The sequence below is a fragment of the Saccoglossus kowalevskii genome, chromosome 13 (assembly GCF_978046115.1).
Source record: "Saccoglossus kowalevskii chromosome 13, keSacKowa6.1, whole genome shotgun sequence".
Lineage (NCBI taxonomy): Eukaryota > Metazoa > Hemichordata > Enteropneusta > Harrimaniidae > Saccoglossus > Saccoglossus kowalevskii.
This window is the reverse complement of record NC_140653.1, coordinates 174755-243141: the sequence shown is the minus strand read 5'-3', so window position 1 is coordinate 243141 and position 68387 is coordinate 174755.

The following is a 68387-nucleotide window of genomic DNA, read 5'->3' as shown; positions in this document are numbered from 1 at the left end:
AGAAAGGCAAAGTTGTGGCAAAGTACGGCAAAGTAGTGGCAAAGTACGGCAAAGTAGTGCCAAAGTAGTGGCAAAGTACTGTAAATAGTGGCAAAGTACGGAAAAGTAGTGGCCATGTAAGGTAAAGTAGTGGCAAAGTACAGCAAAGTAGTGGCAAAGTACTGCAAAGTAGTGGCAAAGTACGGCAAATTAGAGACAAAGTATGGCAAAGTGGTGGGAAAGTACGGCAAAGTAGTGGCAAAGTACGGCAAAGTAGTGGCAATGTATGGTAAAGTACTGGCAAAGTAAGGCAAAGTAGTCGCAATGAAAGGCAAAGTAGTGGCAAAGTACTGCAAAGTAGTTGCAAAGTAGGGCAAAGTACTGCAAAGTGGTGGCAAAGTGGTGGCAAAGTAGTGGCAAAGTAGTGGCAAAGTAGTGGCAAAGTAGTGGCAAATAGTGGCAAAGTATGGAAAAGTTCGGTAAAGTAGTGGCAAAGTATGGCAAAGTAGTGGCCATGTAAGGCAAAGTACTGCAAAGTAGTGGCAAAGTACAGCTAAGTAGTGGCAAAGTATGGCAATGTAGTGGCAAAGTACTGCAAAGTAGTGGCAAAGTAGTGCAAAGTACGGTAAAGTAGTGGCAAAGTACGGTGAAGTAGTGGCAAAGTAGTGGCAAAGTAAGGCAAAGTAGTGGCAAAGTACTGCAAAGTAGTGGCATAGAAAGGCAAAGTTGTGGCAAAGTACGGCAAAGTAGTGGCAAAGTACGGCAAAGTAGTGCCAAAGTAGTGGCAAAGTACTGTAAATAGTGGCAAAGTACGGAAAAGTAGTGGCCATGTAAGGTAAAGTAGTGGCAAAGTACAGCAAAGTAGTGGCAAAGTATGGCAATGTATGGCAAAGTACGGCAAAGTAGTCGGAAAGTACGGCAAAGTAGTGGCAAATTATGGGAAAGTAGTGGCAAAGTACGGTAAAGTAGTGGCAAAGTACGGTAAAGTAGTGGCAAAGTACGGCAAAGTAGTGGCAAAGTACGGCAAAGTAGTAGCAAAGTACTGCAAAGTAGTGGCAAAGTACGGCAAATTAGAGACAAAGTATGGCAAAGTGGTGGGAAAATACGGCAAAGTAGTGGCCAAGTACGGCAAAGTAGTGGTAAAGTATGGGAAAGTAGTGGCAAAGTACGGAAAGTAGTGGCAAAGTTCGACTAAGTAGTAGCAAAGTACGGGAAAGTAGTGGCACAGTACGGCAAAGTAGTGGCAAAGTACGGCAAAGTAGTGGCAAAGTACGGCAAAGTATTGCCAAAGTACTGCAAAGTCGTGGCAGAGTACGGCAAAGTAGTGGCAAAGTAGTGGAAAAAGAGTGGCAAAGTACTGAAAAGTAGTGGCAAAGAACTGCAAAATAGTGGCAAAGTACGGTAAATTAGTGTCAAAGTATGGTAAAGTACTGGCAAAGTAAGGCAAAGTAGTTGCAATGAAAGGCAAAGTAGTGGCAAAGTACTGCAAAGTAGTTACAAAGTAGGGCAAAGTACTGCAAAGTAGTGACAAAGTACGGGAAAGTAGAGGCAACGTACGGCATAGTAAAGGCAAAGTACTGCAAAGTAGTGGTAAATTACTGCAAAGTAATGGCAAAGTATGGGAAAGTAGTGGCAAAGTACGGCAAAGTAGTGGCAAAGTAAAGCAAAGTAGTGGCAAAATACGGCAAAGCAGTGGCAAATTACTGCAAGGTAGTGGCAAAGTACTGCAAAGTAGTGGCAAAATACGGCAATGTAGTGGCAAAGTCCAGCAAAGTAGTGCAAAATAGTGGCAAAGTACTGAAAAGTAGTGGCTAATTACGGCAAAGTATTGGCAAAGTGGTGGGAAAGTACGGCAAAGTAGTGGCAAAATACGGCAAAGTAGTGGCAAAGTGTGGGAAAGTGGTGGGAAAGTACTGCAAAGTCGTGGCAAAGTATGGCAAAGTAGTGGCAAAGTAGCGGAAAAAGAGTGGCAAAGTACTGCAAAGTAGTGGCAAAGTACTGCAAAATAGTGGCAAATTACGGTAAAGTAGTGGCAAAGTATGGTAAAGTACTGGCAAAGTAAGGCAAAGTAGTCGCAATGAAAGGCAAAGTAGTGGCAAAGTACTGCAAAGTAGTTGCAAAGTAGGGCAAAGTACTGCAAAGTGGTGGCAAAGTGGTGGCAAAGTAGTGTCAAAATAGTGGCAAAGTAGTGGCAAAGTAGTGGCAAATAGTGGCAAAGTATGGAAAAGTTCGGTAAAGTAGTGGCAAAGTATGGCAAAGTAGTGGCCATGTAAGGCAAAGTACTGCAAAGTAGTGGCAAAGTACAGCAAAGTAGTTGCGAAGTATGGCAATGTAGTGGCAAAGTACTGCAAAGTAGTGGCAAAGTACGGTAAAGTAGTGACAAAGTACGGTGAAGTAGTGGCAAAGTAGTGGCAAAGTAATGCAAAGTAGTGGCAAAGTACTGCAAAGTAGAGGCAAAGTAGTGGCATAGAAAGGCAAAGTAGTGGCAAAGTACGGCAAAGTAGTGCCAAAGTAGTGGCAAAATACTGCATATAGTGGCAAAGTACGGAAAAGTAGTGGCAAAGTTCAACAAAGTAGTGGCCATGTTAGGCAAAGTAGTGACAAAGTATGGCAAAGTAGTGGCAAATTATGGGAAAGTAGTGGCAAAGTACGGTAAAGTAGTGGCAAAGTACGGCAAAGTAGTGGCAAAGTACGGCAAAGTAGTGGCAAAGTACGGCAAAGTAGTAGCAAAGTAGTGGCAAAGTACGGCAAAGTAGTGGCAAAGTACGGCAAAGTAGTAGCAAAGTACTGCAAAGTAGTGGCAAAGTACGGCAAATTAGAGACAAAGTACTGCAAAATAGTGGCAAAGTACGGTAAAGTAGTGGCAAAGTACTGCAAATTAGTGGCAAAGTACTGCAAAATAGTGGCAAAGTACTGCAAAATAGTGGCAAAGTACGGTAAAGTAGTGGCAAAGTATGGTAAAGTACTGGCAAAGTAAGGCAAAGTAGTCGCAATGTATGGCAAAGTACGCAAAGTAGTCGGAAAGTACGGCAAAGTAGTGACAAAGTATGGCAAAGTAGTGGCAAATTATGGGAAAGTAGTGGCAAAGTACAGTAAAGTAGTGGCAAAGTACTGCAAAGTAGTTGCAAAGTAGGGCAAATTCTGCAAAGTGGTGGCAAAATAGTGGCAAAGTAGTGGCAAAATAGTGGCAAAGTAGTGGCAAAGTAGTGGCAAATAGTGGCAAAGTATGGAAAAGTTCGGTAAAGTAGTGGCAAAGTATGGCAAAGTAGTGGCCATGTAAGGCAAAGTACTGCAAAGTAGTGGCAAAGTACAGCAAAGTAGTTGCAAAGTATGGCAATGTAGTGGCAAAGTACTGCAAAGTAGTGGCAAAGTACGGTAAAGTAGTGGCAAAGTACGGTGAAGTAGTGGCAAATTAGTGGCAAAGTAAGGCAAAGTAGTGGCAAAGTACTGCAAAGTAGTGGCAAAGTAGTGGCATAGAAAGGCAAAGTAGTGGCAAAGTACGGCAAAGTAGTGCCAAAGTAGTGGCAAAGTACTGCAAATAGTGGCAAAGTACGGAAAAGTAGTGGCAAAGTTCGACAAATTAGTGGCAAAGTACGGCAAAGTAGTGGCCATGTTAGGCAAAGTAGTGGCAAAGTACTGCAAAGTAGTGGCAAAGTACTGCAAAATAGTGGCAAAGTATGGCAATGTATGGCAAAGTACGGCAAAGTAGTCGGAAAGTACGGCAAAGTAGTGACAAAGTATGGCAAAGTAGTGGCAAATTCTGGGAAAGTAGTGGCAAAGTACGGTAAAGTAGTGGCAAAGTACGGCAAAGAAAGGCAAAGTACTGCAAAGTAGTGGCAAAGTACGGTAAAGTAGTGGCAAAGTACGTTGAAGTAGTGGCAAAGTAGTGGCAAAGAAAGGCAAAGTAGTGGCAAAGTAGTGGCAAAGTATGGCAATGTAGTGCCAAGTAGTGGCAAAGTACTGCAAATAGTGGCAAAGTACGGAAAAGTAGTGGCAAAGTTCGACAAAGTAGAGGCAATGTACGGCAAAGTAGTGGCCATGTAAGGCAAAGTAGTGGCAAAGTACTGCAAAGTAGTGGCAAAGTACAGCAAAGTAGTGGCAATGTATGGCAATGTATGGCAAAGTACGGCAAAGTAGTCGGAAAGTACAGCAAAGTAGTGACAAAGTACGGCAAAGTAGTGGCAAATTATGGGAAAGTAGTGGCAAAGTACGGTAAATTAGTGGCAAAGTATGGCAAAGTAGTGGCAAAGTAGTGGCAAAGTACAGCAAAGTAGTGGCAAAGTATGGCAATGTAGTGGCAAAGTACTGCAAAGTAGTGGCAAAGTACGGTAAAGTAGTGGCAAAGTACGTTGAAGTAGTGGCAAAGTAGTGGTAAAGTAGTGGCAAAGTACGGCAAACTACTGCAAAGTAGTGGCAAAGTACAGCAAAGTAGTGGCAAAGTATGGCAATGTAGTGGCAAAGTACTGCAAAGTAGTGGCAAAGTACGGTAAAGTAGTGGCAAAGTACGTTGAAGTAGTGGCAAAGTAGTGGCAAAGTAGTGGCAAAGAAAGGCAAAGTAGTGGCAAAGTATGGCAATGTAGTGCCAAGTAGTGGCAAAGTACTGCAAATAGTGGCAAAGTATGGAAAAGTAGTGGCAAAGTTCGACAAAGTAGTGGCAATGTACGGCAAAGTAGTGGCCATGTAAGGCAAAGTAGTGGCAAAGTACTGCAAAGTAGTGGCAAAGTACAGCAAAGTAGTGGCAATGTATGGCAATGTATGGCAAAGTACGGCAAAGTAGTCGGAAAGTACAGCAAAGTAGTGACAAAGTACGGCAAAGTAGTGGCAAATTATGGGAAAGTAGTGGCAAAGTACGGTAAAGTAGTGGCAAAGTATGGCAAAGTAGTGGCAAAGTACGGCAAAGTAGTGGCAAAGTACGGCAAAGTAGTAGCAAAGTACTGCAAAGTAGTGGCAAAGTACGGCAAATTAGAGACAAAGTATGGCAAAGTGGTGGGAAAGTACTGCAAAGTAGTGTCAAAGTTCGGCAAAGTAGTGGTAAAGTATGGGAAAGTAGTAGCAAAGTACGGGAAAGTAGTGGCACAGTACGGCAAAGTAGTGGCAAAGTACGGCAAAGTAGTGGCAAAGTACGGCAAAGTCGTGCCAAAGTACTGTAAAGTCGTGGCAAAATACGGCAAAGTAGTGGCAAAGTAGTGGAAAAAGAGTGGCAAAGTACTGCAAAGTAGTGGCAAAGAACTGCAAAATAGTGGCAAAATATGGTAAAGTAGTGGCAAAGTATGGTAAAGTACTGGCAAAGTAAGGCAAAGTAGTCGCAATGAAAAGCAAAGTAGTGGCAAAGTACGGCAAAGTAGTTGCAAAGTAGGGCAAAGTACTGCAAAGTGGTGGCAAAGTGGTGGCAAAGTAGTGGCAAAGTAGTGGCAAAGTAGTGGCAAAGTAGTAGCAAATAGTGGCAAAGAATGGAAAAGTTCGGTAAAGTAGTGGCAAAGTATGGCAAAGTAGTGGCCATGTAAGGCAAAGAACTGCAAAGTAGTGGCAAAGTACAGCTAAGTAGTGGCAAAGTATGGCAATGTAGTGGCAAAGTACTGCAAAGTAGTGGCAAAGTACGGTAAAGTAGTGCCAAAGTACTGCAAAGTCGTGGCAAAGTACGGCAAAGTAGTGGCAAAGTATGGCAATGTATGGCAAAGTACGGCAAAGTAGTCGGAAAGTACGGCAAAGTAGTGACAAAGTACGGCAAAGTAGTGGAAAATTATAGGAAAGTAGTGGCAAAGTTCGACAAAGTAGTGGCAAAGTTCGGCAAAGTAGTGGCCATGTTAGGCAAAGTAGTGGCAAAGTACTGCAAAGTAGTGGCAAAGTACTGCAAAGTAGTGGCAAAGTATGGCAATGTATGGCAAAGTACGGCAAAGTAGTCGGAAAGTACGGCAAAGTAGTGACAAAGTATGGCAAAGTAGTGGCAAATTCTGGGAAAGTAGTGGCAAAGTACGGTAAAGTAGTGGCAAAGTACGGCAAAGTAGTGGCAAAGTACGGCAAAGTAGTGACAAAGTACGGCAAAGTAGTAGCAAAGTACTGCAAAGTAGTGCCAAAGTAGTGGCAAAGTACTGCAAATAGTGGCAAAGTACGGAAAATTAGTGGCAAACTACGACAAAGTAGTGGCAAAGTATGGCAAAGTAGTGGCCATGTAAGTCAAAGTAGTGGCAAAGTACTGCAAAGTAGTGGCAAAGTACAGCAAAGTAGTGGCAAAGTATGGCAATGTAGTGGCAAAGTACTGAAAAGTAGTGGCAAAGTACGGTAAAGTAGTGGCAAAGTACGTTGAAGTAGTGGCAAAGTAGTGGCAAAGTAGTGGCAAAGAAAGGCAAAGTAGTGGCAAAGTAGTGGGAAAGTAGTGGCAAAGTATGGCAATGTAGTGCCAAGTAGTGCAAAGTACTGCAAATAGTGGCAAAGTACGGAAAAGTAGTGGCAAAGTTCGACAAAGTAGTGGCAATGTACGGCAAAGTAGTGGCCATGTAAGGCAAAGTAGTGGCAAAGTACTGCAAAGTAGTGGCAAAGTACAGCAAAGTAGTGGCAATGTATGGCAAAGTACGGCAAAGTAGTCGGAAAGTACAGCAAAGTAGTGACAAAGTACGGCAAAGTAGTGGCAAATTATGGGAAAGTAGTGGCAAAGTACGGTAAAGTAGTGGCAAAGTTTGGCAAAGTAGTGGCAAAGTACGGCAAAGTAGTGGCAAAGTACGGCAAAGTAGTAGCAAAGTACTGCAAAGTAGTGGCAAAGTACGGCAAATTAGAGACAAAGTATGGCAAAGTGGTGGGAAAGTACTGCAAAGTAGTGTCAAAGTACGGCAAAGTAGTGGTAAAGTATGGGAAAGTAGTGGCAAAGTTCGACAAAGTAGTAGCAAAGTACGGGAAAGTAGTGGCACAGTACGGCAAAGTAGTGGCAAAGTACGGCAAAGTAGTGGCAAAGTACGGCAAAGTCGTGCCAAAGTACTGTAAAGTCGTGGCAAAGTACGGCAAAGTAGCGGCAAAGTAGTGGAAAAAGAGTGGCAAAGTACTGCAAAGTAGTGGCAAAGAACTGCAAAATAGTGGCAAAATATGGTAAAGTAGTGGCAAAGTATGGTAAAGTACTGGCAAAGTAAGGCAAAGTAGTCGCAATGAAAAGCAAAGTAGTGGCAAAGTACTGCAAAGTAGTTGCAAAGTAGGGCAAAGTACTGCAAAGTGGTGGCAAAGTGGTGGCAAAGTAGTGGCAAAGTAGTGGCAAAGTAGTGGCAAAGTAGTAGCAAATAGTGGCAAAGTATGGAAAAGTTCGGTAAAGTAGTGGCAAAGTATGGCAAAGTAGTGGCCATGTAAGGCAAAGTACTGCAAAGTAGTGGCAAAGTACAGCTAAGTAGTGGCAAAGTATGGCAATGTAGTGGCAAAGTAGTGCAAAGTAGTTGCAAAGTACGGTAAAGTACGGTAAAGTAGTGGCAAAGTACGGTGAAGTAGTGGCAAAGTAGTGGCTAAATACGGCAAAGTAGTGGCAAATTACAGTAAAGTAGTGGCAAAGTACGGCAAAGTAGTGACAAAGTATGGCAATGTATGGCAAAGTACCGCAAAGTAGTCGGAAAGTACGGCAAAGTAGTGGCAAATTATGGGAAAGTAGTGGCAAAGTACGGTAAAGTAGTGGCAAAGTAAGGCAAAGTAGTGGCAAAGTACGGCAAAGTAGTGGCAAAGTACGGCAAAGTAGTAGCAAAGTACTGCAAAGTAGTGGCAAAGTACGGCAAATTAGAGACAAAGTATGGCAAAGTGGTGGGAAAGTACGGCAAAGTAGTGGCAAAGTACGGGAAAGTAGTGGCAAAGTTCGACAAAGTAGTAGCAAAGTACGGGAAAGTAGTGGCACAGTATGGCAAAGTAGTGGCAAAGTACGGCAAAGTAGTGGCAAAGTACGGCAAAGTAGTGCCAAAGTACTGCAAAGTCGTGGCAAAGTACGGCAAAGTAGTAGCAAAGTACTGCAAAGTAGTGCCAAAGTAGTGGCAAAGTACTGCAAATAGTGGCAAAGTACGGAAAATTAGTGGCAAAGTTCGACAAAGTAGTGGCAAAGTATGGCAAAGTAGTGGCCATGTAAGGCAAAGTAGTGGCAAAGTACTGCAAAGTAGTGGCAAAGTACAGCAAAGTAGTGGCAAAGTATGGCAATGTATGGCAAAGTACGCAAAGTAGTCGGAAAGTACGGCAAAGTAGTGACAAAGTATGTCAAAGTAGTGGCAAATTATGGGAAAGTAGTGGCAAAGTACGGTAAAGTAGTGGCAAAGTACGGCAAAGTACTGCAAAGTAGTGGCAAAGTACAGCAAAGTAGTGGCAAAGTATGGCAATGTAGTGGCAAAGTACTGCAAAGTAGTGGCAAAGTACGGTAAAGTAGTGGCAAAGTACGTTGAAGTAGTGGCAAAGTAGTGGCAAAGTAGTGGCAAAGAAAGGCAAAGTAGTGGCAAAGTAGTGGCAAAGTAGTGGCAAAGTATGGCAATGTAGTGCCAAGTAGTGGCAAAGTACTGAAAATAGTGGCAAAGTACGGAAAAGTAGTGGCAAAGTTCGACAAAGCAGTGGCAATGTACGGCAAAGTAGTGGCCATGTAAGGCAAAGTAGTGGCAAAGTACTGCAAAGTAGTGGCAAAGTACAGCAAAGTAGTGGCAAAGTATGGCAATGTATGGCAAAGTACGGCAAAGTAGTCGGAAAGTACGGCAAAGTAGTGACAAAGTACGGCAAAGTAGTGGCAAATTATGGGAAAGTAGTGGCAAAGTACGGTAAAGTAGTGGCAAAGTATGGCAAAGTAGTGGCAAAGTACGGCAAAGTATTGGCAAAGTACGGCAAAGTAGTAGCAAAGTACTGCAAAGTAGTGGCAAAGTACGGCAAATTAGAGTCAAAGTATGGCAAAGTGGTGGGAAAGTACTGGCAAAGTACGGCAAAGTAGTGGCACAGTACGGCAAAGTAGTGGCAAAGTACGGCAAAGTAGTGGCAAAGTACGGCAAAGTCGTGCCAAAGTACTGCAAAGTCGTGGCAAAGTACGGCAAAGTAGTGGCAAAGTAGTGGAAAAAGAGTGGCAAAGTACTGCAAAGTAGTGGCAAAGAACTGCAAAATAGTGGCAAAATATGGTAAAGTAGTGCAAAGTATGGTAAAGTACTGGCAAAGTAAGGCAAAGTAGTCGCAATGAAAGGCAAAGTAGTGGCAAAGTACTGCAAAGTAGTTGAAAAGTAGGGCAAAGTACTGCAAAGTGGTGGCAAAGTGGTGGCAAAGTAGTGGCAAAGTAGTGGCAAAGTAGTGGCAAAGTAGTAGCAAATAGTGGCAAAGAATGGAAAAGTTCGGTAAAGTAGTGGCAAAGTATGGCAAAGTAGTGGCCATGAAAGGCAAAGTACTGCAAAGTAGTGGCAAAGTACAGCTAAGTAGTGGCAAAGTATGGCAATGTAGTGGCAAAGTACTGCAAAGTAGTGGCAAAGTACGGTAAAGTAGTGGTAAAGTACGGTGAAGTAGTGGCAAAGTAGTGGCAAAGTAAGGCAAAGTAGTGGCAAAGTACTGCAAAGTAGTGGCATAGAAAGGCAAAGTTGTGGCAAAGTACGGCAAAGTAGTGGCAAAGTACGGCAAAGTAGTGCCAAAGTAGAGGCAAAGTACTGCAAATAGTGGCAAAGTACGGAAAAGTAGTGGCAAAGTACAGCAAAGTAGTGGCAAAGTATGGCAATGTATGGCAAAGTACGGCAAAGTAGTCGGAAAGTACGGCAAAGTAGTGGCAAATTATGGGAAAGTAGTGGCAAAGTACGGTAAAGTAGTGGCAAAATACGGCAAAGTAGTGGCAAAGTATGGCAAAGTAGTGGCAAAGTACGGCAAAGTAGTAGCAAAGTACTGCAAAGTAGTGGCAAAGTACGGCAAATTAGAGACAAAGTATGTCAAAGTTGTGGGAAAGTACGGCAAAGTAGTGGCAAAGTACGGCAAAGTAGTGGTAAAGTATGGGAAAGTAGTGGCAAAGTACGGGAAAGTAGTGGCAAAGTTCGACAAAATAGTAGCAAAGTACGGGAAAGTAGTGGCACTGTACGGCAAAGTAGAGGCAAAGTACGGCAAAGTAGTGGCAAAGAACGGCAAAGTAGTGCCAAAGTACTGCAAAGTCGTGGCAAACACGGCAAAGTAGTGGCAAAGTAGTGGCAAAGTAGTGGAAAAAGAGTGGCAAAGTACTGCAAAGTAGTGGCAAAGAACTGCAAAATAGTGGCAAAGTACGGTAAAGTAGTGGCAAAGTATGGTAAAGTACTGGCAAAGTACTGCAAAGTAGTCGCAATGAAAGGCAAAGTAGTGGCAAAGTACTGCAAAATAGTGGCAAAGTACGGTAAAGTAATGGCAAAGTATGGTAAAGTACTGGCAAAGTAAGGCAAAGTAGTCGCAATGAAAGGCAAAGTAGTGGCAAAGTACTGCAAAGTAGTTGTAAAGTAGGGCAAAGTACTGCAAAGTGGTGGCAAAGTAGTGGCAAAATAGTGGCAAAGTAGTGGCAAATAGTGGCAAAGTATGGAAAAGTAGTGGCAAAGTTCGGTAAAGTAGTGGCAAAGTATGGCAAAGTAGTGGCCATGTAAAGCAAAGTACTGCAAAGTAGTGGCAAAGTACAGCAAAGTAGTGGCAAAATATGGCAATGTAGTGGCAAAGTACTGCAAAGTAGTGGCAAAGTACGGTAAAGTAGTGGCAAAGTACGGTGAAGTAGTGGCAAAGTAGTGGCAAAGTAAGGCAAAGTAGTAGCAAAGTACTGCAAAGTAGTGGCAAAGTAGTGGCAAAGGAAGGCAAAGTAGTGGCAAAGTACTGCAAATAGTGGCAAAGTACGGAAAAGTAGTGGCAAAGTTCGACAAAGTAGTGGCAAAGTACGGCAAAGTAGTGGCCATGTAAGGCAAAGTAGTGGCAAAGTACTGCAAAGTAGTGGCAAAGTACAGCAAAGTAGTGGCAAAGTAGGCAATGTTTGGCAAAGTACGGCAAAGTAGTCGGAAAGTACGGCAAAGTAGTGACAAAGTATGGCAAAGTAGTGGCAAATTATGGGAAAGTAGTGGCAAAGTACGGTAAAGTAGTGGCAAAGTACGGCAAAGTACTGCAAAGTAGTGGCAAAGTACAGCAAAGTAGTGGCAAAGTATGGCATTGTAGTGGCAAAGTACTGCAAAGTAGTGGCAAAGTACAGTAAAGTAGTGGCAAAGTACGGTGAAGTAGTGGCAAAGTAGTGGCAAAGTAAGGCAAAGTAGTTTCAAAGTACTGCAAAGTAGTGGCAAAGTAGTGGCAAAGAAAGGCAAAGTAGTGGCAAAGTACGGCAAAGTAGTGGCAAAGTACGGCAAAGTAGTGCCAAAGTAGTGGCAAAGTACTGCAAATAGTGGCAAAGTACGGAAAAGTAGTGGCAAAGTTCGACAAAGTAGTGGCAAAGTACTGCAAAGTAGTGGCAAAGTACAGCAAAGTAGTGGCAAAGTATGGCAATGTATGGCAAAGTACGGCAAAGTAGTCGGAAAGTACGGCAAAGTAGTGACAAAGTACGGCAAAGTAGTGGCAAATTATGGGAAAGTAGTGGCAAAGTACGGTAAAGTAGTGGCAAAGTATGGCAAAGTAGTGGCAAAGTTCGACAAAGTAGTAGCAAAGTACGGGAAAGTAGTGGCACTGTACGGCAAAGTAGAGACAAAGTACGGCAAAGTAGTGGCAAAGAACGGCAAAGTAGTGCCAAAGTACTGCAAAGTTGTGGCAAAGTACGGCAAAGTAGTGGCAAAGTAGTGGCAAAGTAGTGGAACAAGAGTGGCAAAGTACTGCAAAGTAGTGGCAAAGAACTGCAAAATAGTGGCAAAGTACGGTAAAGTAGTGGCAAAGTATGGTAAAGTACTGGCAAAGTACTGCAAAGTAGTCGCAATGAAAGGCAAAGTAGTGGCAAAGTACTGCAAAGTAGTTACAAAGTAGGGCAAAGTACTGCAAAGTGGTGGCAAAGTGGTGGCAAAGTAGTGGTAAAGTAGTGGCATAGTAGTGGCAAAGTAGAGGCAAAGTAGTGGCAAAGTAGTGGCTAAATACGGCAAAGTAGTGGCAAATTACAGCAAAGTAGTGGCAAAGTACGGCAAAGTAGTGACAAAGTACGGGAAAGTAGAGGCACCGTACGGCATAGTAAAGGCAAAGTACTGCAAAGTAGTGGTAAATTACTGCAAAGTAATGGCAAAGTATGGGAAAGTAGTGGCAAAGTATGGCAAAGTAGTGGCAAAGTAAAGCAAAGTAGTGGCAAAGTACGGCAAAGCAGTGGCAAATTACTGCAAGGTAGTGGCAAAGTACTGCAAAGTAGTGGCAAAATACGGCAAAGTAGTGGCAAAGTCCAGCAAAGTAGTGCAAAATAGTGGCAAAGTACTGAAAAGTAGTGGCTAATTACGGCAAAGTATTGGCAAAGTAGTGGCAAAGTGCTGTAAAGTAGTGCCAAAGTAGTGGCAAAGTAAGGCAAAGTAGTGGCGAAGTACGGCAAAGTAGTAGCAAAGTACGGCAAAGTGGTGGGAAAGCACGGCAAAGTAGTGGCAAAATACGGCAAAGTAGTGGCAAAGTGTGGGAAAGTGGTGGCAAAGTACGGGAAAGTAGTGGCAAAGTAAGACAAAGTAGTAGCAAAGTACGGGAAAGTAGTGGCAAAGTAGTGGCAAAGTACGGCAAATTAGTGGCAAAGTACGGCAAAGTAGTGGCAAAGTAGAGGCAAAGTACGGCAAAGTAGTGGAAAAGGAGTGGCAAAATACTGCAAAGTAGTGGCAAAGTTCTCCTAAGAAGTGGCAAAGTACAGCAATGTAGTGGCAAAGTACGGCAACGTAGTGGCAAATAACGGCAACGTAGTGTCAAAATATTGCAAAGTAGTGGCAAATTACGGCAAAGTAGTGGTAAAGTATGGCAAGTAGTGACAAAGTACGGGAAAGTAGAGGCAACGTACGGCCTAGTAAAGGCAATGTACAGCAAAGTAGTGGCAAAGTACGGCAAAGTAGTAACAAAGTACGGCAAAGTGGTGGCAAAGTACGACAAAGTAGTAGCAAAGTACGGGAAAGTAGTGGCACAGTGCGGCAAAGTACGGCAAAGTAGTGGAAAAGGAGTGGCAAAATACTGCAAAGTAGTGACAAAGTTCTACTAAGATTTGGCAAAGTGCAGCAATTTAGTGGCAAAGTAAGGCAACGTAATGTCAAAGTAGTGGCAAAGTACTACAAAGTAGTGGCAAAGTACGGCAACGTAGTTTCAAATAATGGCAACGTAGTGTAAAAATATGGTGAAGTAGTGGCAAATTACGGCAAAGTAGTGGCAAGTACTTGTACAAAGTAGTGACAAAGTATGGCAAAATAGTGACAAAGTACGGCAAAGTGGTGGGAAAGAACGGCAAAGTACGGGAAAGTAGTGGCAAAGTATGGGAAATTAGTGGCAAAGTACGGCAAAGTAGTAGCAAAGTACGGCAAAGTAGTGGCGCAGTTCGGAAAAGTTGTGGCAAAGTATGGTAAAGTACTGGCAAAGTAAGGCAAAGTAGTCGCAATGAAAGGCAAAGTAGTGGCAAAGTACTGCAAAGTAGTTGCAAAGTAGGGCAACGTACTGCAAAGTATGGCAAAGTAGTGGCCATGTAAGGCAAAGTACTGCAAAGTAGTGGCAAAGTACAGCTAAGTAGTGGCAAAGTATGGCAATGTAGTGGTAAAGTACTGCAAAGTAGTGGCAAAGTACGGTAAAGTAGTGGCAAAGTACGGTGAAGTAGTGGTAAAGTAGTGGCAAAGTAAGGCAAAGTAGTGGCAAAGTACTGCAAAGTAGTGGCATAGAAAGGCAAAGTAGTGGCAAAGTACGGCAAAGTAGTGGCAAAGTACGGCAAAGTAGTGCCAAAGTAGTGGCAAAGTACTGCAAATAGTGGCAAAGTACGGAAAAGTAGTAGCCATGTAAGGCAAAGTAGTGGCAAAGTACTGCAAAGTAGTGGCAAAGTTCAGCAAAGTAGTGGCAAAGTATGGCAATGTATGGCAAAGTACCGCAAAGTAGTCGGAAAGTACGGCAAAGTAGTGGCAAATTATGGGAAAGTAGTGGCAAAGTACGGTAAAGTAGAGGCAAAGTACGGCAAAGTAGTGGCAAAGTACGGCAAAGTAGTGGCAAAGTACGGCAAAGTAGTAGCAAAGTACTGCAAAGTAGTGGCAAAGTACGGCAAATTAGAGACAAAGTATGGCAAAGTGGTGGGAAAGTACGGCAAAGTAGTGGCAAAGAACGGCAAAGTAGTGGTAAAGTATGGGAAAGTAGTCGCAAAGTACGGGAAAGTAGTGGCAAAGTTCGACAAAGTAGTAGCAAAGTACGGGAAAGTAGTGGCAAAGTACGGCAAAGTAGTAGCAAAGTACGGCAAAGTAGTGTCAAAGTACTGCAAAGTCGTGGCAAAGTACGGCAAAGTAGTGGCAAAGTAGTGGAAAAAGAGTGGCAAAGTACTGCAAAGTAGTGGCAAAGAACTGCAAAATAGTAGCAAAGTACGGTAAAGTAGTGGCAAAGTATGGTAAAGTACTGGCAAAGTAAGGCAAAGTAGTCGCAATGAAAGGCAAAGTAGTGGCAAAGTACTGCAAAGTAGTTACAAAGTAGGGCAAAGTACTGCAAAGTGGTGGCAAAGTGGTGGCAAAGTAGTGGCAAAGTAGTGGCAAAGTAGTGGCAAAGTAGTGGCTAAATACGGCAAAGTAGTGGCAAATTACAGTAAAGTAGTGGCAAAGTACGGCAAAGTAGTGACAAAGTATGGCAATGTATGGCAAAGTACCGCAAAGTAGTCGGAAAGTACGGCAAAGTAGTGGCAAATTATGGGAAAGTAGTGGCAAAGTACGGTAAAGTAGTGGCAAAGTAAGGCAAAGTAGTGGCAAAGTACGGCAAAGTAGTGGCAAAGTACGGCAAAGTAGTAGCAAAGTACTGCAAAGTAGTGGCAAAGTACGGCAAATTAGAGACAAAGTATGGCAAAGTGGTGGGAAAGTACGGCAAAGTAGTGGCAAAAAACGGCAAAGTAGTGGTAAAGTATGGGAAAGTAGTGGCAAAGTACGGGAAAGTAGTGGCAAAGTTCGACAAAGTAGTAGCAAAGTACGGGAAAGTAGTGGCACAGTATGGCAAAGTAGTGGCAAAGTACGGCAAAGTAGTGGCAAAGTACGGCAAAGTAGTGCCAAAGTACTGCAAAGTCGTGGCAAAGTACGGCAAAGTAGTGGCAAAGTAGTGGAAAAAGAGTGGCAAAGTACTGCAAAGTAGTGGCAAAGAACTGCAAAATAGTGGCAAAGTAGGGTAAAGTAGTGGCAAAGTATGGTAAAGTACTGGCAAAGTAAGGCAAAGTAGTCGCAATGAAAGGCAAAGTAGTGGCAAAGTACTGCAAAGTAGTTACAAAGTAGGGCAAAGTACTGCAAAGTGGTGGCAAAGTGGTGGCAAAGTAGTGGCAAAGTAGTGGCAAAGTAGTGGCAAAGTAGTGGCTAAATACGGCAAAGTAGTGGCAAAGTACGGGAAAGTAGAGGCAACGTACGGCATAGTAAAGGCAAAGTTCTGCAAAGTAGTGGTAAATTACTGCAAAGTAATGGCAAAGTATGGGAAAGTAGTGGCAAAGTACGGCAAAGTAGTGGCATAGTAAAGCAAAGTAGTGGCAAAGTACGGCAAAGCAGTGGCAAATTACTGCAAGGTCTTGGCAAAGTACTGCAAAGTAGTGGCAAAATACGGCAAAGTAGTGGCAAAGTCCAGCAAAGTAGTGCAAAATAGTGGCAAAGTACTGAAAAGTAGTGGCTAATTACGACAAAGTATTGGCAAAGTAGTGGCAATGTAGTGGCAAAGTGCTGTAAAGTAGTGCCAAAGTAGTGGCAAAGTAAGGCAAAGTAGTGGTGAAGTACGGCAAAGTAGTAGCAAAGTACGGCAAAGTGGTGGGAAAGTACGGCAAAGTAGTGGCAAAATACGGCAAAGTAGTGGCAAAGTACTGCAAAGTAGTTACAAAGTAGGGCAAAGTACTGCAAAGTGGTGGCAAAGTGGTGGCAAAGTAGTGGCAAAGTAGTGGCAAAGTAGTGGCTAAATACGGCAAAGTAGTGGCAAATTACGGCAAAGTAGTGGCAAAGTACGGCAAAGTAGTGACAAAGTACGGGAAAGTAGAGGCAACGTACGGCATAGTAAAGGCAAAGTACTGCAAAGTAGTGGTAAATTACTGCAAAGCAATGGCAAAGTACGGCAAAGTAGTGGCAAAGTAAAGCAAAGTAGTGGCAAAGTAAGGCAAAGCAGTGGCAAATTACTGCAAGGTAGTGGCAAAGGACTGCAAAGTAATGGCAAAATACGGCAAAGTAGTGGCAAAGTCCAGCAATGTAGTGCAAAATAGTGGCAAAGTACTGAAAAGTAGTGGCTAATTCGGCAAAGTATTGGCAAAGTAGTGGCAAAGTAGTGGCGAAGTACGGCAAAGTAGTAGCAAAGTACGGCAAAGTGGTGGGAAAGTACGGCAAAGTAGTGGCAAAATACGGCAAAGTAGTGGCAAAGTGTGGGAAAGTGGTGGCAAAGTACGGGAAAGTAGTGGCAAAGTAAGACAAAGTAGTAGCAAAGTACGGGAAAGTAGTGGCAAAGTAGTGGCAAAGTACGGCAAAGTAGTGGCAAAGTACGGCAAAGTAGTGGCAAAGTAGAGGCAAAGTATGGCAAAGTAGTGGAAAAGGAGTGGCAAAATACTGCAAAGTAGTGGCAAAGTTCTCCTAAGAAGTGGCAAAGTACAGCAATGTAGTGGCAAAGTACGGCAACGTACTGGCAAATAACGGAAACGTAGTGTCAAAATATTGCAAAGTAGTGGCAAATTACGGCAAAGTAGTGGCAAAGTTCTCCTAAGAAGTGGCAAAGTACAGCAATGTAGTGGCAAAGTACGGCAACGTAGTGGCAAAGTACGGCAAAGTAGTGGCAAAGTACGGGAAAGTAGTGGCAAAGTTCGACAAAGTAGTAGCACAGTACGGGAAAGTAGTGGCACAGTACGGCAAAGTAGTGGCAAAGTACGGCAAAGTAGTGGCAACGTACGGCAAAGTAGTGCCAAAGTACTGCAAAGTCGTGGCAAAGTGCGGCAAAGTAGTGGCAAAGTAGTGCAAAAAGAGTGGCAAAGTACTGCAAAGTAGTGGCAAAGAACTGCAAAATAGTGGCAAAGTACGGTAAAGTAGTGGCAAAGTATCGTAAAGTACTGGCAAAGTAAGGCAAAGTAGTCGCAATGAAAGGCAAAGTAGTGGCAAAGTACGGCAAAGCAGTGGCAAATTACTGCAAGGTAGTGGCAAAGTACTGCAAAGTGGTGGCAAAGTAGTGGCAAAATACGTCAAAGTAGTGGCAAAGTCCAGCAAAGTAGTGCAAAATAGTGGCAAAGTACTGAAAAGTAGTGGCTAATTACGGTAAAATATTGGCAATGTAGTGGCAAAGTAGTGGCAAAGTGCTGTAAAGTAGTGCGAAAGTAGAGGCAAAGTAAGGCAAAGTAGTGGCAAAGTACGGCAAAGTAGTAGCAAAGTACGGCAAAGTGGTGGGAAAGTACGGCAAAGTAGTGGCAAAATACGGCAAAGTAGTGGCAAAGTGTGGGAAAGTGGTGGCAAAGTACGGGAAAGTAGTGGCAAAGTAAGACAAAGTGATAGCAAAGTACTTGAAAGTAGTGGCAAAGTAGTGGCAAAGTAGTGGAAAAAGAGTGGCAAAGTACTGCAAAGTAGTGGCAAAGAACTGCAAAATAGTGGCAAAGTACGGTAAAGTAGTGGCAAAGTATGGTAAAGTACTGGCAAAGTACTGCAAAGTAGTCGCAATGAAAGGCAAAGTAGTGGCAAAATACTGCAAAGTAGTTACAAAGTAGGGCAAAGTACTGCAAAGTGGTGGCAAAGTGGTGGCAAAGTAGTGGTAAAGTAGTGGCATAGTAGTGGCAAAGTAGAGGCAAAGTAGTGGCAAAGTAGTGGCTAAATACGGCAAAGTAGTGGCAAATTACAGCAAAGTAGTGGCAAAGTACGGCAAAGTAGTGACAAAGTACGGGAAAGTAGAGGCACCGTACGGCATAGTAAAGGCAAAGTACTGCAAAGTAGTGGTAATTTACTGCAAAGTAATGGCAAAGTATGGGAAAGTAGTGGCAAAGTATGGCAAAGTAGTGGCAAAGTAAAGCAAAGTAGTGGCAAAGTACGGCAAAGCAGTGGCAAATTACTGCAAGGTAGTGGCAAAGTACTGCAAAGTAGTGGCAAAATACGGCAAAGTAGTGGCAAAGTCCAGCAAAGTAGTGCAAAATAGTGGCAAAGTACTGAAAAGTAGTGGCTAATTACGGCAAAGTATTGGCAAAGTAGTGGCAAAGTGCTGTAAAGTAGTGCCAAAGTAGTGGCAAAGTAAGGCAAAGTAGTGGCGAAGTACGGCAAAGTAGTAGCAAAGTACGGCAAAGTGGTGGGAAAGCACGGCAAAGTAGTGGCAAAATACGGCAAAGTAGTGGCAAAGTGTGGGAAAGTGGTGGCAAAGTACGGGAAAGTAGTGGCAAAGTAAGACAAAGTAGTAGCAAAGTACGGGAAAGTAGTGGCAAAGTAGTGGCAAAGTACGGCAAATTAGTGGCAAAGTACGGCAAAGTAGTGGCAAAGTAGAGGCAAAGTACGGCAAAGTAGTGGAAAAGGAGTGGCAAAATACTGCAAAGTAGTGGCAAAGTTCTCCTAAGAAGTGGCAAAGTACAGCAATGTAGTGGCAAAGTACGGCAACGTAGTGGCAAATAACGGCAACGTAGTGTCAAAATATTGCAAAGTAGTGGCAAATTACGGCAAAGTAGTGGTAAAGTACGGCAAGTAGTGACAAAGTACTGGAAAGTAGAGGCAACGTACGGCCTAGTAAAGGCAATGTACAGCAAAGTAGTGGCAAAGTACGGCAAAGTAGTAACAAAGTACGGCAAAGTGGTGGCAAAGTACGACAAAGTAGTAGCAAAGTACGGGAAAGTAGTGGCACAGTGCGGCAAAGTACGGCAAAGTAGTGGAAAAGGAGTGGCAAAATACTGCAAAGTAGTGACAAAGTTCTACTAAGATTTGGCAAAGTGCAGCAATTTAGTGGCAAAGTAAGGCAACGTAATGTCAAAGTAGTGGCAAAGTACTACAAAGTAGTGGCAAAGTACGGCAACGTAGTTTCAAATAATGGCAACGTAGTGTAAAAATATGGTGAAGTAGTGGCAAATTACGGCAAAGTAGTGGCAAGTACTTGTACAAAGTAGTGACAAAGTATGGCAAAATAGTGACAAAGTACGGCAAAGTGGTGGGAAAGAACGGCAAAGTACGGGAAAGTAGTGGCAAAGTATGGGAAATTAGTGGCAAAGTACGGCAAAGTAGTAGCAAAGTACGGCAAAGTAGTGGCGCAGTTCGGAAAAGTTGTGGCAAAGTATGGTAAAGTACTGGCAAAGTAAGGCAAAGTAGTCGCAATGAAAGGCAAAGTAGTGGCAAAGTACTGCAAAGTAGTTGCAAAGTAGGGCAACGTACTGCAAAGTATGGCAAAGTAGTGGCCATGTAAGGCAAAGTACTGCAAAGTAGTGGCAAAGTACAGCTAAGTAGTGGCAAAGTATGGCAATGTAGTGGTAAAGTACTGCAAAGTAGTGGCAAAGTACGGTAAAGTAGTGGCAAAGTACGGTGAAGTAGTGGTAAAGTAGTGGCAAAGTAAGGCAAAGTAGTGGCAAAGTACTGCAAAGTAGTGGCATAGAAAGGCAAAGTAGTGGCAAAGTACGGCAAAGTAGTGGCAAAGTACGGCAAAGTAGTGCCAAAGTAGTGGCAAAGTACTGCAAATAGTGGCAAAGTACGGAAAAGTAGTAGCCATGTAAGGCAAAGTAGTGGCAAAGTACTGCAAAGTAGTGGCAAAGTTCAGCAAAGTAGTGGCAAAGTATGGCAATGTATGGCAAAGTACCGCAAAGTAGTCGGAAAGTACGGCAAAGTAGTGGCAAATTATGGGAAAGTAGTGGCAAAGTACGGTAAAGTAGTGGCAAAGTACGGCAAAGTAGTGGCAAAGTACGGCAAAGTAGTGGCAAAGTACGGCAAAGTAGTAGCAAAGTACTGCAAAGTAGTGGCAAAGTACGGCAAATTAGAGACAAAGTATGGCAAAGTGGTGGGAAAGTACGGCAAAGTAGTGGCAAAGAACGGCAAAGTAGTGGTAAAGTATGGGAAAGTAGTCGCAAAGTACGGGAAAGTAGTGGCAAAGTTCGACAAAGTAGTAGCAAAGTACGGGAAAGTAGTGGCAAAGTACGGCAAAGTAGTAGCAAAGTACGGCAAAGTAGTGCCAAAGTACTGCAAAGTCGTGGCAAAGTACGGCAAAGTAGTGGCAAAGTAGTGGAAAAAGAGTGGCAAAGTACTGCAAAGTAGTGGCAAAGAACTGCAAAATAGTAGCAAAGTACGGTAAAGTAGTGGCAAAGTATGGTAAAGTACTGGCAAAGTAAGGCAAAGTAGTCGCAATGAAAGGCAAAGTAGTGGCAAAGTACTGCAAAGTAGTTACAAAGTAGGGCAAAGTACTGCAAAGTGGTGGCAAAGTGGTGGCAAAGTAGTGGCAAAGTAGTGGCAAAGTAGTGGCAAAGTAGTGGCTAAATACGGCAAAGTAGTGGCAAATTACAGTAAAGTAGTGGCAAAGTACGGCAAAGTAGTGACAAAGTATGGCAATGTATGGCAAAGTACCGCAAAGTAGTCGGAAAGTACGGCAAAGTAGTGGCAAATTATGGGAAAGTAGTGGCAAAGTACGGTAAAGTAGTGGCAAAGTAAGGCAAAGTAGTGGCAAAGTACGGCAAAGTAGTGGCAAAGTACGGCAAAGTAGTAGCAAAGTACTGCAAAGTAGTGGCAAAGTACGGCAAATTAGAGACAAAGTATGGCAAAGTGGTGGGAAAGTACGGCAAAGTAGTGGCAAAAAACGGCAAAGTAGTGGTAAAGTATGGGAAAGTAGTGGCAAAGTACGGGAAAGTAGTGGCAAAGTTCGACAAAGTAGTAGCAAAGTACGGGAAAGTAGTGGCACAGTATGGCAAAGTAGTGGCAAAGTACGGCAAAGTAGTGGCAAAATACGGCAAAGTAGTGCCAAAGTACTGCAAAGTCGTGGCAAAGTACGGCAAAGTAGTGGCAAAGTAGTGGAAAAAGAGTGGCAAAGTACTGCAAAGTAGTGGCAAAGAACTGCAAAATAGTGGCAAAGTAGGGTAAAGTAGTGGCAAAGTATGGTAAAGTACTGGCAAAGTAAGGCAAAGTAGTCGCAATGAAAGGCAAAGTAGTGGCAAAGTACTGCAAAGTAGTTACAAAGTAGGGCAAAGTACTGCAAAGTGGTGGCAAAGTGGTGGCAAAGTAGTGGCAAAGTAGTGGCAAAGTAGTGGCAAAGTAGTGGCTAAATACGGCAAAGTAGTGGCAAATTACAGTAAAGTAGTGGCAAAGTACGGCAAAGTAGTGACAAAGTACGGGAAAGTAGAGGCAACGTACGGCATAGTAAAAGCAAAGTTCTGCAAAGTAGTGGTAAATTACTGCAAAGTAATGGCAAAGTATGGGAAAGTAGTGGCAAAGTACGGCAAAGTAGTGGCATAGTAAAGCAAAGTAGTGGCAAAGTACGGCAAAGCAGTGGCAAATTACTGCAAGGTCTTGGCAAAGTACTGCAAAGTAGTGGCAAAATACGGCAAAGTAGTGGCAAAGTCCAGCAAAGTAGTGCAAAATAGTGGCAAAGTACTGAAAAGTAGTGGCTAATTACGGCAAAGTATTGGCAAAGTAGTGGCAATGTAGTGGCAAAGTGCTGTAAAGTAGTGCCAAAGTAGTGGCAAAGTAAGGCAAAGTAGTGGCGAAGTACGGCAAAGTAGTAGCAAAGTACGGCAAAGTGGTGGGAAAGTACGGCAAAGTAGTGGCAAAATACGGCAAAGTAGTGGCAAAGTACTGCAAAGTAGTTACAAAGTAGGGCAAAGTACTGCAAAGTGGTGGCAAAGTGGTGGCAAAGTAGTGGCAAAGTAGTGGCAAAGTAGTGGCTAAATACGGCAAAGTAGTGGCAAATTACGGCAAAGTAGTGGCAAAGTACGGCAAAGTAGTGACAAAGTACGGGAAAGTAGAGGCAACGTACGGCATAGTAAAGGCAAAGTACTGCAAAGTAGTGGTAAATTACTGCAAAGCAATGGCAAAGTACGGCAAAGTAGTGGCAAAGTAAAGCAAAGTAGTGGCAAAGTAAGGCAAAGCAGTGGCAAATTACTGCAAGGTAGTGGCAAAGGACTGCAAAGTAATGGCAAAATACGGCAAAGTAGTGGCAAAGTCCAGCAATGTAGTGCAAAATAGTGGCAAAGTACTGAAAAGTAGTGGCTAATTCGGCAAAGTATTGGCAAAGTAGTGGCAAAGTAGTGGCGAAGTACGGCAAAGTAGTAGCAAAGTACGGCAAAGTGGTGGGAAAGTACGGCAAAGTAGTGGCAAAATACAGCAAAGTAGTGGCAAAGTGTGGGAAAGTGGTGGCAAAGTACGGAAAAGTAGTGGCAAAGTAAGACAAAGTAGTAGCAAAGTACGGGAAAGTAGTGGCAAAGTAGTGGCAAAGTACGGCAAAGTAGTGGCAAAGTACGGCAAAGTAGTGGCAAAGTAGAGGCAAAGTATGGCAAAGTAGTGGAAAAGGAGTGGCAAAATACTGCAAAGTAGTGGCAAAGTTCTCCTAAGAAGTGGCAAAGTACAGCAATGTAGTGGCAAAGTACGGCAACGTAGTGGCAAATAACGGAAACGTAGTGTCAAAATATTGCAAAGTAGTGGCAAATTACGGCAAAGTAGTGGCAAAGTTCTCCTAAGAAGTGGCAAAGTACAGCAATGTAGTGGCAAAGTACGGCAACGTAGTGGCAAAGTACGGCAAAGTAGTGGCAAAGTACGGGAAAGTAGTGGCAAAGTTCGACAAAGTAGTAGCACAGTACGGGAAAGTAGTGGCACAGTACGGCAAAGTAGTGGCAAAGTACGGCAAAGTAGTGGCAACGTACGGCAAAGTAGTGCCAAAGTACTGCAAAGTCGTGGCAAAGTGCGGCAAAGTAGTGGCAAAGTAGTGCAAAAAGAGTGGCAAAGTACTGCAAAGTAGTGGCAAAGAACTGCAAAATAGTGGCAAAGTACGGTAAAGTAGTGGCAAAGTATCGTAAAGTACTGGCAAAGTAAGGCAAAGTAGTCGCAATGAAAGGCAAAGTAGTGGCAAAGTACGGCAAAGCAGTGGCAAATTACTGCAAGGTAGTGGCAAAGTACTGCAAAGTGGTGGCAAAGTAGTGGCAAAATACGTCAAAGTAGTGGCAAAGTCCAGCAAAGTAGTGCAAAATAGTGGCAAAGTACTGAAAAGTAGTGGCTAATTACGGTAAAATATTGGCAAAGTAGTGGCAAAGTAGTGGCAAAGTGCTGTAAAGTAGTGCGAAAGTAGAGGCAAAGTAAGGCAAAGTAGTGGCAAAGTACGGCAAAGTAGTTGCAAAGTACGGCAAAGTGGTGGGAAAGTACGGCAAAGTAGTGGCAAAATACGGCAAAGTAGTGGCAAAGTGTGGGAAAGTGGTGGCAAAGTACGGGAAAGTAGTGGCAAAGTAAGACAAAGTGATAGCAAAGTACTTGAAAGTAGTGGCAAAGTAGTGGCAAAGTACGGCTAAGTAGTGGCAAAGTACGGCAAAGTAGTGGCAAAGTAGAGGCAAAGTACGGCAAAGTAGTGGAAAAGGAGTGGCAAAATACTGCAAAGTAGTGGCAAAGTTCTCCTAAGAAGTGGCAAAGTACAGCAATGTAGTGGCAAAGTACGGCAACGCAGTGGCAAATAACGGCAACGTAGTGTCAAAATATTGCAAAGTAGTGGCAAATTACATCAAAGTAGTGGTAAAGTATGGCAAGTAGTGGCAAAGTATGGGAAATTAGTGGCAAAGTACGGTAAAGTAGTAGCAAAGTACGGGAAAGTACTGGCACAGTACGGCAAAGTAGTGGCAAAGTACGGCAAAGTGGTGGCAAAGTACGGCAAAGTAGTGCCAAAGTACTACAAAGTCGTGGCAAAGTACGGCAAAGTAGTGGCAAAGTAGTGGAATAAGAGTGGCAAAGTACTGCAAAGTAGTGGCAAAGTACTGCAAAATAGTGGGAAAGTACGGTAAAGTAGTGGCAAAATATGGTAAAGTACTGGCAAAGTAAGGCAAAGTAGTCGCAATGAAAGGCAAAGTAGTGGCAAAGTACTGCAAAGTAGTTGCAAAGTAGGGCAAAGTACTGCAAAGTGGTGGCAAAGTGGTGGCAAAGTAGTGGCAAAGTAGGGGCAAAGTAGTGGCAAAGTAGTGGCAAATAGTGGCAAAGTATTGAAAAGTTCGGTAAAGTAGTGGCAAAGTATGGCAAAGTAGTGGCCATGTAAGGCAAAGTACTGCAAAGTAGTGGCAAAGTACGGCAAAGTAGTGGCAAAGTATGGCAATGTAGTGGCAAAGTACTGCAAAGTAATGGCAAAGTCCGGTAAAGTAGTGGCAAAGTACGGTGAAGTAGTGGCAAAGTAGTGGCAAAGTAAGGCAAAGTAGTGGCAAAGTACTGCAAAGTACTGGCTAAGTAGTGGCATAGAAAGGCAAAGTAGTGGCAAAGTACGGCAAAGTAGTGGCAAAGTACGGCAAAGTAGTGGCAAAGTAGTGGCAAAGTACTGCAAATAGTGGCAAAGTACAGAAAAGTAGTGGCAAAGTTCGACAAAGTAGTGGCAAAGTACGGCAAAGTAGTGGCCATGTAAGGCAAAGTAGTGGCAAAGTACTGCAAAGTAGGGGCAAAGTAGTGGCAAAGTAGTGGCAAAGTATGGCAATGTATGGCAAAGTACGGCAAAGTAGTCGGAAAGTACGGCAAAGTAGTGACAGAGTATGGCAAAGTAGTGGCAAATTATGGGAAAGTAGTAGCAAAGTACTGGAAAGTAGTGGCAAAGTAGTGGCAAAGTACGGCAAAGTAGTGGCAAAGTACGGCAAAGTAGTGGCAAAGTAGAGGCAAAGTACGGCAAAGTAGTGGAAAAGGAGTATGAAAATACTGTAAAGTAGTGGCAAAGTTCTCCTAAGAAGTGGCAAAGTACAGCAATGTAGTGGCAAAGTACGGCAACGTAGTGGCATATAACGGCAACGTAGTGTCAAAATATTGCAAAGTAGTGGCAAATTACGGCAAAGTAGTGGTAAAGTATGGCAAGTAGTGACAAAGTACGGGAAAGTAGAGTCAACGTACGGCCTAGTAAAGGCAAAGTACAGCAAAGTAGTGGCAAAGTACGGCAAAGTAGTGACAAAGTACGGCAAAGTAGTGGCAAAGTAGTGGCAAAGTAGAGGCAAAGTAGTGGAAAAGGAGTGGCAAAATACTGCAAAGAAATGACAAAGTTCTACTAAGATTTGGTAAAGTGCAGCAATCTAGTGGCAAAGTAAGGCAACGTAGTGTCAAAGTAGTGGCAAAGTACTACAAAGTAGTGGCAAAGTACGGCAACGTAGTTTCAAATAATGGCAACGTAGTGTAAAAATATGGTAAAGTAGTGGCAAATTACGGCAAAGTAGTGGCAAGTACTTGTACAAAGTAGTGACAAAGTACGGCAAAATTGTGACAAAGTATGGCAAAGTGGTGGGAAAGAACGGCAAAATACGGTAAAGTAGTGGCAAAGTATGGGAAATTAGTGGCAAAGTACGGCAAAGTAGTAGCAAAGTACGGGAAAGTAGTGGCACAGTATGGCAAAGTAGTGGCAAAGTACGGCAAAGTAGTGGCAAAGTACGGCAAAGTAGTGCCAAAGTACTGCAAAGTCGTGGCAAAGTACGGCAAAGTAGTGGCAAAGTAGTGGAAAAAGAGTGGCAAAGTACTGCAAAGTAGTGGCAAAGTATGGTAAAGTACTGGCAAAGTAAGGCAAAGTAGTCGCAATGAAAGGCAAAGTAGTGGCAAAGTACTGCAAAGTAGTTGCAAAGTAGGGCAAAGTACTGCAAAGTGGTGGCAAAGTGGTGGCAAAGTAGTGGCAAAGTAGTGGCAAAGTAGTGGCAAAGTAGTGGCAAATAGTGGCAAAGTATGGAAAAGTTCGGTAAAGTAGTGACAAAGTATGGCAAAGTAGTGGCCATGTAAGGCAAAGTACTGCAAAGTAGTGGCAAAGTACAGCAAAGTAGTTGCAAAGTATGGCAATGTAGTGGCAAAGTACTGCAAAGTAGTGGCAAAGTACGGTAAAGTAGTGGCAAAGTACGGTGAAGTAGTGGCAAAGTAGTGGCAAAGTAAGGCAAAGTAGTGGCAAAGTACTGCAAAGTAGTGGCAAAGTAGTGGCATAGAAAGGCAAAGTAGTGGCAAAGTACGGCATAGTAGTGCCAAAGTAGTGGCAAAGTACTGCAAATAGTGGCAAAGTACGGCAAAGTAGTGGCCATGTTAGGCAAAGTAGTGGCAAAGTACTGCAAAGTAGTGGCAAAGTACTGCAAAGTAGTGGCAAAGTATGGCAATGTATGGCAAAGTACGGCAAAGTAGACGGAAAGTACGGCAAAGTAGTGACAAAGTATGGCAAAGTAGTGGCAAATTATGGGAAAGTAGTGGCAAAGTACGGTAAAGTAGTGGCAAAGTCCGGCAAAGTAGTGGCAAAGTACGGCAAAGTAGTGGCAAAGTACGGCAAAGTAGTAGCAAAGTACTGCAAAGTAGTGCCAAAGTAGTGGCAAAGTACTGCAAATAGTGGCAAAGTACGGAAAGTTAGTGGCAAAGTTCGACAAAGTAGTGGCAAAGTATGGCAAAGTAGTGGCCATGTAAGGCAAAGTAGTGGCAAAGTACTGCAAAGTAGTGGCAAAGAACAGCAAAGTAGTGGCAATGTATGGCAATGTATGGCAAAGTACGGCAAAGTAGTCGGAAAGTACGGCAAAGTAGTGACAAAGTAGTGGCAAATTATGGGAAAGTAGTGGCAAAGTACGGTAAAGTAGTGGCAAAGTATGGCAAAGTAGTGGCAAATTATGGGAAAGTAGTGGCAAAGTATGGTAAATTAGTGGCAAAGTACGGCAAAGTACTGCAAAGTATTGGCAAAGTACAGCAAAGTAGTGGCAAAGTATGGCAATGTAGTGGCAAAGTACTGCAAAGTAGTGGCAAAGTACGGTAAAGTAGTGGCAAAGTACGTTGAAGTAGTGGCAAAGTAGTGGCAAAGTAGTGGCAAAGAAAGGCAAAGTAGTGGCAAAGTAGTGGCAAAGTATGGCAATGTAGTGCCAAGAAGTGGCAAAGTACTGCAAATAGTGGCAAAGTACGGAAAAGTAGTGGCAAAGTTCGACAAAGTAGTGGCAATGTACGACAAAGTAGTGGCCATGTAAGGCAAAGTAGTGGCAAAGTACTGCAAAGTAGTGGCAAAGTACAGCAAAGTAGTGGCAATGTATGGCAATGTATGGCAATGTATGGCAAAGTACGGCAAAGTAGTCGGAAAGTACGGCAAAGTAGTGACAAAGTAGTGGCAAATTATGGGAAAGTAGTGGCAAAGTACGGTAAAGTAGTGGCAAAATATGGCAAAGTAGTGGCAAAGTACGGCAAAGTAGTGGCAAAGTACGGCAAAGTAGTAGCAAATTACTGCAAAGTAGTGGCAAAGTACAGTAAATTAGAGACACAGTATGGCAAAGTGGTGGGAAAGTACTGCAAATTAGTGGCAAAGTACGGCAAAGTAGTGGTAAAGTATGGGAAAGTAGTGGCAAAGTTCGACAAAGTAGTAGCAAAGTACGGGAAAGTAGTGGCACAGTACGGCAAAGTAGTGGCAAAGTACGGCAAAGTAGTGGCAAAGTATGGCAAAGTCGTGCCAAAGTACTGCAAAGTCGTGGCAAAGTACAGCTAAGTAGTGGGAAAGTATGGAAATGTAGTGGCAAAGTACTGCAAAGTAGTGGCAAAGTACGGTAAAGTAGTGGCAAAATATGGTAAAGTAGTGGCAAAGTATGGTAAAGTACTGGCAAAGTAAGGCAAAGTAGTCGCAATGAAAGGCAAAGTAGTGGCAAAGTACTGCAAAGTAGTTGCAAAGTAGGGCAAAGTACTGCAAAGTGGTGGCAAAGTGGTGGCAAAGTAGTGGCAAAGTAGTGGCAAAGTAGTAGCAAAGTAGTGGCAAATAGTGGCAAAGTATGGAAAAGTTCGGTAAAGTAGTGGCAAAGTATGGCAAAGTAGTGGCCATGTAAGGCAAAGTACTGCAAAGTAGTGGCAAAGTACAGCTAAGTAGTGGCAAAGTATGGCAATGTAGTGGCAAAGTACTGCAAAGTAGTGGCAAAGTAGTGGCAAAGTACGGTAAAGTTGTGGCAAAGTACGGTGAAGTAGTGGCAAAGTAGTGGCAAAGTAAGGCAAAGTAGTGGCAAAGTACTGCAAAGTAATGGCATAGAAAGGCAAAGTTGTGGCAAAGTACGGCAAAGTAGTGGCAAAGTACGGCAAAGTAGTGCCAAAGTAGTGGCAAAGTACTGTAAATAGTGGCAAAGTACGGAAAAGTAGTGGCCATGTAAGGTAAAGTAGTGGCAAAGTACAGCAAAGTAGTGGCAAAGTACTGCAAAGTAGTGGCAAAGTACGGCAAATTAGAGACAAAGTATGGCATAGTGGTGGGAAAGTACGGCAAAGTAGTGGCAAAGTACGGCAAAGTAGTGGCAATGTATGGTAAAGTACTGGCAAAGTAAGGCAAAGTAGTCGCAATGAAAGGCAAAGTAGTGGCAAAGTACTGCAAAGTAGTTGCAAAGTAGGGCAAAGTACTGCAAAGTGGTGGCAAAGTGGTGGCAAAGTAGTGGCAAAGTAGGGGCAAAGTAGTGGCAAAGTAGTGGCAAATAGTGGCAAAGTATGGAAAAGTTCGGTAAAGTAGTGGCAAAGTATGGCAAAGTAGTGGCCATGTAAGGCAAAGTACTGCAAAGTAGTGGCAAAGTACGGCAAAGTAGTGGCAAAGTATGGCAATGTAGTGGCAAAGTACTGCAAAGTAATGGCAAAGTCCGGTAAAGTAGTGGCAAAGTACGGTGAAATAGTGGCAAAGTAGTGGCAAAGTAAGGCAAAATAGTGGCAAAGTACTGCAAAGTACTGGCTAAGTAGTGGCATAGAAAGGCAAAGTAGTGGCAAAGTACGGCAAAGTAGTGGCAAAGTACGGCAAAGTAGTGGCAAAGTAGTGGCAAAGTACTGCAAATAGTGGCAAAGTACAGAAAAGTAGTGGCAAAGTTCGACAAAGTAGTGGCAAAGTACGGCAAAGTAGTGGCCATGTAAGGCAAAGTAGTGGCAAAGTACTGCAAAGTAGGGGCAAAGTAGTGGCAAAGTAGTGGCAAAGTATGGCAATGTATGGCAAAGTACGGCAAAGTAGTCGGAAAGTACGGCAAAGTAGTGACAAAGTATGGCAAAGTAGTGGCAAATTATGGGAAAGTAGTAGCAAAGTACTGGAAAGTAGTGGCAAAGTAGTGGCAAAGTACGGCAAAGTAGTGGCAAAGTACGGCAAAGTAGTGGCAAAGTAGAGGCAAAGTACGGCAAAGTAGTGGAAAAGGAGTATGAAAATACTGTAAAGTAGTGGCAAAGTTCTCCTAAGAAGTGGCAAAGTACAGCAATGTAGTGGCAAAGTACGGCAACGTAGTGGCATATAACGGCAACGTAGTGTCAAAATATTGCAAAGTAGTGGCAAATTACGGCAAAGTAGTGGTAAAGTATGGCAAGTAGTGACAAAGTACGGGAAAGTAGAGTCAACGTACGGCCTAGTAAAGGCAAAGTACAGCAAAGTAGTGGCAAAGTACGGCAAAGTAGTGACAAAGTATGGCAAAGTAGTGGCAAAGTAGTGGCAAAGTAGAGGCAAAGTAGTGGAAAAGGAGTGGCAAAATACTGCAAAGAAATGACAAAGTTCTACTAAGATTTGGTAAAGTGCAGCAATCTAGTGGCAAAGAAAGGCAACGTAGTGTCAAAGTAGTGGCAAAGTACTACAAAGTAGTGGCAAAGTACGGCAACGTAGTTTCAAATAATGGCAACGTAGTGTAAAAATATGGTAAAGTAGTAGCAAATTACGGCAAAGTAGTGGCAAGTACTTGTACAAAGTAGTGACAAAGTACGGCAAAATTGTGACAAAGTATGGCAAAGTGGTGGGAAAGAACGACAAAATACGGTAAAGTAGTGGCAAAGTATGGGAAATTAGTGGCAAAGTACGGCAAAGTAGTAGCAAAGTACGGGAAAGTAGTGGCACAGTATGGCAAAGTAGTGGCAAAGTACGGCAAAGTAGTGGCAAAGTACGGCAAAGTAGTGCCAAAGTACTGCAAAGTCGTGGCAAAGTACGGCAAAGTAGTGGCAAAGTAGTGGAAAAAGAGTGGCAAAGTACTGCAAAGTAGTGGCAAAGTATGGTAAAGTACTGGCAAAGTAAGGCAAAGTAGTCGCAATGAAAGGCAAAGTAGTGGCAAAGTACTGCAAAGTAGTTGCAAAGTAGGGCAAAGTACTGCAAAGTGGTGGCAAAGTGGTGGCAAAGTAGTGGCAAAGTAGTGGCAAAGTAGTGGCAAAGTAGTGGCAAATAGTGGCAAAGTATGGAAAAGTTCGGTAAAGTAGTGGCAAAGTATGGCAAAGTAGTGGCCATGTAAGGCAAAGTACTGCAAAGTAGTGGCAAAGTACAGCAAAGTAGTTGCAAAGTATGGCAATGTAGTGGCAAAGTACTGCAAAGTAGTGGCAAAGTACGGTAAAGTAGTGGCAAAGTACGGTGAAGTAGTGGCAAAGTAGTGGCAAAGTAAGGCAAAGTAGTGGCAAAGTACTGCAAAGTAGTGGCAAAGTAGTGGCATAGAAAGGCAAAGTAGTGGCAAAGTACGGCATAGTAGTGCCAAAGTAGTGGCAAAGTACTGCAAATAGTGGCAAAGTATGGCAAAGTAGTGGCCATGTTAGGCAAAGTAGTGGCAAAGTACTGCAAAGTAGTGGCAAAGTACTGCAAAGTAGTGGCAAAGTATGGCAATGTATGGCAAAGTACGGCAAAGTAGACGGAAAGTACGGCAAAGTAGTGACAAAGTATGGCAAAGTAGTGGCAAATTATGGGAAAGTAGTGGCAAAGTACGGTAAAGTAGTGGCAAAGTCCGGCAAAGTAGTGGCAAAGTACGGCAAAGTAGTGGCAAAGTACGGCAAAGTAGTAGCAAAGTACTGCAAAGTAGTGCCAAAGTAGTGGCAAAGTACTGCAAATAGTGGCAAAGTACGGAAAGTTAGTGGCAAAGTTCGACAAAGTAGTGGCAAAGTATGGCAAAGTAGTGGCCATGTAAGGCAAAGTAGTGGCAAAGTACTGCAAAGTAGTGGCAAAGAACAGCAAAGTAGTGGCAATGTATGGCAATGTATGGCAAAGTACGGCAAAGTAGTCGGAAAGTACGGCAAAGTAGTGACAAAGTAGTGGCAAATTATGGGAAAGTAGTGGCAAAGTACGGTAAAGTAGTGGCAAAGTATGGCAAAGTAGTGGCAAATTATGGGAAAGTAGTGGCAAAGTATGGTAAATTAGTGGCAAAGTACGGCAAAGTACTGCAAAGTATTGGAAAAGTACAGCAAAGTAGTGGCAAAGTATGGCAATGTAGTGGCAAAGTACTGCAAAGTAGTGGCAAAGTACGGTAAAGTAGTGGCAAAGTACGTTGAAGTAGTGGCAAAGTAGTGGCAAAGTAGTGGCAAAGAAAGGCAAAGTAGTGGCAAAGTAGTGGCAAAGTATGGCAATGTAGTGCCAAGAAGTGGCAAAGTACTGCAAATAGTGGCAAAGTACGGAAAAGTAGTGGCAAAGTTCGACAAAGTAGTGGCAATGTACGACAAAGTAGTGGCCATGTAAGGCAAAGTAGTGGCAAAGTACTGCAAAGTAGTGGCAAAGTACAGCAAAGTAGTGGCAATGTATGGCAATGTATGGCAAAGTACGGCAAAGTAGTCGGAAAGTACGGCAAAGTAGTGACAAAGTAGTGGCAAATTATGGGAAAGTAGTGGCAAAGTACGGTAAAGTAGTGGCAAAATATGGCAAAGTAGTGGCAAAGTACGGCAAAGTAGTGGCAAAGTACGGCAAAGTAGTAGCAAATTACTGCAAAGTAGTGGCAAAGTACAGTAAATTAGAGACACAGTATGGCAAAGTGGTGGGAAAGTACTGCAAATTAGTGGCAAAGTACGGCAAAGTAGTGGTAAAGTATGGGAAAGTAGTGGCAAAGTTCGACAAAGTAGTAGCAAAGTACGGGAAAGTAGTGGCACAGTACGGCAAAGTAGTGGCAAAGTACGGCAAAGTAGTGGCAAAGTATGGCAAAGTCGTGCCAAAGTACTGCAAAGTCGTGGCAAAGTACAGCTAAGTAGTGGGAAAGTATGGAAATGTAGTGGCAAAGTACTGCAAAGTAGTGGCAAAGTACGGTAAAGTAGTGGCAAAATATGGTAAAGTAGAGGCAAAGTATGGTAAAGTACTGGCAAAGTAAGGCAAAGTAGTCGCAATGAAAGGCAAAGTAGTGCCAAAGTACTGCAAAGTCGTGGCAAAGTACGGCAAAGTAGTGGCAAAGTAGTGGAAAAAGAGTGGCAAAGTACGGCAAAGTAGTGGCAAAGTACGGCAAAGTAGTAGCAAATTACTGCAAAGTAGTGGCAAAGTACAGTAAATTAGAGACACAGTATGGCAAAGTGGTGGGAAAGTACTGCAAATTAGTGGCAAAGTACGGCAAAGTAGTGGTAAAGTATGGGAAAGTAGTGGCAAAGTTCGACAAAGTAGTAGCAAAGTACGGGAAAGTAGTGGCACAGTACGGCAAAGTAGTGGCAAAGTACGGCAAAGTAGTGGCAAAGTATGGCAAAGTCGTGCCAAAGTACTGCAAAGTCGTGGCAAAGTACAGCTAAGTAGTGGGAAAGTATGGAAATGTAGTGGCAAAGTACTGCAAAGTAGTGGCAAAGTACGGTAAAGTAGTGGCAAAATATGGTAAAGTAGTGGCAAAGTATGGTAAAGTACTGGCAAAGTAAGGCAAAGTAGTCGCAATGAAAGGCAAAGTAGTGCCAAAGTACTGCAAAGTCGTGGCAAAGTACGGCAAAGTAGTGGCAAAGTAGTGGAAAAAGAGTGGCAAAGTACTGCAAAGTAGTGGCAAAGTATGGTAAAGTACTGGCAAAGTAAGGCAAAGTAGTCGCAATGAAAGGCAAAGTAGTGGCAAAGTACTGCAAAGTAGTTGCAAAGTAGGGCAAAGTACTGCAAAGTGGTGGCAAAGTGGTGGCAAAGTAGTGGCAAAGTAGTGGCAAAGTAGTGGCAAAGTAGTGGCAAATAGTGGCAAAGTATGGAAAAGTTCGGTAAAGTAGTGGCAAAGTATGGCAAAGTAGTGGCCATGTAAGGCAAAGTACTGCAAAGTAGTGGCAAAGTACAGCAAAGTAGTTGCAAAGTATGGCAATGTAGTGGCAAAGTACTGCAAAGTAGTGGCAAAGTACGGTAAAGTAGTGGCAAAGTACGGTGAAGTAGTGGCAAAGTAGTGGCAAAGTAAGGCAAAGTAGTGGCAAAGTACTGCAAAGTAGTGGCAAAGTAGTGGCATAGAAAGGCAAAGTAGTGGCAAAGTACGGCATAGTAGTGCCAAAGTAGTGGCAAAGTACTGCAAATAGTGGCAAAGTATGGCAAAGTAGTGGCCATGTTAGGCAAAGTAGTGGCAAAGTACTGCAAAGTAGTGGCAAAGTACTGCAAAGTAGTGGCAAAGTATGGCAATGTATGGCAAAGTACGGCAAAGTAGACGGAAAGTACGGCAAAGTAGTGACAAAGTATGGCAAAGTAGTGGCAAATTATGGGAAAGTAGTGGCAAAGTACGGTAAAGTAGTGGCAAAGTCCGGCAAAGTAGTGGCAAAGTACGGCAAAGTAGTGGCAAAGTACGGCAAAGTAGTAGCAAAGTACTGCAAAGTAGTGCCAAAGTAGTGGCAAAGTACTGCAAATAGTGGCAAAGTACGGAAAGTTAGTGGCAAAGTTCGACAAAGTAGTGGCAAAGTATGGCAAAGTAGTGGCCATGTAAGGCAAAGTAGTGGCAAAGTACTGCAAAGTAGTGGCAAAGAACAGCAAAGTAGTGGCAATGTATGGCAATGTATGGCAAAGTACGGCAAAGTAGTCGGAAAGTACGGCAAAGTAGTGACAAAGTAGTGGCAAATTATGGGAAAGTAGTGGCAAAGTACGGTAAAGTAGTGGCAAAGTATGGCAAAGTAGTGGCAAATTATGGGAAAGTAGTGGCAAAGTATGGTAAATTAGTGGCAAAGTACGGCAAAGTACTGCAAAGTATTGGAAAAGTACAGCAAAGTAGTGGCAAAGTATGGCAATGTAGTGGCAAAGTACTGCAAAGTAGTGGCAAAGTACGGTAAAGTAGTGGCAAAGTACGTTGAAGTAGTGGCAAAGTAGTGGCAAAGTAGTGGCAAAGAAAGGCAAAGTAGTGGCAAAGTAGTGGCAAAGTATGGCAATGTAGTGCCAAGAAGTGGCAAAGTACTGCAAATAGTGGCAAAGTACGGAAAAGTAGTGGCAAAGTTCGACAAAGTAGTGGCAATGTACGACAAAGTAGTGGCCATGTAAGGCAAAGTAGTGGCAAAGTACTGCAAAGTAGTGGCAAAGTACAGCAAAGTAGTGGCAATGTATGGCAATGTATGGCAAAGTACGGCAAAGTAGTCGGAAAGTACGGCAAAGTAGTGACAAAGTAGTGGCAAATTATGGGAAAGTAGTGGCAAAGTACGGTAAAGTAGTGGCAAAATATGGCAAAGTAGTGGCAAAGTACGGCAAAGTAGTGGCAAAGTACGGCAAAGTAGTAGCAAATTACTGCAAAGTAGTGGCAAAGTACAGTAAATTAGAGACACAGTATGGCAAAGTGGTGGGAAAGTACTGCAAATTAGTGGCAAAGTACGGCAAAGTAGTGGTAAAGTATGGGAAAGTAGTGGCAAAGTTCGACAAAGTAGTAGCAAAGTACGGGAAAGTAGTGGCACAGTACGGCAAAGTAGTGGCAAAGTACGGCAAAGTAGTGGCAAAGTATGGCAAAGTCGTGCCAAAGTACTGCAAAGTCGTGGCAAAGTACAGCTAAGTAGTGGGAAAGTATGGAAATGTAGTGGCAAAGTACTGCAAAGTAGTGGCAAAGTACGGTAAAGTAGTGGCAAAATATGGTAAAGTAGTGGCAAAGTATGGTAAAGTACTGGCAAAGTAAGGCAAAGTAGTCGCAATGAAAGGCAAAGTAGTGGCAAAGTACTGCAAAGTAGTTGCAAAGTAGGGCAAAGTACTGCAAAGTGGTGGCAAAGTGGTGGCAAAGTAGTGGCAAAGTAGTGGCAAAGTAGTAGCAAAGTAGTGGCAAATAGTGGCAAAGTATGGAAAAGTTCGGTAAAGTAGTGGCAAAGTATGGCAAAGTAGTGGCCATGTAAGGCAAAGTACTGCAAAGTAGTGGCAAAGTACAGCTAAGTAGTGGCAAAGTATGGCAATGTAGTGGCAAAGTACTGCAAAGTAGTGGCAAAGTAGTGGCAAAGTACGGTAAAGTTGTGGCAAAGTACGGTGAAGTAGTGGCAAAGTAGTGGCAAAGTAAGGCAAAGTAGTGGCAAAGTACTGCAAAGTAGTGGCATAGAAAGGCAAAGTTGTGGCAAAGTACGGCAAAGTAGTGGCAAAGTACGGCAAAGTAGTGCCAAAGTAGTGGCAAAGTACTGTAAATAGTGGCAAAGTACGGAAAAGTAGTGGCCATGTAAGGTAAAGTAGTGGCAAAGTACAGCAAAGTAGTGGCAAAGTACTGCAAAGTAGTGGCAAAGTACGGCAAATTAGAGACAAAGTATGGCATAGTGGTGGGAAAGTACGGCAAAGTAGTGGCAAAGTACGGCAAAGTAGTGGCAATGTATGGTAAAGTACTGGCAAAGTAAGGCAAAGTAGTCGCAATGAAAGGCAAAGTAGTGGCAAAGTACTGCAAAGTAGTTGCAAAGTAGGGCAAAGTACTGCAAAGTGGTGGCAAAGTGGTGGCAAAGTAGTGGCAACGTAGTGGCAAAGTAGTGGCAAAGTAGTGGCAAATAGTGGCAAAGTATGGAAAAGTTCGGTAAAGTAGTGGCAAAGTATGGCAAAGTAGTGGCCATGTAAGGCAAAGTACTGCAAAGTAGTGGCAAAGTACAGCTAAGTAGTGGCAAAGTATGGCAATGTAGTGGCAAAGTACTGCAAAGTAGTGGCAAAGTAGTGCAAAGTACGGTAAAGTAGTGGCAAAGTACGGTGAAGTAGTGGCAAAGTAGTGGCAAAGTAAGGCAAAGTAGTGGCAAAGTACTGCAAAGTAGTGGCATAGAAAGGCAAAGTTGTGGCAAAGTACGGCAAAGTAGTGGCAAAGTACGGCAAAGTAGTGCCAAAGTAGTGGCAAAGTACTGTAAATAGTGGCAAAGTACGGAAAAGTAGTGGCCATGTAAGGTAAAGTAGTGGCAAAGTACAGCAAAGTAGTGGCAAAGTATGGCAATGTATGGCAAAGTACGGCAAAGTAGTCGGAAAGTACGGCAAAGTAGTGGCAAATTATGGGAAAGTAGTGGCAAAGTACGGTAAAGTAGTGGCAAAGTACGGTAAAGTAGTGGCAAAGTACGGCAAAGTAGTGGCAAAGTACGGCAAAGTAGTAGCAAAGTACTGCAAAGTAGTGGCAAAGTACGGCAAATTAGAGACAAAGTATGGCAAAGTGGTGGGAAAATACGGCAAAGTAGTGGCAAAGTACGGCAAAGTAGTGGTAAAGTATGGAAAAGTAGTGGCAAAGTACGGAAAGTAGTGGCAAAGTTCGACAAAGTAGTAGCAAAGTACGGGAAAGTAGTGGCACAGTACGGCAAAGTAGTGGCAAAGTACGGCAAAGTAGTGGCAAAGTACGGCAAAGTAGTGCCAAAGTACTGCAAAGTCGTGGCAGAGTACGGCAAAGTAGTGGCAAAGTAGTGGAAAAAGAGTGGCAAAGTACTGAAAAGTAGTGGCAAAGAACTGCAAAATAGTGGCAAAGTACGGTAAATTAGTGTCAAAGTATGGTAAAGTACTGGCAAAGTAAGGCAAAGTAGTTGCAATGAAAGGCAAAGTAGTGGCAAAGTACTGCAAAGTAGTTACAAAGTAGGGCAAAGTACTGCAAAGTAGTGACAAAGTACGGGAAAGTAGAGGCAACGTACGGCATAGTAAAGGCAAAGTACTGCAAAGTAGTGGTAAATTACTGCAAAGTAATGGCAAAGTATGGGAAAGTAGTGGCAAAGTACGGCAAAGTAGTGGCAAAGTAAAGCAAAGTAGTGGCAAAATACGGCAAAGCAGTGGCAAATTACTGCAAGGTAGTGGCAAAGTACTGCAAAGTAGTGGCAAAATACGGCAATGTAGTGGCAAAGTCCAGCAAAGTAGTGCAAAATAGTGGCAAAGTACTGAAAAGTAGTGGCTAATTACGGCAAAGTATTGGCAAAGTGGTGGGAAAGTACGGCAAAGTAGTGGCAAAATACGGCAAAGTAGTGGCAAAGTGTGGGAAAGTGGTGGGAAAGTACTGCAAAGTCGTGGCAAAGTATGGCAAAGTAGTGGCAAAGTAGCGGAAAAAGAGTGGCAAAGTACTGCAAAGTAGTGGCAAAGTACTGCAAAATAGTGGCAAAGTACGGTAAAGTAGTGGCAAAGTATGGTAAAGTACTGGCAAAGTAAGGCAAAGTAGTCGCAATGAAAGGCAAAGTAGTGGCAAAGTACTGCAAAGTAGTTGCAAAGTAGGGCAAAGTACTGCAAAGTGGTGGCAAAGTGGTGGCAAAGTAGTGTCAAAATAGTGGCAAAGTAGTGGCAAAGTAGTGGCAAATAGTGGCAAAGTATGGAAAAGTTCGGTAAAGTAGTGGCAAAGTATGGCAAAGTAGTGGCCATGTAAGGCAAAGTACTGCAAAGTAGTGGCAAAGTACAGCAAAGTAGTAGCGAAGTATGGCAATGTAGTGGCAAAGTACTGCAAAGTAGTGGCAAAGTACGGTAAGTAGTGGCAAAGTACGGTGAAGTAGTGGCAAAGTAGTGGCAAAGTAATGCAAAGTAGTGGCAAAGTACTGCAAAGTAGAGGCAAAGTAGTGGCATAGAAAGGCAAAGTAGTGGCAAAGTACGGCAAAGTAGTGCCAAAGTAGTGGCAAAATACTGCATATAGTGGCAAAGTACGGAAAAGTAGTGGCAAAGTTCAACAAAGTAGTGGCCATGTTAGGCAAAGTAGTGGCAAAGTACTGCAAAGTAGTGGCAAAGTACTGCAAAGTAGTGGCAAAGTATGGCAATGTATGGCAAAGTACGGCAAAGTAGTCGGAAAGTACGGCAAAGTAGTGACAAAGTATGGCAAAGTAGTGGCAAATTATGGGAAAGTAGTGGCAAAGTACGGTAAAGTAGTGGCAAAGTACGGCAAAGTAGTGGCAAAGTACGGCAAAGTAGTGGCAAAGTACGGCAAAGTAGTAGCAAAGTACTGCAAAGTAGTGCCAAAGTAGTGGCAAAGTACTGCAAATAGTGGCAAAGTACGGAAAATTAGTGGCAAAGTTCGACAAAGTAGTGGCAAAGTATGGCAAAGTAGTGGCCATGTAAGGCAAAGTAGTGGCAAAGTACTGCAAAGTAGTGGCAAGGTACAGCAAAGTAGTGGCAAAGTATGGCAATGTATGGCAAAGTACGCAAAGTAGTCGGAAAGTACGGCAAAGTAGTGACAAAGTATGGCAAAGTAGTGGCAAATTATGGGAAAGTAGTGGCAAAGTACAGTAAAGTAGTGGCAAAGTACGGCAGAGTACTGCAAAGTAGTGGCAAAGTACAGCAAAGTAGTGGCAAAGTATGGCAATGTAGTGGCAAAGTACGGCAAAGTAGTGGCAAAGTACGGCAAAGTAGTAGCAAAGTACTGCAAAGTAGTGGCAAAGTACGGCAAATTAGAGACAAAGTACTGCAAAATAGTGGCAAAGTACGGTAAAGTAGTGGCAAAGTACTGCAAATTAGTGGCAAAGTACTGCAAAATAGTGGCAAAGTACTGCAAAATAGTGGCAAAGTACGGTAAAGTAGTGGCAAAGTATGGTAAAGTACTGGCAAAGTAAGGCAAAGTAGTCGCAATGTATGGCAAAGTACGCAAAGTAGTCGGAAAGTACGGCAAAGTAGTGACAAAGTATGGCAAAGTAGTGGCAAATTATGGGAAAGTAGTGGCAAAGTACAGTAAAGTAGTGGCAAAGTACTGCAAAGTAGTTGCAAAGTAGGGCAAATTCTGCAAAGTGGTGGCAAAATAGTGGCAAAGTAGTGGCAAAATAGTGGCAAAGTAGTGGCAAAGTAGTGGCAAATAGTGGCAAAGTATGGAAAAGTTCGGTAAAGTAGTGGCAAAGTATGGCAAAGTAGTGGCCATGTAAGGCAAAGTACTGCAAAGTAGTGGCAAAGTACAGCAAAGTAGTTGCAAAGTATGGCAATGTAGTGGCAAAGTACTGCAAAGTAGTGGCAAAGTACGGTAAAGTAGTGGCAAAGTACGGTGAAGTAGTGGCAAATTAGTGGCAAAGTAAGGCAAAGTAGTGGCAAAGTACTGCAAAGTAGTGGCAAAGTAGTGGCATAGAAAGGCAAAGTAGTGGCAAAGTACGGCAAAGTAGTGCCAAAGTAGTGGCAAAGTACTGCAAATAGTGGCAAAGTACGGAAAAGTAGTGGCAAAGTTCGACAAATTAGTGGCAAAGTACGGCAAAGTAGTGGCCATGTTAGGCAAAGTAGTGGCAAAGTACTGCAAAGTAGTGGCAAAGTACTGCAAAGTAGTGGCAAAGTATGGCAATGTATGGCAAAGTACGGCAAAGTAGTCGGAAAGTACGGCAAAGTAGTGACAAAGTATGGCAAAGTAGTGGCAAATTCTGGGAAAGTAGTGGCAAAGTACGGTAAAGTAGTGGCAAAGTACGGCAAAGAAAGGCAAAGTACTGCAAAGTAGTGGCAAAGTACAGCAAAGTAGTGGCAAAGTATGGCAATGTAGTGGCAAAGTACTGCAAAGTAGTGGCAAAGTACGGTAAAGTAGTGGCAAAGTACGTTGAAGTAGTGGCAAAGTAGTGGCAAAGTAGTGGCAAAGAAAGGCAAAGTAGTGGCAAAGTAGTGGCAAAGTATGGCAATGTAGTGCCAAGTAGTGGCAAAGTACTGCAAATAGTGGCAAAGTACGGAAAAGTAGTGGCAAAGTTCGACAAAGTAGTGGCAATGTACGGCAAAGTAGTGGCCATGTAAGGCAAAGTAGTGGCAAAGTACTGCAAAGTAGTGGCAAAGTACAGCAAAGTAGTGGCAATGTATGGCAATGTATGGCAAAGTACGGCAAAGTAGTCGGAAAGTACAGCAAAGTAATGACAAAGTACGGCAAAGTAGTGGCAAATTATGGGAAAGTAGTGGCAAAGTACGGTAAATTAGTGGCAAAGTATGGCAAAGTAGTGGCAAAGTAGTGGCAAAGTACAGCAAAGTAGTGGCAAAGTATGGCAATGTAGTGGCAAAGTACTGCAAAGTAGTGGCAAAGTACGGTAAAGTAGTGGCAAAGTACGTTGAAGTAGTGGCAAAGTAGTGGTAAAGTAGTGGCAAAGTACGGCAAACTACTGCAAAGTAGTGGCAAAGTACAGCAAAGTAGTGGCAAAGTATGGCAATGTAGTGGCAAAGTACTGCAAACTAGTGGCAAAGTACGGTAAAGTAGTGGCAAAGTACGTTGAAGTAGTGGCAAAGTAGTGGCAAAGTAGTGGCAAAGAAAGGCAAAGTAGTGGCAAAGTATGGCAATGTAGTGCCAAGTAGTGGCAAAGTACTGCAAATAGTGGCAAAGTACGGAAAAGTAGTGTCAAAGTTCGACAAAGTAGTGGCAATGTACGGCAAAGTAGTGGCCATGTAAGGCAAAGTAGTGGCAAAGTACTGCAAAGTAGTGGCAAAGTACAGCAAAGTAGTGGCAATGTATGGCAATGTATGGCAAAGTACGGCAAAGTAGTCGGAAAGTACAGCAAAGTAGTGACAAAGTACGGCAAAGTAGTGGCAAATTATGGGAAAGTAGTGGCAAAGTACGGTAAAGTAGTGGCAAAGTATGGCAAAGTAGTGGCAAAGTACGGCAAAGTAGTGGCAAAGTACGGCAAAGTAGTAGCAAAGTACTGCAAAGTAGTGGCAAAGTACGGCAAATTAGAGACAAAGTATGGCAAAGTGGTGGGAAAGTACTGCAAAGTAGTGTCAAAGTACGGCAAAGTAGTGGTAAAGTATGGGAAAGTAGTGGCAAAGTTCGACAAAGTAGTAGCAAAGTACGGGAAAGTAGTGGCACAGTACGGTAAAGTAGTGGCAAAGTACGGCAAAGTAGTGGCAAAGTTTGGCAAAGTCGTGCCAAAGTACTGTAAAGTCGTGGCAAAGTACAGCAAAGTAGTTGCGAAGTATGGCAATGTAGTGGCAAAGTACTGCAAAGTAGTGGCAAAGTACGGTAAGTAGTGGCAAAGTACGGTGAAGTAGTGGCAAAGTAGTGGCAAAGTAATGCAAAGTAGTGGCAAAGTACTGCAAAGTAGAGGCAAAGTAGTGGCATAGAAAGGCAAAGTAGTGGCAAAGTACGGCAAAGTAGTGCCAAAGTAGTGGCAAAATACTGCATATAGTGGCAAAGTACGGAAAAGTAGTGGCAAAGTTCAACAAAGTAGTGGCCATGTTAGGCAAAGTAGTGGCAAAGTACTGCAAAGTAGTGGCAAAGTACTGCAAAGTAGTGGCAAAGTATGGCAATGTATGGCAAAGTACGGCAAAGTAGTCGGAAAGTACGGCAAAGTAGTGACAAAGTATGGCAAAGTAGTGGCAAATTATGGGAAAGTAGTGGCAAAGTACGGTAAAGTAGTGGCAAAGTACGGCAAAGTAGTGGCAAAGTACGGCAAAGTAGTGGCAAAGTACGGCAAAGTAGTAGCAAAGTACTGCAAAGTAGTGCCAAAGTAGTGGCAAAGTACTGCAAATAGTGGCAAAGTACGGAAAATTAGTGGCAAAGTTCGACAAAGTAGTGGCAAAGTATGGCAAAGTAGTGGCCATGTAAGGCAAAGTAGTGGCAAAGTACTGCAAAGTAGTGGCAAGGTACAGCAAAGTAGTGGCAAAGTATGGCAATGTATGGCAAAGTACGCAAAGTAGTCGGAAAGTATGGCAAAGTAGTGACAAAGTATGGCAAAGTAGTGGCAAATTATGGGAAAGTAGTGGCAAAGTACAGTAAAGTAGTGGCAAAGTACGGCAGAGTACTGCAAAGTAGTGGCAAAGTACAGCAAAGTAGTGGCAAAGTATGGCAATGTAGTGGCAAAGTACGGCAAAGTAGTGGCAAAGTACGGCAAAGTAGTAGCAAAGTACTGCAAAGTAGTGGCAAAGTACGGCAAATTAGAGACAAAGTACTGCAAAATAGTGGCAAAGTACGGTAAAGTAGTGGCAAAGTACTGCAAATTAGTGGCAAAGTACTGCAAAATAGTGGCAAAGTACTGCAAAATAGTGGCAAAGTACGGTAAAGTAGTGGCAAAGTATGGTAAAGTACTGGCAAAGTAAGGCAAAGTAGTCGCAATGTATGGCAAAGTACGCAAAGTAGTCGGAAAGTACGACAAAGTAGTGACAAAGTATGGCAAAGTAGTGGCAAATTATGGGAAAGTAGTGGCAAAGTACAGTAAAGTAGTGGCAAAGTACTGCAAAGTAGTTGCAAAGTAGGGCAAATTCTGCAAAGTGGTGGCAAAATAGTGGCAAAGTAGTGGCAAAATAGTGGCAAAGTAGTGGCAAAGTAGTGGCAAATAGTGGCAAAGTATGGAAAAGTTCGGTAAAGTAGTGGCAAAGTATGGCAAAGTAGTGGCCATGTAAGGCAAAGTACTGCAAAGTAGTGGCAAAGTACAGCAAAGTAGTTGCAAAGTATGGCAATGTAGTGGCAAAGTACTGCAAAGTAGTGGCAAAGTACGGTAAAGTAGTGGCAAAGTACGGTGAAGTAGTGGCAAATTAGTGGCAAAGTAAGGCAAAGTAGTGGCAAAGTACTGCAAAGTAGTGGCAAAGTAGTGGCATAGAAATGCAAAGTAGTGGCAAAGTACGGCAAAGTAGTGCCAAAGTAGTGGCAAAGTACTGCAAATAGTGGCAAAGTACGGAAAAGTAGTGGCAAAGTTCGACAAATTAGTGGCAAAGTACGGCAAAGTAGTGGCCATGTTAGGCAAAGTAGTGGCAAAGTACTGCAAAGTAGTGGCAAAGTACTGCAAAGTAGTGGCAAAGTATGGCAATGTATGGCAAAGTACGGCAAAGTAGTCGGAAAGTACGGCAAAGTAGTGACAAAGTATGGCAAAGTAGTGGCAAATTCTGGGAAAGTAGTGGCAAAGTACGGTAAAGTAGTGGCAAAGTACGGCAAAGAAAGGCAAAGTACTGCAAAGTAGTGGCAAAGTACAGCAAAGTAGTGGCAAAGTATGGCAATGTAGTGGCAAAGTACTGCAAAGTAGTGGCAAAGTACGGTAAAGTAGTGGCAAAGTACGTTGAAGTAGTGGCAAAGTAGTGGCAAAGTAGTGGCAAAGAAAGGCAAAGTAGTGGCAAAGTAGTGGCAAAGTATGGCAATGTAGTGCCAAGTAGTGGCAAAGTACTGCAAATAGTGGCAAAGTACGGAAAAGTAGTGGCAAAGTTCGACAAAGTAGGGCAATGTACGGCAAAGTAGTGGCCATGTAAGGCAAAGTAGTGGCAAAGTACTGCAAAGTAGTGGCAAAGTACAGCAAAGTAGTGGCAATGTATGGCAATGTATGGCAAAGTACGGCAAAGTAGTCGGAAAGTACAGCAAAGTAATGACAAAGTACGGCAAAGTAGTGGCAAATTATGGGAAAGTAGTGGCAAAGTACAGTAAAGTAGTGGCAAAGTACGGCAGAGTACTGCAAAGTAGTGGCAAAGTACAGCAAAGTAGTGGCAAAGTATGGCAATGTAGTGGCAAAGTACGGCAAAGTAGTGGCAAAGTACGGCAAAGTAGTAGCAAAGTACTGCAAAGTAGTGGCAAAGTACGGCAAATTAGAGACAAAGTACTGCAAAATAGTGGCAAAGTACGGTAAAGTAGTGGCAAAGTACTGCAAATTAGTGGCAAAGTACTGCAAAATAGTGGCAAAGTACTGCAAAATAGTGGCAAAGTACGGTAAAGTAGTGGCAAAGTATGGTAAAGTACTGGCAAAGTAAGGCAAAGTAGTCGCAATGTATGGCAAAGTACGCAAAGTAGTCGGAAAGTACGACAAAGTAGTGACAAAGTATGGCAAAGTAGTGGCAAATTATGGGAAAGTAGTGGCAAAGTACAGTAAAGTAGTGGCAAAGTACTGCAAAGTAGTTGCAAAGTAGGGCAAATTCTGCAAAGTGGTGGCAAAATAGTGGCAAAGTAGTGGCAAAATAGTGGCAAAGTAGTGGCAAAGTAGTGGCAAATAGTGGCAAAGTATGGAAAAGTTCGGTAAAGTAGTGGCAAAGTATGGCAAAGTAGTGGCCATGTAAGGCAAAGTACTGCAAAGTAGTGGCAAAGTACAGCAAAGTAGTTGCAAAGTATGGCAATGTAGTGGCAAAGTACTGCAAAGTAGTGGCAAAGTACGGTAAAGTAGTGGCAAAGTACGGTGAAGTAGTGGCAAATTAGTGGCAAAGTAAGGCAAAGTAGTGGCAAAGTACTGCAAAGTAGTGGCAAAGTAGTGGCATAGAAATGCAAAGTAGTGGCAAAGTACGGCAAAGTAGTGCCAAAGTAGTGGCAAAGTACTGCAAATAGTGGCAAAGTACGGAAAAGTAGTGGCAAAGTTCGACAAATTAGTGGCAAAGTACGGCAAAGTAGTGGCCATGTTAGGCAAAGTAGTGGCAAAGTACTGCAAAGTAGTGGCAAAGTACTGCAAAGTAGTGGCAAAGTATGGCAATGTATGGCAAAGTACGGCAAAGTAGTCGGAAAGTACGGCAAAGTAGTGACAAAGTATGGCAAAGTAGTGGCAAATTCTGGGAAAGTAGTGGCAAAGTACGGTAAAGTAGTGGCAAAGTACGGCAAAGAAAGGCAAAGTACTGCAAAGTAGTGGCAAAGTACAGCAAAGTAGTGGCAAAGTATGGCAATGTAGTGGCAAAGTACTGCAAAGTAGTGGCAAAGTACGGTAAAGTAGTGGCAAAGTACGTTGAAGTAGTGGCAAAGTAGTGGCAAAGTAGTGGCAAAGAAAGGCAAAGTAGTGGCAAAGTAGTGGCAAAGTATGGCAATGTAGTGCCAAGTAGTGGCAAAGTACTGCAAATAGTGGCAAAGTACGGAAAAGTAGTGGCAAAGTTCGACAAAGTAGGGCAATGTACGGCAAAGTAGTGGCCATGTAAGGCAAAGTAGTGGCAAAGTACTGCAAAGTAGTGGCAAAGTACAGCAAAGTAGTGGCAATGTATGGCAATGTATGGCAAAGTACGACAAAGTAGTCGGAAAGTACAGCAAAGTAATGACAAAGTACGGCAAAGTAGTGGCAAATTATGGGAAAGTAGTGGCAAAGTACGGTAAATTAGTGGCAAAGTATGGCAAAGTAGTGGCAAAGTAGTGGCAAAGTACAGCAAAGTAGTGGCAAAGTATGGCAATGTAGTGGCAAAGTACTGCAAAGTAGTGGCAAAGTACGGTAAAGTAGTGGCAAAGTACGTTGAAGTAGTGGCAAAGTAGTGGTAAAGTAGTGGCAAAGTACGGCAAACTACTGCAAAGTAGTGGCAAAGTACAGCAAAGTAGTGGCAAAGTATGGCAATGTAGTGGCAAAGTACTGCAAACTAGTGGCAAAGTACGGTAAAGTAGTGGCAAAGTACGTTGAAGTAGTGGCAAAGTAGTGGCAAAGTAGTGGCAAAGAAAGGCAAAGTAGTGGCAAAGTATGGCAATGTAGTGCCAAGTAGTGGCAAAGTACTGCAAATAGTGGCAAAGTACGGAAAAGTAGTGGCAAAGTTCGACAAAGTAGTGGCAATGTACGGCAAAGTAGTGGCCATGTAAGGCAAAGTAGTGGCAAAGTACTGCAAAGTAGTGGCAAAGTACAGCAAAGTAGTGGCAATGTATGGCAATGTATGGCAAAGTACGGCAAAGTAGTCGGAAAGTACAGCAAAGTAGTGACAAAGTACGGCAAAGTAGTGGCAAATTATGGGAAAGTAGTGGCAAAGTACGGTAAACTAGTGGCAAAGTATGGCAAAGTAGTGGCAAAGTACGGCAAAGTAGTGGCAAAGTACGGCAAAGTAGTAGCAAAGTACTGCAAAGTAGTGGCAAAGTACGGCAAATTAGAGACAAAGTATGGCAAAGTGGTGGGAAAGTACTGCAAAGTAGTGTCAAAGTACGGCAAAGTAGTGGTAAAGTATGGGAAAGTAGTGGCAAAGTTTGACAAAGTAGTAGCAAAGTACGGGAAAGTAGTGGCACAGTACGGTAAAGTAGTGGCAAAGTACGGCAAAGTAGTGGCAAAGTTTGGCAAAGTCGTGCCAAAGTACTGTAAAGTCGTGGCAAAGTACGGCAAAGTAGTGGCAAAGTAGTGGAAAAAGAGTGGCAAAGTACTGCAAAATAGTGGCAAAGAACTGCAAAATAGTGGCAAAATATGGTAAAGTAGTGGCAAAGTATGGTAAAGTACTGGCAAAGTAAGGCAAAGTAGTCGCAATGAAAAGCAAAGTAGTGGCAAAGTACGGCAAAGTAGTTGCAAAGTAGGGCAAAGTACTGCAAAGTGGTGGCAAAGTGGTGGCAAAGTAGTGGCAAAGTAGTGGCAAAGTAGTGGCAAAGTAGTAGCAAATAGTGGCAAAGAATGGAAAAGTTCGGTAAAGTAGTGGCAAAGTATGGCAAAGTAGTGGCCATGTAAGGCAAAGTACTGCAAAGTAGTGGCAAAGTACAGCTAAGTAGTGGCAAAGTATGGCAATGTAGTGGCAAAGTACTGCAAAGTAGTGGCAAAGTACGGTAAAGTAGTGCCAAAGTACTGCAAAGTCGTGGCAAAGTACGGCAAAGTAGTGGCAAAGTATGGCAATGTATGGCAAAGTACGGCAAAGTAGTCGGAAAGTACGGCAAAGTAGTGACAAAGTACGGCAAAGTAGTGGCAAATTATGGGAAAGTAGTGGCAAAGTTCGACAAAGTAGTGGCAAAGTTCGGCAAAGTAGTGGCCATGTTAGGCAAAGTAGTGGCAAAGTACTGCAAAGTAGTGGCAAAGTACTGCAAAGTAGTGGCAAAGTATGGCAATGTATGGCAAAGTACGGCAAAGTAGTCGGAAAGTACGGCAAAGTAGTGACAAAGTATGGCAAAGTAGTGGCAAATTCTGGGAAAGTAGTGGCAAAGTACGGTAAAGTAGTGGCAAAGTACGGCAAAGTAGTGGCAAAGTACGGCAAAGTAGTGACAAAGTACGGCAAAGTAGTAGCAAAGTACTGCAAAGTAGTGCCAAAGTAGTGGCAAAGTACTGCAAATAGTGGCAAAGTACGGAAAATTAGTGGCAAAGTTCGACAAAGTAGTGGCAAAGTATGGCAAAGTAGTGGCCATGTAAGGCAAAGTAGTGGCAAAGTACTGCAAAGTAGTGGCAAAGTACAGCAAAGTAGTGGCAAAGTATGGCAATGTATGGCAAAGTACGCAAAGTAGTCGGAAAGTACGGCAAAGTAGTGACAAAGTATGTCAAAGTAGTGGCAAATTATGGGAAAGTAGTGGCAAAGTATGGTAAAGTAGTGGCAAAGTATGGCAAAGTACTGCAAAGTAGTGGCAAAGTACAGCAAAGTAGTGGCAAAGTATGGCAATGTAGTGGCAAAGTACTGCAAAGTAGTGGCAAAGTACGGTAAAGTAGTGGCAAAGTACGTTGAAGTAGTGGCAAAGTAGTGGCAAAGTAGTGGCAAAGAAAGGCAAAGTAGTGGCAAAGTAGTGGCAAAGTAGTGGCAAAGTATGGCAATGTAGTGCCAAGTAGTGCAAAGTACTGCAAATAGAGGCAAAGTACGGAAAAGTAGTGGCAAAGTTCGACAAAGTAGTGGCAATGTACGGCAAAGTAGTGGCCATGTAAGGCAAAGTAGTGGCAAAGTACTGCAAAGTAGTGGCAAAGTACAGCAAAGTAGTGGCAATGTATGGCAATGTATGGCAAAGTACGGCAAAGTAGTCGGAAAGTACAGCAAAGTAGTGACAAAGTACGGCAAAGTAGTGGCAAATTATGGGAAAGTAGTGGCAAAGTACTGTAAAGTAGTGGCAAAGTATGGCAAAGTAGTGGCAAAGTACGGCAAAGTAGTGGCAAAGTACGGCAAAGTAGTAGCAAAGTACTGCAAAGTAGTGGCAAAGTACGGCAAATTAGAGACAAAGTATGGCAAAGTGGTGGGAAAGTACTGCAAAGTAGTGTCAAAGTACGGCAAAGTAGTGGTAAAGTATGGGAAAGTAGTGGCAAAGTTCGACAAAGTAGTAGCAAAGTACGGGAAAGTAGTGGCACAGTACGGCAAAGTAGTGGCAAAGTACGGCAAAGTAGTGGCAAAGTACGGCAAAGTCGTGCCAAAGTACTGTAAAGTCGTGGCAAAGTACGGCAAAGTAGCGGCAAAGTAGTGGAAAAAGAGTGGCAAAGTACTGCAAAGTAGTGGCAAAGAACTGCAAAATAGTGGCAAAATATGGTAAAGTAGTGGCAAAGTATGGTAAAGTACTGGCAAAGTAAGGCAAAGTAGTCGCAATGAAAAGCAAAGTAGTGGCAAAGTACTGCAAAGTAGTTGCAAAGTAGGGCAAAGTACTGCAAAGTGGTGGCAAAGTGGTGGCAAAGTAGTGGCAAAGTAGTGGCAAAGTAGTGGCAAAGTAGTAGCAAATAGTGGCAAAGTATGGAAAAGTTCGGTAAAGTAGTGGCAAAGTATGGCAAAGTAGTGGCCATGTAAGGCAAAGTACTGCAAAGTAGTGGCAAAGTACAGCTAAGTAGTGGCAAAGTATGGCAATGTAGTGGCAAAGTACTGCAAAGTAGTGGCAAAGTACGGTAAAGTAGTGGCAAAGTACGGCAAAGTAGTGGCAAAGTACGGCAAAGTAGTAGCAAAGTACTGCAAAGTAGTGCCAAAGTAGTGGCAAAGTACTGCAAATAGTGGCAAAGTACGGAAAATTAGTGGCAAAGTTCGACAAAGTAGTGGCAAAGTATGGCAAAGTAGTGGCCATGTAAGGCAAAGTAGTGGCAAAGTACTGCAAAGTAGTGGCAAAGTACAGCAAAGTAGTGGCAAAGTATGGCAATGTATGGCAATGTACGCAAAGTAGTCGGAAAGTACGGCAAAGTAGTGACAAAGTATGTCAAAGTAGTGGCAAATTATGGGAAAGTAGTGGCAAAGTACGGTAAAGTAGTGGCAAAGTACGGCAAAGTACTGCAAAGTAGTGGCAAAGTACAGCAAAGTAGTGGCAAAGTATGGCAATGTAGTGGCAAAGTACTGCAAAGTAGTGGCAAAGTACGGTAAAGTAGTGGCAAAGTACGTTGAAGTAGTGGCAAAGTAGTGGCAAAGTAGTGGCAAAGAAAGGCAAAGTAGTGGCAAAGTAGTGGCAAAGTAGTGGCAAAGTATGGCAATGTAGTGCCAAGTAGTGGCAAAGTACTGCAAATAGTGGCAAAGTACGGAAAAGTAGTGGCAAAGTTCGACAAAGCAGTGGCAATGTACGGCAAAGTAGTGGCCATGTAAGGCAAAGTAGTGGCAAAGTACTGCAAAGTAGTGGCAAAGTACAGCAAAGTAGTGGCAAAGTATGGCAACGTAAGGCAAAGTACGGCAAAGTAGTCGGAAAGTACGGCAAAGTAGTGACAAAGTACGGCAAAGTAGTGGCAAATTATGGGAAAGTAGTGGCAAAGTACGGTAAAGTAGTGGCAAAGTATGGCAAAGTAGTGGCAAAGTACGGCAAAGTAGTGGCAAAGTACGGCAAAGTAGTAGCAAAGTACTGCAAAGTAGTGGCAAAGTACGGCAAATTAGAGACAAAGTATGGCAAAGTGGTGGGAAAGTACTGCAAAGTACGGCAAAGTAGTGGCACAGTACGGCAAAGTAGTGGCAAAGTACGGCAAAGTAGTGGAAAAGTACGGCAAAGTCGTGCCAAAGTACTGCAAAGTCGTGGCAAAGTACGGCAAAGTAGTGGCAAAGTAGTGGAAAAAGAGTGGCAAAGTACTGCAAAGTAGTGGCAAAGAACTGCAAAATAGTGGCAAAATATGGTAAAGTAGTGCAAAGTATGGTAAAGTACTGGCAAAGTAAGGCAAAGTAGTCGCAATGAAAGGCAAAGTAGTGGCAAAGTACTGCAAAGTAGTTGCAAAGTAGGGCAAAGTACTGCAAAGTGGTGGCAAAGTGGTGGCAAAGTAGTGGCAAAGTAGTGGCAAAGTAGTGGCAAAGTAGTAGCAAATAGTGGCAAAGAATGGAAAAGTTCGGTAAAGTAGTGGCAAAGTATGGCAAAGTAGTGGCCATGAAAGGCAAAGTACTGCAAAGTAGTGGCAAAGTACAGCTAAGTAGTGGCAAAGTATGGCAATGTAGTGGCAAAGTACTGCAAAGTAGTGGCAAAGTACGGTAAAGTAGTGGTAAAGTACGGTGAAGTAGTGGCAAAGTAGTGGCAAAGTAAGGCAAAGTAGTGGCAAAGTACTGCAAAGTAGTGGCATAGAAAGGCAAAGTTGTGGCAAAGTACGGCAAAGTAGTGGCAAAGTACGGCAAAGTAGTGCCAAAGTAGAGGCAAAGTACTGCAAATAGTGGCAAAGTACGGAAAAGTAGTGGCAAAGTACAGCAAAGTAGTGGCAAAGTATGGCAATGTATGGCAAAGTACGGCAAAGTAGTCGGAAAGTACGGCAAAGTAGTGGCAAATTATGGGAAAGTAGTGGCAAAGTACGGTAAAGTAGTGGCAAAATACGGCAAAGTAGTGGCAAAGTATGGCAAAGTAGTGGCAAAGTACGGCAAAGTAGTAGCAAAGTACTGCAAAGTAGTGGCAAAGTACGGCAAATTAGAGACAAAGTATGTCAAAGTTGTGGGAAAGTACGGCAAAGTAGTGGCAAAGTACGGCAAAGTAGTGGTAAAGTATGGGAAAGTAGTGGCAAAGTACGGGAAAGTAGTGGCAAAGTTCGACAAAGTAGTAGCAAAGTACGGGAAAGTAGAGGCACAGTACGGCAAAGTAGTGGCAAAGTACGGCAAAGTAGTGGCAAAGTACGGCAAAGTAGTGCCAAAGTACTGCAAAGTCGTGGCAAAGTACGGCAAAGTAGTGGCAAAGTAGTGGAAAAAGAGTGGCAAAGTACTGAAAAGTAGTGGCAAAGAACTGCAAAATAGTGGCAAAGTACGGTAAATTAGTGTCAAAGTATGGTAAAGTACCGGCAAAGTAAGGCAAAGTAGTTGCAATGAAAGGCAAAGTAGTGGCAAAGTACTGCAAAGTAGTTACAAAGTAGGGCAAAGTACTGCAAAGTAGTGACAAAGTACTGGAAAGTAGAGGCAACGTACGGCATAGTAAAGGCAAAGTACTGCAAAGTAGTGGTAAATTACTGCAAAGTAATGGCAAAGTATGGGAAAGTAGTGGCAAAGTACGGCAAAGTAGTGGCAAAGTAAAGCAAAGAAGTGGCAAATTATGGGAAAGTAGTGGCAAAGTACGGTGAAGTAGTGGCAAAGTATGGCAAAGTAGTGGCAAAGTACGGCAAAGTAGTGGCAAAGTACGGCAAAGGAGTAGCAAAGTACTGCAAAGTAGTGGCAAAGTACGGCAAATTAGAGACAAAGTATGGCAAAGTGGTGGGAAAGTACTGCAAAGTAGTGTCAAAGTACGGCAAAGTAGTGGTAAAGTATGGGAAAGTAGTGGCAAAGTTCGACAAAGTAGTAGCAAAGTACGGGAAAGTAGTGGCACAGTACGGCAAAGTAGTGGCAAAGTCCGGCAAAGTAGTGGCAAAGTACGGCAAAGTCGGGCCAAAGTACTGCAATGTCGTGGCAAAGTACGGCAAAGTAGTGGCAAAGTAGTGGAAAAAGAGTGGCAAAGTACTGCAAAGTAGTGGCAAAGAACTGCAAAATAGTGGCAAAATATGGTAAAGTAGTGGCAAAGTATGGTAAAGTACTGGCAAAGTAAGGCAAAGTAGTCGCAATGAAAGGCAAAGTAGTGGCAAAGTACTGCAAAGTAGTTGCAAAGTAGGGCAAAGTACTGCAAAGTGGTGGCAAAGTGGCGGCAAAGTAGTGGCAAAGTAGTGGCAAAGAAGTGGCAAAGTAGTGGCAAATAGTGGCAAAGTATGGAAAAGTTCGGTAAAGTAGTGGCAAAGTATGGCAAAGTAGTGGCCATGTAAGGCAAAGTACTGCAAAGTAGTGGCAAAGTACAGCTAAGTAGTGGCAAAGTATGGCAATGTAGTGGCAAAGTACTGCAAAGTAGTGGCAAAGTACGGTAAAGAAGTGGCAAAGTACGGTGAAGTAGTGGCAAAGTAGTGGCAAAGTAAGGCAAAGTAGTGGCAAAGTACTGCAAAGTAGTGGCATAGAAAGGCAAAGTTGTGGCAAAGTACGGCAAAGTAGTGGCAAATTACGGCAAAGTAGTGCCAAAGTAGAGGCAAAGTACTGCAAATAGTGGCAAAGTACGGAAAAGTAGTGGCCATGTAAGGCAAAGTAGTGGCAAAGTACTGCAAAGTAGTGGCAAAGTACAGCAAAGTAGTGGCAAAGTATGGCAATGTATGGCAAAGTACGGCAAAGTAGTCGGAAAGTACGGCAAAGTAGTGGCAAATTATGGGAAAGTAGTGGCAAAGTACGGTAAAGTAGTGGCAAAGTACGGCAAAGTAGTGGCAAAGTACGGCAAAGTAGTGGCAAAGTACGGCAAAGTAGTAGCAAAGTACTGCAAAGTAGTGGCAAAGTATGGCAAAGTAGATACAAAGTATGGCAAAGTGGTGGGAATGTACGGCAAAGTAGTGGCAAAGTACGGCAAAGTAGTGGTAAAGTATGGGAAAGTAGTTGCAAAGTACGGGAGAGTAGTGGCAAAGTTCGACAAAGTAGTAGCAAAGTACGGGAAAGTAGTGGCACAGTACGGCAAAGTAGTGGCAAAGTACGGCAAAGTAGTGGCAAAGTACGGCAAAGTAGTGCCAAAGTACTGCAAAGTCGTGGCAAAGTACGGCAAAGTAGTGGCAAAGTAGTGGAAAAAGAGTGGCAAAGTACTGAAAAGTAGTGGCAAAGAACTGCAAAATAGTGGCAAAGTACGGTAAATTAGTGTCAAAGTATGGTAAAGTACTGGCAAAGTAAGGCAAAGTAGTTGTAATGAAAGGCAAAGTAGTGGCAAAGTCCTGCAAAGTAGTTACAAAGTAGGGCAAAGTACTGCAAAGTAGTGACAAAGTACTGGAAAGTAGAGGCAACGTACGGCATAGTAAAGGCAAAGTACTGCAAAGTAGTGGTAAATTACTGCAAAGTAATGGCAAAGTATGGGAAAGTAGTGGCAAAGTACGGCAAAGTAGTGGCAAAGTAAAGCAAAGTAGTGGCAAAGTACGGCAAAGCAGTGGCAAATTACTGCAAGGTAGTGGCAAAGTACTGCAAAGTAGTGGCAAAATACGGCAATGTAGTGGCAAAGTCCAGCAAAGTAGTGCAAAATAGTGGCAAAGTACTGAAAAGTAGTGGCTAATTACGGCAAAGTATTGGCAAAGTAGTGGCAAAGTACGGCAAAGTAGTAGCAAAGTACGGCAAAGTGGTGGGAAAGTACGGCAAAGTAGTGGCAAAATACGGCAAAGTAGTGGCAAAGTGTGGGGAAGTGGTGGCAAAGTACGGGAAAGTAGTGGCAAACTAAGACAAAGTAGTAGCAAAGTACGGGAAAGTAGTGGCAAAGTACGGCAAAGTAGTGGCAAAGTACGGCAAAGTAGTGGCAAAGTAGAAGCAAAGTACGGCAAAGTAGTGGAAAAGGAGTGGCAAAATACTGCAAAGTAGTGGCAAAGTTCTCCTAAGAAGTGGCAAAGTACAGCAATGTAGTGGCAAAGTATGGCAACGTAGTGGCAAATAACGGCAACCTAGTGTCAAAATATTGCAAAGTAGTGGCAAATTACGGCAAAGTAGTGGTAAAGTACGGCAAGTAGTGACAAAGTACGGGAAAGTAGAGGCAACGTACGGCCTAGTAAAGGCAAAGTACAGCAAAGTAGTGGCAAAGTACGGCAAAGTAGTGACAAAGTACGACAAAGTAGTAGCAAAGTACGGGAAAGTAGTGGCACAGTGCGGCAAAGTACGGCAAAGTAGTGGCAAAGTAGTGGAAAAGGAGTGGCAAAATACTGCAAAGTAGTGACAAAGTTCTACTAAGATTTGGCAAAGTGCAGCAATCTAGTGGCAAAGTAAGGCAACGTAGTGTCAAAGTAGTGGCAAAGTACTACAAAGTAGTGGCAAAGTACGCCAACGTAGTTTCAAATAATGGCAACGTAGTGTAAAAATATGGTAAAGTAGTGGCAAATTCCGGCAAAGTAGTGGCAAGTACTTGTACAAAGTAGTTGCAAAGTACGGCAAAATAGTGACAAAGTACGGCAAAGTGGTGGGAAAGAACGGCAAAGTACGGGAAAGTAGTGGCAAAGTATGGGAAATTAGTGGCAAAGTACGGCAAAGTAGTAGCAAAGTACGGCAAAGTAGTGGCACAGTTCGGAAAAGTTGTGGCAAAGTGCTGAAAAGTAGAGGCAAAGTAGTGAAAAGTAGTGGCAAAGTGCTGAAAAGTGTGGCAAAGTACTGAAAAGTTGTGGCAAAGTACTGAAAAGTGTGGCAAAGTACTGAAAAATTGTGGCAAAGTGCTGAAAAGTTGTGGCAAAATGCTGAAAAGTTGTGGCAAAGTACTGAAAAGTGTGGCAAAGTACTGAAAAGTTGTGGCAAAATGCTGAAAAGTTGTGGCAAAGTATTGAAAATTGTGGCAAAGTACCGAAAAGTTGTGACAAAGTAGTAGCAAAGCACTGAAAAGTGTGGCAAATTACTAAAAAGTAGTGGCAAAGTACTGAAAAGTAGGAGCAAAATGCAGAAAAGTGTGGCAAAGGACTGAAAAGTAGTGGCAAAGTGCTGAAAAGTAGTGGCAAAGTACTGAAAAGTAGTGGCAAAGTGATGAAAAGTGTGGCAAAGTACTGAAAAGTTGTGGCAAAATACAGCAAAGTAGTAGGAAAGTACGAGAAAGTAGTGACAAAGTACGGCAAAGTGGTGGGAAAGTACGGCAAAGTAGTGGCAAAGTACTGCAAAGTAGTGGCAAAGTAGAGGCAAAGTACGGCAAAGTAGTGGAAAAGGAGTGGCAAAATACTGCAAAATAGTGGCAAAGTTCTCCTAAGAAGTGGCAAAGTACAGCAATGTAGTGGCAAAGTACGGCAACGTAGTGGCAAATAACGGCAACGTAGTATCAAAATATTGCAAAGTAGTGGCACAGTACGGCAAAGTGCGGCAAAGTACTGAAAAGTGTGGCAAAGTACCGAAAAGTTGTGGCAAAGTAGTAGCAAACCAGTGAAAAGTGTGGCAAATTACTAAAAAGTAGTGGCAAAGTACGGCAAAGTAGTGGCAATGTAAAGCAAAGTAGTGGCAAAGTACGGCAAAGCAGTGGCAAATTACTGCAAGGTAGTGGCAAAGTACTGCAAAGTGGTGGCAAAGTAGTGGCAAAATACGGCAAAGTAGTGGCAAAGTCCAGCAAAGTAGTGCAAAATTATGGCAAAGTACTGAAAAGTAGTGGCTAATTACGGCAAAGTATTGGCAAAGTAGTGGCAAAGTAGTGGCAAAGTGCTGTAAATTAGTGCGAAAGTAGTGGCAAAGTAAGGGAAAGTAGTGGCAAAGTACGGCAAAGTAGTAGCAAAGTACGGCAATGTGGTGGGAAAGTACGGCAAAGTAGTAGCAAAATACTGGAAAGTTGTGGCAAAGTAGTGGCAAAGTGTGGGAAAGTGGTGGCAAAGTACGGGAAAGTAGTGGCAAAGTAAGACAAAGTAGTAGCAAAGTACTGGAAAGTTGTGGCAAAGTAGTGGCAAAGTACGGGAAAGTAGTGGCGCAGTACGGCAAAGTGCGGCAAAGTAGTGACAACGTAGAGGCAAAGTAGTGGAGAAGGAGTGGCAAAATATTGCAAAGTAGTGGCAAAGTTCTCCTAAGAAGTGGCAAAGTGCAGCAATCTAGTGGCAAAGTACGGCAAAGTAGTGTCAAAGTAGTGGCAAATTACGGCAAAGTAGTGGCAAAGTACGGCAAAGTAGTGACAAAGTAGAGGCAAAGAAAAGCAAAGTAGTGGAAAATGAGTGGCACAATCCAGCAAAGTAGTGGCAAAGTTCTCCTAAGAAGTGGCAAAGTACAGCAATGTAGTGGCAAAGTACGGCAACATAGTGGCAAATAATGGCAACGTAGTGTCAAAATATTGCAAAGTAGTGGCAAATTACGGCAAAGTAGTGGCAAAGTACGGCAAGTAGTGACAAAGTACGGGAAAGTACAGGCAACGTACGGCCTAGTAAAGGCAAAGTACTGCAAAATAGTGGCAAAGTACTGCAAAGTAGTGGTAAAGTACTGCAATGTAGTGGCAAATAGTGGCAAAGTATGGAAAAGTAGTGGCAAAGTTCGGTAAAGTAGTGGCAAAGTATGGCAAAGTAGTGGCCATGTAAGGCAAAGTACTGCAAAGTAGTGGCGAAGTACAGCAAAGTAGTGGCAAAGTATGGCAATGTAGTGGCAAAGTACTGCAAAGTAGTGGCAAAGTACGGTAAAGTAGTGGCAAAGTACGGTGAAGTAGTGGCAAAGTAGTGGCAAAATAAGGCAAAGTAGTGGCAAAGTACTGCAAAGTAGTGGCAAAGTAGTGGCAAAGAAAGGCAAAGTAGTGGCAAAGTACGGCAAAGTAGTGGCAAAGTACGGGAAAGTAGTGCCAAAGTAGTGGCAAAGTACTGCAAATAGTGGCAAAGTACGGAAAAGTAGTGGGAAAGTTCGGCAAAGTAGTGGAAAAGTATGGCAAAGTAGTGGCCATGTAAGGCAAAGTAGCGGCAAAGTACTGCAAAGTAGTAGCAAAGTACAGCAAAGTAGTGGCAAAGTATGGCAATGTATGGCAAAATACGGCAAAGTAGTCGGAAATTACGGCAAAGTAGTGACAAAGTACGGCAAAGTAGTGGCAAATTATGGGAAAGTTGTGGCAAAGTACGGTAAAGTAGTGGCAAAGTACGGCAAAGTAGTGGCAAAGTACGGCAAAGTAGTGGCAAAGTAAGGCAAAGTAGTACCAAAGTAGTAGCAAAGTACTGCAAAGTAGTGGCAAAGTACGGCAAATTAGAGACAAAGTATGGCAAAGTGGTGGGAAAGTACGGCAAAGTAGTGGCAAAGTGCGACAAAGTAGTGGTAAAGTATGGGAAAGTAGTGGCAAAGAACGGGAAAGTAGTGGCAAAGTACTGCAAAGTAATGCCAAAGTAGTGGCAAAGTACGGCAAAGTAGTGGCAAAGTACGGCAAATTATTGGCAAAGTGCTGCAAAGTAGTGCCAAAGTAGTGGCAAAGTTAGGCAAAGTAGTACCAAAGTAGTAGCAAAGTACTGCAAAGTAGTGGCAAAGTACGGCAAATTAGAGACAAAGTACGGCAAAGTGGTGGGAAAGTACGGCAAAGTAGAGGCAAAGTACGGGAAAGTAGTGGCAAAGTATGGGACATTAGCGGCAAAGTACGGGAAAGTAGTGGCAAATTACGGCAAAGTAGTAGCAAAGTACGGCAAAGTAGTGGCACAGTTCGGAAAAGTGTGGCAAAGTGCTGAAAAGTAGAGGCAAAGTACTAAAAAGTAGTGGCAAAGTGCTGAAAAGTGTGGCAAAGTACTGAAAAGTAGTGGCAAAGTACTGAAAACTGTGTCAAAGTACTGAAAACTTGTGGCAAAGTGCTGAAAAGTAGTGACAAGTAGTGGCAAAGTGCAGAAAAGTGTGGCAAAGTACTGAAAAATTGTAGCAAAGTGCTGAAAAGTAGTGGCAAAGTACTGAAAAGTAGTGGCAAACTGCTGAAAAGTGTGGCAAAGTACTGAAAAGTTGTGGCAAAGTACAGCAAAGTAGTAGGAAAGTACGGCAAAGTAGTGACAAAGTATGGAAAAGTTGTGGGAAAACACAGCATAGTATGGGAAAGTGGTGGCAAAGTACGACAAAGTAGTAGCAAAGTACGGGAAAGTAGTGGCACAGTACGGCAAAAGTGTGGCAAAGTAGTGACAAAGTAGAGGCAAAGTAGTGGAGAAGGAGTGGCAAAATATTGCAAAGTAGTGGCAAAGTTATCCTAAGAAGTGGCAAAGTGCAGCAATCTAGTGGCAAAGTACGGCAACGTAGTGTCAAAGTAGAGGCAAATTATGGCAAAGTAGTGGCAAAGTACGGCAAAGTAGTGACAAAGTAGAGGCAAAGAAAAGCAAAGTAGTGGAAAATGAGTGGCAAAATCCAGCAAAGTAGAGGCAAAGTTCTCCTAAGAAGTGGCAAAGTACAGCAATATAGTGGCAAAGTACGGCAACATAGTGGCAAATAATGGCAACGTAGTGTCAAAATATTGCAAAGTAGTGGCAAATTAAATCAAAGTAGTGGCAAAGTACGGCAATTAGTGACAAAGTACGGGAGTGTAGAGGCAACGTACGGCCTAGTAAAGGCAAAGTACTGCAAAATAGTGGCAAAGTACTGCAAAGTAGTGGTAAAGTACTGCAATGTAGTGGCAAAGTACGGCAAAGTAGTGGCAAATAGTGGCAAAGTATGGAAAAGTAGTGGCAAAGTTCGGTAAAGTAGTGGCAAAGTATGGCAAAGTAGTGGCCATGTAAGGCAAAGTACTGCAAAGTAGTGGCGAAGTACAGCAAAGTAGTGGCAAAGTATGGCAATGTAGTGGCAAAGTACTGCAAAGTAGTGGCAAAGTACGGTAAAGTAGTGGCAAAGTACGGTGAAGTAGTGGCAAAGTAGTGGCAAAGTAAGGCAATATAGTGGCAAAGTACTGCAAAGTAGTGGCAAAGTAGTGGCAAAGAAAGGCAAAGTAGTGGCAAAGTACGGCAAAGTAGTGGCAAAGTACGGGAAAGTAGTGCCAAAGTAGTGGCAAAGTACTGCAAATAGTGGCAAAGTACGGAAAAGTAGTGGGAAAGTTCGGCAAAGTAGTGGAAAAGTATGGCAAAGTAGTGGCCATGTAAGGCTAAGTAGCGGCAAAGTACTGCAAAGTAGTGGCAAAGTACAGCAGAGTAGTGGAAAAGTATGGCAATGTATGGCAAAATACGGCAAAGTAGTCGGAAATTACGGCAAAGTAGTGACAAAGTACGGCAAAGTAGTGGCAAATTATGGGAAAGTTGTGGCAAAGTACGGTAAAGTAGTGGCAAAGTACGGCAAAGTAGTGGCAAAGTACGGCAAAGTAGTACCAAAGTAGTAGCAAAGTACTGCAAAGTAGTGGCAAAGTACAGCAAATTAGAGACAAAGTATGGCAAAGTGGTGGGAAAGTACGGCAAAGTAGTGGCAAAGTACGGCAAATTATTGGCAAAGTGCTGCAAAGTAGTGCCAAAGTAGTGGCAAAGTAAGGCAAAGTAGTGGCAAAATATGGCAAAGTAGTGGCAAAGTACGGCAAACTAGTGACAAAGTACGGCAAAGTGGTGGGAAAGTACGGCAAAGTAGAGGCAAAGTACTGGAAAGTAGTGGCAAAGTATGGGAAATTAGCGGCAAAGTACGGGAAAGTAGTGGCAAATTACGGCAAAGTAGTAGCAAAGTACGGCAAAGTAGTGGCACAGTTCGGAAAAGTGTGGCAAAGTGCTGAAAAGTAGAGGCAAAGTACTAAAAAGTAGTGGCAAAGTGCTGAAAAGTGTGGCAAAGTACTGAAAAGTAGTGGCAAAGTACTGAAAACTGTGTCAAAGTACTGAAAACTTGTGGCAAAGTGCTGAAAAGTAGTGACAAGTAGTGGCAAAGTGCAGAAAAGTGTGGCAAAGTACTGACAAATTGTAGCAAAGTGCTGAAAAGTAGTGGCAAAGTACTGAAAAGTAGTGGCAAACTGCTGAAAAGTGTGGCAAAGTACTGAAAAGTTGTGGCAAAGTACAGCAAAGTAGTAGGAAAGTACGGCAAAGTAGTGACAAAGTACGGCAAAGTTGTGGGAAAGTACGGGAAAGTAGTGGCACAGCACGGCAAAGTGCGGCAAAGTAGTGACAAAGTAGAGGCAAAGTAGTGGAGAAGGAGTGGCAAAATATTGCAAAGTAGTGGCAAAGTTCTCCTAAGAAGTGGCAAAGTGCAGCAATCTAGTGGCAAAGTACGGCAACGTAGTGTCAAAGTAGTGGCAAATTACGGCAAAGTAGTGTCAAAGTAGTGGCAAATTACGGCAAAGTAGTGGCAAAGTACGGCAAAGTAGTGACAAAGTAGAGGCAAAGAAAAGCAAAGTAGTGGAAAATGAGTGGCAAAATCCAGCAAAGTAGTGGCAAAGTTCTCCTAAGAAGTGGCAAAGTAGAGCAATGTAGTGGCAAAGTACGGCAACATAGTGGCAAATAATGGCAACATAGTGTCAAAATATTGCAAAGTAGTGGCAAATTACGGCAAAGTAGTGGCAAAGTACGGCAAGTAGTGACAAAGTACGGGAGTGTAGAGGCAACGTACGGCCTAGTAAAGGCAAAGTACTGCAAAATAGTGGCAAAGTACTGCGAGTAGTGGTAAAGTACGGCAAAGTAGTGGCAAATAGTGGCAAAGTATGGAAAAGTAGTGGCAAAGTTCGGTAAAGTAGTGGCAAAGTATGGCAAAGTAGTGGCCATGTAAGGCAAAGTACTGCAAAGTAGTGGCGAAGTACAGCAAAGTAGTGGCAAAGTATGGCAATGTAGTGGCAAAGTACTGCAAAGTAGTGGCAAAGTACGGTAAAGTAGTGGCAAAGTATGGTGAAGTAGTGGCAAAGTAGTGGCAAAGTAAGGCAAAGTAGTGGCAAAGTACTGCAAAGTAGTGGCAAAGTAGTGGCAAAGAAAGGCAAAGTAGTGGCAAAGTAGTGGCAAAGTAGTGGCAAAGTAGTGGCAAAGTACGGGAAAGTAGTGCCAAAGTAGTGGCAAAGTACTGCAAATAGTGGCAAAGTACGAACAAGTAGTGGGAAAGTTCGGCAAAGTAGTGGAAAAGTATGGCAAAGTAGTGGCCATGTAAGGCTAAGTAGCGGCAAAGTACTGCAAAGTAGTGGCAAAGTACAGCAGAGTTGTGGTAAAGTATGGCAATGTATGGCAAAATACGGCAAAGTAGTCGGAAATTACGGCAAAGTAGTGACAAAGTACGGCAAAGTAGTGGCAAAAAGTATGGGAAAGTTGTGGCAAAGTACGGTAAAGTAGTGGCAAAGTATGGCAAAGTAGTGGCAAAGTACGGCAAAGTAGTGGCAAAGTACGGCAAAGTAGTACCAAAGTAGTAGCAAAGTACTGCAAAGTAGTGGCAAAGTACGGCAAATTAGAGACAAAGTATGGCAAAGTGGTGGGAAAGTACGGCAAAGTAGTGGCAAAGTACGACAAAGTAGTGGTAAAGTATGGGAAAGTAGTGGCAAAGTACGGGAAAGTAGTGGCAAAGTACGGCAAAGTAATGCCAAAGTAGTGGCTAAGTACCGCAAAGTAGTGGCAAAGTACGGCAAATTCTTGGCAAAGTGCTGCAAAGTAGTGCCAAAGTAGTGGCAAAGTAAGGCAAAGTAGTGGCAAAATATGGCAAAGTAGTGGCAAAGTACGGCAAACTAGTGACAAAGTACGGCAAAGTGGTGGGAAAGTACGGCAAAGTAGAGGCAAAGTACTGGAAAGTAGTGGCAAAGTATGGGAAATTAGCGGCAAAGTACGGGAAAGTAGTGGCAAATTACGGCAAAGTAGTAGCAAAGTACGGCAAAGTAGTGGCACAGTTCGGAAAAGTGTGGCAAAGTGCAGAAAAGTAGAGGCAAAGTACTAAAAAGTAGTGGCAAAGTGCTGAAAAGTGTGGCAAAGTACTGAAAAGTAGTGGCAAACTACTGAAAACTGTGTCAAAGTACTGAAAACTTATGGCAAAGTGCTGAAAAGTAGTGGCAAAGTGCAGAAAAGTGTGGCAAAGTACTGAAAAATTGTAGCAAAGTGCTGAAAAGTAGTGGCAAAGTACTAAAAAGTAGTGGCAAACTGCTGAAAAGTGAGGCAAAGTACTGAAAAGTTGTGGCAAAATGCTGAAAAGTTGTGGCAAAGTACAGCAAAGTAGTGGCAAAGTATGGCAATGTATGGCAAAATACGGCAAAGTAGTCGGAAAGTACGGCAAAGTAGTGACAAAGTACGGCAAAGTAGTGGCAAATTATGGGAAAGTTGTGGCAAATTACGGTAAAGTAGTGGCAAAGTACGGCAAAGTAGTGGCAAAGTACGGCAAAGTAGTGGCAAAGTACGGCAAAGTAGTACCAAAGTAGTAGCAAAGTACTGCAAAGTAGTGGCAAAGTACGGCAAATTAGAGACAAAGTATGGCAAAGTGGTGGGAAAGTACGGCAAAGTAGTGGCAAAGTACGACAAAGTAGTGGTAATGTATGGGAAAGTAGTGGCAAAGTACGGGAAAGTAGTGGCAAAGTACGGCAAAGTAATGCCAAAGTAGTGGCAAAGTACGGCAAAGTAGTGGCAAAGTACGCCAAATTATTGGCAAAGTGCGGCAAAGTAGTGCCAAAGTAGTGGCAAAGTAAGGCAAAGTAGTGGCAAAATATTGCAAAGTAGTGGCAAAGTACGGCAAACTAGTGACAAAGTACGGCAAAGTGGTGAGAAAGTACGGCAAAGTAGAAGCAAAGTACTGGAAAGTAGTGGCAAAGTATGGGAAATTAGCGGCAAAGTACGGGAAAGTAGTGGCAAATTACGGCAAAGTAGTAGCAAAGTACGGCAAAGTAGTGGCACAGTTCGGAAAAGTGTGGCAAAGTGCTGAAAAGTAGAGGCAAAGTACTAAAAAGTAGTGGCAAAGTGCTGAAAAGTGTGGCAAAGTACTGAAAAGTAGTGGCAAAGTACTGAAAACTTGTGGCAAAGTGCTGAAAAGTAGTGACAAGTAGTGGCAAAGTGCAGAAAAGTGTGGCAAAGTACTGACAAATTGTAGCAAAGTGCTGAAAAGTAGTGGCAAAGTACTGAAAAGTAGTGGCAAACTGCTGAAAAGTGTGGCAAAGTACTGAAAAGTTGTGGCAAAGTACAGCAAAGTAGTAGGAAAATACGGCAAAGTAGTGACAAAGTACGGCAAAGTTGTGGGAAAGTACGGGAAAGTAGTGGCACAGTACGGCAAAGTGCGGCAAAGTAGTGACAAAGTAGAGGCAAAGTAGTGGAGAAGGAGTGGCAAAATATTGCAAAGTAGTGGCAAAGTTCTCCTAAGAAGTGGCAAAGTGCAGCAATCTAGTGGCAAAGTACGGCAACGTAGTGTCAAAGTGGTGGCAAATTACGGCAAAGTAGTGGCAAAGTACGGCAAAGTAGTGACAAAGTAGAGGCAAAGAAAAGCAAAGTAGTGGAAAATGAGTGGCACAATCCATTAAAGTAGTGGCAAAGTTCTCCTAAGAAGTGGCAAAGTACAGCAATGTAGTGGCAAAGTACGGCAACATAGTGGCAAATAATGGCAACGTAGTGTCAAAATATTGCAAAGTAGTGGCAAATTACGGCAAAGTAGTGGCAAAGTACGGCAAGTAGTGACAAAGTGCGGGAAAGTAGAGGCAACGTACGGCCTAGTAAAGGCAAAGTACTGCAAAATAGTGGCAACGTACTGCAAAGTAGTGGTAAGGTACTGCAATGTAGTGGCAAAGTACGGCAAAGTAGTGGCAAATAGTGGCAAAGTATGGCAATGTAGTGGCAAAGTACTGCAAAGTAGTGGCAAAGTACGGTAAAGTAGTGGCAAAGTACGGTGAAGTAGTGGCAAAGTAGTGGCAAAGTAAGGCAAAGTAGTGGCAAAGTACTGCAAAGTAGTGGCAAAGTAGTGGCAAAGAAAGGCAAAGTTGTGGCAAAGTACGGCAAAGTAGTGGCAGAGTACGGGAAAGTAGTGCCAAAGTAGTGGCAAAGTACTGCAAGTAGTGGCAAAGTACGGAAAAGTAGTGGGAAAGTTCGGCAAAGTAGTGGAAAAGTATGGCAAAGTAGTGGCCATGTAAGGCAAAGTAGTGGCAAAGTACTGCAAAGTACAGCAAAGTAGTGGCAAAGTATGGCAATGTATGGCAAAATACGGCAAAGTAGTCGGAAAGTACGGCAAAGTAGTGACAAAGTACGGCAAAGTAGTGGCAAATTATGGGAAAGTTGTGGCAAAGTACGGTAAAGTAGTGGCAAAGTACGGCAAAGTAGTACCAAAGTAGTAGCAAAGTACTGCAAAGTAGTGGCAAAGTACGGCAAATTAGAGAGAAAGTATGGCAAAGTGGTGGGAAAGTACGGCAAAGTAGTGGCAAAGTACGACAAAGTAGTGGTAATGTATGGGAAAGTAGTGGCAAAGTACGGGAAAGTAGTGGCAAAGTACGGCAAAGTAATGCCAAAGTAGTGGCAAAGAACGGCAAAGTAGTGGCAAAGTACGCCAAATTATTGGCAAAGTGCTGCAAAGTAGTGCCAAAGTTGTGGCAAAGTAAGGCAAAATAGTGGCAAAATACAGCAAAGTAGTGGCAAAGTACGGCAAACTAGTGACAAAGTACGGCAAAGTGGTGGGAAAGTACGGCAAAGTAGTGGCAAAGTACGACAAAGTAGTGGTAATGTATGGGAAAGTAGTGGCAAAGTACGGGAAAGTAGTGGCAAAGTACGGCAAAGTAATGCCAAAGTAGTGGCAAAGTACGGCAAAGTAGTGGCAAAGTACGTCAAATTATTGGCAAAGTGCTGCAAAGTAGTGCCAAAGTTGTGGCAAAGTAAGGCAAAGTAGTGGCAAAATACAGCAAAGTAGTGGCAAAGTACGGCAAACTAGTGACAAAGTACGGCAAAGTGGTGGGAAAGTACGGCAAAGTAGAGGCAAAGTACGGGAAAGTAGTGGCAAAGTATGGGAAATTAGCGGCAAAGTACGGGAAAGTAGTGGCAAATTTCGGCAAAGTAGTAGCAAAGTACGGCAAAGTAGTGGCATAGTTCGGAAAAGTTGAGGCAAAGTGCTGAAAAGTAAAGGCAAAGTACTAAAAAGTAGTGGCAAAGTGCTGAAAAGTGTGGCAAAGTACTGAAAAGTAGTGGCAAAGTACTGAAAACTGTGTCAAAGTACTGAAAACTTATGGCAAAGTGCTGAAAAGTAGTGACAAGTAGTGGCAAAGTGCAGAAAAGTGTGGCAAAGTACTGAAAAATTGTAGCAAAGTGCTGAAAAGTAGTGGCAAAGTACTGAAAAGTAGCGGCAAACTGCTGAAAAGTGTGGCAAAGTACTGAAAAGTTGTGGCAAAATGCTGAAAAGTTGTAGCAAAGTACTGAAAAGTGTGGTAAAGTACTGAAAAGTTGTGGCAACATGCTGAAAAGTTGTGGCAAAGCACTGAAAAGTGTGGCAAAGTAGTAGCAAAGCACTGAAAAGTGTGAAAAATTAATAAAAAGTAGTGGCAAAGTGCTGAAAAGTAGTGGCAATGTACGGGAAAGTAGTGGCGCAGTACGGCAAAGTGCGGCAAAGTAGTGACAAAGTAGAGGCAAAGTAGTGGAGAAGGAGTGGCAAAATATTGCAAAGTAGTGGCAAAGTTCTCCTAAGAAGTGGCAAAGTGCAGCAATCTAGTGGCAAAGTACGGCAACGTAGTGTCAAAGTAGTGGCAAATTACGGCAAAGTAGTGGCAAAGTACGGCAAAGTAGTGACAAAGTAGAGGCAAAGAAAAGCAAAGTAGTGGAAAATGAGTGGCAAAATCCAGCAAAGTAGTGGCAAAGTTCTCTTAAGAAGTGGCAAAGTACAGCAATGTAGTGGCAAAGTACGGCAACATAGTGGCAAATAATGGCAACGTAGTGTCAAAATATTGCAAAGTAGTGGCAAAATACGGCAAAGTAGTGGCAAAGTACGGCCTAGTAAATGCAAAGTACTGCAAAATAGTGGCAAAGTACTGCAAAGTAGTGGTAAAGTACTGCAATGTAGTGGCAAAGTACGGCAAAGTAGTGGCAAATAGTGGCAAAGTATGGAAAAGTAGTGGCAAAGTACGGTAAAGTAGTGGCAAAGTATGGCAAAGTAGTGGCCATGTAAGGCAAAGTACTGCAAAGTAGTGGCAAAGTACAGCAAAGTAGTGGCAAAGTACAGCAAAGTAGTGGCAAAGTATGGCAATGTAGTGGCGAAGTAATGCAAAGTAGTGGCAAAGTACGGTAAAGTAGTGGCAAAGTAGTGGCAAAGTAAGGCAAAGTAGTGGCAAAGTACTGCAAAGTAGTGGCAAAGTAGTGGTAAAGAAAGACAAAGTAGTGGCAAAGTACGGGAAAGTAGTGGCAAAGTAGTGGCAAAGTACTGCAAATAGTGGCAAAGTACGGAAAAGTAGTGGGAAAGTTCGGCAAAGTAGTGGAAAAGTATGGCAAAGTAGTAGCCATGTAAGGCAAAGTAGTGGCAAAGTACTGCAAAGTAGTGGCAAAGTACAGCAAAGTAGTGGCAAAGTATGGCAATGTATGGCAAAGTACGGCAAAGTAGTGGCAAAGTACGGCAAAGTAGTGGCAAAGTACGGCAAAGTAGTACCAAAGTAGTAGCAAAGTACTGCAAAGTAGTGGCAAAGTACGGCAAATTAGAGACAAAGTATGGCAAAGTGGTGGGAAAGTACGGCAAAGTAGTGGCAATGTACGGCAAAGTAGTGGTAAAGTATGGGAAAGTAGTGGCAAAGTACGGGAAAGTAGTGGCAAAGTTCGACAAAGTAGTAGCAAAGTACGGGAAAGTAGTGGCACAGTACGGCAAAGTAGTGGCAAAGTACGGCAAAGTTGTGGCAAAGTACGGCAAAGTAGTGCCAAAGTACTGTAAAGTCGTGGCAAAGTACAGCAATGGAGCGTCAAAGTACGGCAACTTAGTGGCAAATAACGGCAACGTAGTGTCAAAATATGGCAAAGTAGTGGCAAATTACGGCAAAGTAGTGGTAAAGTACGTCAAGTAGTGACAAAGTACGGGAAAGTAGAGGCAACGTACGGCCTAGTAAAGGCAAAGTACAGCAAATTAGTGGTAAAGTACGGCAAAGTAGTGACAAAGTACGGCAAAGTGGTGAAAAAATGCAACAAAGTATTAGCAAAGTACGGGAAAGTAGTGGCACAATGCGGCAAAGTACGGCAAAGTAGTGGCAAAGTAGAGGCAAAGTAGTGAGAAAGGAGTGGCAAAATACTGCAAAGTAGTGGCAAAGTTCTCCTAAGAAGTGGCAAAGTGCAGCAATCTAGTGGCAAAGAAAGGCAACGTAGTGTCAAAGTAGTGGCAAAGTACGGCAACGTAGTTTCAAATAATGACAACGTAGTGTAAAAATACGGTAAAGTAGTGGCAAATTACGGCAAAGTTGTGGCAAGTACTTGTACAAAGTAGTGACAAAGTACGGGAAAATAGAGGCAATGTACGGCATAGTAAAGGCAAAGTACTGCAAAATAGTGGTAAAGTACTTCAAAGTGATTGCAAAATATGGGGAAGTAGTGGCAAAGTACGGCAAAGTAGTGGCAAAGTAAGGCAAAGTAGTGGCAAAGTAGTGGCAAAATACTGCAAAGTAGTGGCAAAGTCCAGCAAAGTAGTGTAAAATAGTGGCAAAGTACTGAAATGTAGTGGCTAAATACGGCAAAGTATTGGCAAAGTAGTGCCAAAGTAGTGACAAAGTTCTGTAAAGTAGTGCCAAAGTAGTGGCAAAGTAAGGCAAAGTAGTGGCAACGTACGGCAAAGTAGTAGCAAAGTACGCCGGAGTGGTGGGAAAGTACTGCAAAGTAGTGGCAAAGTACGGCAAATTAGAGACAAAGTATGGCAAAGTGGTGGGAAAGTACGGCAAAGTAGTGGCAATGTACGGCAAAGTAGTGGTAAAGTATGGGAAAGTAGTGGCAAAGTACGGGAAAGTAGTGGCAAAGTTCGACAAAGTAGTAGCAAAGTACGGGAAAGTAGTGGCACAGTACGGCAAAGTAGTGGCAAAGTACGGCAAAGTTGTGGCAAAGTACGGCAAAGTAGTGCCAAAGTACTGTAAAGTCGTGGCAAAGTACAGCAATGGAGCGTCAAAGTACGGCAACTTAGTGGCAAATAACGGCAACGTAGTGTCAAAATATGGCAAAGTAGTGGCAAATTACGGCAAAGTAGTGGTAAAGTACGTCAAGTAGTGACAAAGTACGGGAAAGTAGAGGCAACGTACGGCCTAGTAAAGGCAAAGTACAGCAAATTAGTGGTAAAGTACGGCAAAGTAGTGACAAAGTACGGCAAAGTGGTGAAAAAATGCAACAAAGTATTAGCAAAGTACGGGAAAGTAGTGGCACAATGCGGCAAAGTACGGCAAAGTAGTGGCAAAGTAGAGGCAAAGTAGTGAGAAAGGAGTGGCAAAATACTGCAAAGTAGTGGCAAAGTTCTCCTAAGAAGTGGCAAAGTGCAGCAATCTAGTGGCAAAGAAAGGCAACGTAGTGTCAAAGTAGTGGCAAAGTACGGCAACGTAGTTTCAAATAATGACAACGTAGTGTAAAAATACGGTAAAGTAGTGGCAAATTACGGCAAAGTTGTGGCAAGTACTTGTACAAAGTAGTGACAAAGTACGGGAAAATAGAGGCAATGTACGGCATAGTAAAGGCAAAGTACTGCAAAATAGTGGTAAAGTACTTCAAAGTAATTGCAAAATATGGGGAAGTAGTGGCAAAGTACGGCAAAGTAGTGGCAAAGTAAGGCAAAGTAGTGGCAAAGTAGTGGCAAAATACTGCAAAGTAGTGGCAAAGTCCAGCAAAGTAGTGCAAAATAGTGGCAAAGTACTGAAATGTAGTGGCTAAATACGGCAAAGTATTGGCAAAGTAGTGCCAAAGTAGTGACAAAGTTCTGTAAAGTAGTGCCAAAGTAGTGGCAAAGTAAGGCAAAGTAGTGGCAAGGTACGGCAAAGTAGTAGCAAAGTACGCCGGAGTGGTGGGAAAGTACGGCAAAGTAGTGGCAAAGTACGGCAAAGTAGTGGCAAAGTATGGGAAAGTGGTGGCAAAGTACTGCAAAGTAATGCCAAAGTAGTGGCAAAGTACGGCAAAGTAGTGGCAAAGTACGGCAAA